Source organism: Ricinus communis, chromosome 5 (assembly GCF_019578655.1).
Source record: "Ricinus communis isolate WT05 ecotype wild-type chromosome 5, ASM1957865v1, whole genome shotgun sequence".
In the NCBI taxonomy this organism is placed as follows: domain Eukaryota; kingdom Viridiplantae; phylum Streptophyta; class Magnoliopsida; order Malpighiales; family Euphorbiaceae; genus Ricinus; species Ricinus communis.
In genome coordinates, this window is record NC_063260.1 from 18448113 (window position 1) to 18520201 (window position 72089).

The window sequence follows — 72089 nt, forward strand, 5'->3', positions numbered from 1 at the left end:
ATTAAAAAATTAATTGATATTTATTATTGATATATGTGATGTGTCAAATTTAGTATCGGTAAGTATATGAACTGTTTTTATAGAAAAATAGAAAATTCATTTTGAGATTAATTTTTCAATGAATTATAAGGTCACTTATTATAAAGATTAATTATTAATATAAAATATTAAAAGTAAATCTAAACACTCTAAACATATATTTTAAGAGAATATGAAGTTAATCTTAGATCTTATCACCAGTATATTTTGTTAAGTTAATTTATGAATGTTTAGCTTTATATTTTTTTCTTTAGTTAATATTTCTAAAAATAGACAATAAAAGTAAGATAAAAATATAAATTTTTATTATATTATATATATAAAGCATACTATTAAAATACTACAAGCTATATATATATATATATATATATATATATATATATATAATAAAAAAGCCTTTTATATTATTTTTAACTAAAATAAATTTTATAAAATTCATTTCCAAAATTCAAGTTTTTAAGTTGTTAAAGTTAACTTAGAATTTTCCTTAATTACATTTATAATATCAATAATAGATAAATAGAATTAGAGGGTGTTTTTATATGGAGCTTCACATTAATAGCTAATATATTTTCTAAGATTAGGATATTTAAATATTTATTTTTTTTCCTTTTTTACATTTTTCTTTGTCAGATAAGATACTAAATTAAATCTGATTCTAAGTTTATTTAGAATAAAAAATTCTAATAAATTTCAATCAAAATACTATAATATATAATTATCTTTTAGAAAACAAATAAATAAATAAAAAGCATCTGGTTTATTGGCTTCTAGATTCTTCTCTGCTGGTGGGGGCTGAATATTTTTGCTTGACGTGGAATATTCCCTACTTGTTTAACATATGGATTTCACGTGCGTTTACAGGTATAACTCACGCATATAATACTGGAATAAGAATTCCTTTTTCAGCAAATTTCCTGCCAATGACAGAGAGATAAATTCTCTTGTTTTGCTTCTTTTTTACTTATTATTAAGGTGGTCAGCCCCTCATACTAGAGCAATATTTTATAATTTTTTTCATCGATTTATCTTAATTTGTTATTTATTATTTTTATAAAATAATAGTGACAGTTTATGCAATATATATATATATACATATTAATAAAAAATCTATAGATCTAGCTAATATTCACTAAATTTTATCATTTAAATTAATTAATAATTACAGTTTTTTATTTATTTAAAGTTAAAAATAATATAAATTGATTAGAAAGAATATTAAAATAAAATATATTGTAATAATTTATTATTCTTTTAAAATAGTAGGTATTAAAATTTTCTATCTCCATATACAAATTAAAATTCTAAGTTTTAAAGAGTTAAAAGAATTTTAAATTAATAAGTTTAACCCATTATTTTACTTGTTAAATAATAAATTTAAATTAATCTATGATTTCGTAAAACCCTTCATTTTAAATTTCTTAATTTAAACAACTCTTAAAATGAAGAAAAAAATCAGATTTAAAAGCTCAACCATTCTCATAACCAAAAAGACCAATTAAGTTAATCTATTATTTATTTCCATCATTGTTTGTATATATATAAATTAATGAGCAAATATATTCTAGTAATTTGTGAATAAGTTGTTACAAAATAAATATTTGTAATAAGTAACTACCAAACCAAACCTTAGGCCAATCTTCTTCAACAAAACAAAGAATATCTACGAGAGAAAATGACATTTATCTAATCCTTTTAATTTAAATAAAAGGATACGATTGTGAATTTTTACATACGCCTTATTTATAGCCACAAACCCATTGTCGTTTCTTTTGATAGTAACCCAACTGCGACTCCTCCTTTCTTTCAAGATTGTTTTTCATTTACTTATTCATGCTGGTCCAATTAACTTTCAATTCAACTGTAATACTATATAACTTCTTATTTTTTTCTCTTCATTTATAACTTTTTAAAAAATTAATTAATTAATTGACGATGTAACAAGATATGCATGCAATTCTATCAAAGAAAGTTGGATTCCTTACAAAAATATATCCCTTTTATAACAATAATAATATTTTTATTTCAAAAAGATTGTCTTACATGTAAATTTTTTTGCCAAAATACTTTTTTTTTTTTTTTTTCCAATGTCAATTTATGATGTGCGCCGTTTCTCACAATGTCCTTTTACATTCAATAGAGATAAAATCATAGAATGGAATATGATTACTGGATTTTTTTTTTATTTACAAGTAATTGCTTTTAATTTTATTTTAAAATCTATATTGTTATACGAGTCTAATTTCTTTTTTTATTCATTTACAAATATATACTTCACACCAACTAATTAATTAATATGAATGACTTTCTCGAGAATATGACACTTTTTAAAAAATTTATCCTCTTTAAGTTAAAATTTGAAACATATATCATTCATTTTATACTATATAGTTAAATTATTTGTAGCTTGTGTTGGACATTTTTGAAGTTAATATGACGGTAAATGTCAACTTGTTTATATTTTTATTTTTATTTTTTAGTCCTATCTAGACATCTCACTTTGCTCGGTTTTTCGAGTGTAGTTTAATTTGAAAAATTTATAAAATTAATAAAATTTATACTTCTAAGAACACAAATTTATAAAAATTATGTATCAAGCTAATCTTTTTTATAAAGATACGATAATACTTTAGACTTTTCAATTTATGCAAAAATTTGAAAAAGAAAGCGATGAATATGATTGGAAGGTGCGAGGATTTTTATTATTATACATATATTGACATTTTGTTTTAGAGGTTTTTTACTTTTTATTTAAAATTTTTTTTGCTTAATTATACATAAATTACTTTTATTTTATACTATGCATATATTTTTTCTTTGTTTTAGAGATTCTTTTTTATTTTTTATAAGGAAAACTTGTTTTCTTAATTATTCATATATTACTTTTGTTTAAAACATGTATCTTTTTTTTTCAAACTATGCAAGTACTTTGCCTCCATTTATATTCATAGAATTGTCTATTTTTCCTTTCAATCTTGATGGGAATTATTATCTTTTTTAAAGAGGATGAAACCTATTAATGTAAAATTAAAATTCAATTTTTAATATTTTTCAACACTTTAGCATGATTTTCAACAAAAAGATTACTAATATTTTAGAATTTATTCAACAAGTAAATAATAATTAAAGTAAAAGGAATTAAAGAAACTTTTTATAGATCTAAAAATTAATAAAAGTTCAACCAAAATAATTTAACTCAAAAATTAAGAAAATTCAAACCAAAATAATTTATGTTACATAAAATCTAAATAAGACTAAACTTTTTACAGAAAAAAAAAACAATAAATCTTAAGAAAAATTTAAAATGATAATATATTTTCTTTTGCATACAAAGAAGAGAGCCGAAATGAAAAGAAATCAGAAAAAAATAAATTAAAACCTAGAAGAAAAAAGTAGCATTTCAAGAAAAAAATTGAAGATAATTCTTCATAAATCTGAAATTCAATCAAATATCAACTAAACAATAACCATACCAATATAAAATCAATCACATATCAACTAAATATCAAACAAAAATCAGAAAACTCATTCAGTTACAAGAAATTAAATAAAAAAATAAAAATCAATGAATAAAATGAAAATCTAAAAGAAATAGACTAGACAATAAATTCTTTTTTATTTCTGAAAAATATTATTTTTACCGACAGAAAGAATTTTAAAAAAATTTATAGATAAAAAAATCAATAACATCAACCCAGCATAAACTATACCATCAGCCAAATGTTTAAAAAAAGTTATTTAAAGTAAATATGCAATTCTTTTAATAATTAAAATAACTATGTAATATTTTAAATTTTTTTATTTATTATATTTATAGGACTTTATTTTTAAAAACATAATAATAATAAATCTGAGGTGAAATAATTTAACAATAATATTATTTTCAGTTGTGTAACTTTCTGAACAGTTAATGTGAAGTTAGCAAAATTAATAAAAATGTAATATATAATTTTGTGTTATTAAATAATTAATTTAAGTATTATTAGAATTAAATTATGATGATAATTTGTGTAATTAACTTATTTAGATTTATTTAATCGAATTAAAGCAGTAATCATATTGAATTAATATTAAAATATAAATAAACAATAATGGTATAAACTTAATTTTATGTTTATTGATTTAGTGGCTTTATAATAATAGGCCAAGTTATTTAGTTAATGTGAATCTTTAAATCACTATGTGTTAGATATTTTATGACGGTGACAAAAAAAATTAAATAATCTATCAATGTTAAAGGTTTAATTAATTAAGTGTTTTTTAATCATTTTAAAATTGGTTAGAATTAAATCCAATTCCGTTAGTAATTCCTGCATTGACCAATTTATTAATTTTATGACTTTCTATTAAGATGGAATTTTATTTCTTTAATTTTTTGGCTTTCTTTTTTGAATAGTTATCCCGTCTCACTAGTTTGGTACAGCGATATATCTATGTCTTAAATTAATTTCATATTTTAAAAGGATAATGACAACTTAAGTGACAATTTTGAATAGCAAAATCAAATCTATACTTGATGCATAGTGAAACTCCCATATTATTAAAAGATAAAAGATATAGTTAATTTATAAGTGCTAAGGTCCAATATACTAATTGTCTAGTTTTCGTCATTTTGATATTAATTGGATTAAAATTGAATTAACATAATCTATTACACACTCATTCACTTGACTTTTCATTTGTAAATTATTGAAATTCTAATATTATAAATATTGTCTAACAAGACTAATTAAAAACTCTCCTCAAACTAAAATATCATATTAATTCATATTTTTCTTTTTTATTTATAAAAAAAGAGAGCAAATAACGTTTAAATAAAAAATTAAATAAAACTGATTTAGAATTTTATCTTATAAGAGAATGTTTTATTAAGGGACAAATTCACCGGCCAAAAATTATTAGTAAAGTGAGAAGCATACCGGAACAGAAGAATGTGAGTGTCGGTTTCATGAGTGTGGGAAGAATTGCTCTACTGAAAATAAACTGTCATCTTGCAAAAGAAAAAAAAAAAAAAAGAAAGAAAAAAAGAAAACTAAAAGTATAAAAATGTAATAGAGTTAAATAAAAAGTATTTTTGTAATAAAAAAGTATAAATTCCTCAAGAAAGTTAGTGATTATGGGCCTTACTCTAAAGAAAAGACAAGAACAAGATTAGGTGCCTTCAAGTGGCCCAATTTTTTATTTTTTTTTCCTAGTATAACAAATGGTTTAGGTTGAGGTTTTCCTAATCTTTGACAATTAAGTGATTTGTATAATTCAAGTAAAAGGGACACATGGTCAATCAAAATTGTTATGTAATTTAAACAATTCTTGATTGCTTAAGATTTCATTATAGGTAATCATATCTTTATAATAAGGGGAAAAAAAAAGACTATATGATATAATATAATACCAAGGAGAATTGTGCCTCATAATAAGGTCAACTATCATCCCTCAATCAAATCTATTTCTTTATAAGAACAAAACTACGAGGTTAATCAGATTTTGATTGAGAAGCTTTTATTCTGAAAGCTGAGGGGAATTATCTATTGTGAATGATTTGGGGTTTGGCTTTCAACGCCAAATCTCAAATCAACTATGAGTTAAATTGAAGCTTATGCTCTCCCGCAAGCCCCTCTCAATCTCTTTTCTTGTTCCTTTTAGGGTACTAAATAAGTGGTGGGTGTCAAATATAATTTACATAACAATCCATTTCATATCAGACATGAATACTTTGAGCACCTCACCAATCTCTAATGTAAAAATGAAATTCTAGCCACTTCTCTTCCCTCATTCTTTTTTTTTTAATAATATTTTATATTTCAATTTACCATTCATCGTCTTTATGATCGACCTGAATTTCTATTTCTTTTAATTTTATATTAATTAATTTTAATATAAATAAATATTGATTTTTTTTAAATATCAATATATTTCTAAAAAGTTATATAGTTTTTTTTATTGAATTATGGATTCTATATTTATAAAAATATTGAATAGAATAAAGAGATTAAATTTAACATTTAAATAGTCGAAATGGATGGAAATAAAAATTTTAATATATTTATTTTTATTTTTTATGTTAAGATGTATTAGTTAATTTTTATTAATAAAATAGTATTTTTTCTATAAAAAAAAAAAAAAAAAAAAAAGGAAATCTCTAATGATAGATCCTCCCATATCTTCAATCTGAGATCAAACTTTAAAGCTAACTTATCTGTAACCATATTGCCTTCACAATAAATGTGGGAAACTTTGTTCCATATCCACATTGACATTTTCTAGCAACCAGAAGATCCTAAACCACAGGATGGTACATCTCCAACAACTTCTTTACACCCATATTGCCACCTCCAACCCCTCCCACATTTCTGCTGCAACTGAGGAACAAAATAACATTTGACTTTTTAACAATTAAACCCCTATTCTATAGCATTTTAGTTAGTTAAGCCCTTGTAGAACTGATTTTCAGAGTAAACTCGTTTTCTATTGGCTCCAAATATTGTGAATTAAAGACAAACAACATTTATTCCTCCCCATTTATGGCTTTTTTCTTAAAAAAAATTCTCTCACATTTCATAAATTCTAACATTATATTAACTTTCAACATTCAAATAAAAAAAATATAAGTTTGATATATGGATCTGGACTGGTGAAAAAAAATTAGAGCTAACCCAGAATTAGGAGACTAGTTCAATATCGGTTTTCTTTCAACTGGAATCGGAACTATCAGTTCCAATTGCAACTCGTAAGAAAATAATTTATTTTAATTAGCTTTTTAATTTTCTTAAATTAGTTGGAATTGAAACTGTGAACCGGAATCGGCTAGTTCTATTGTCAATGTCTATTTTTATATATGCTAGGATAGTTATTATATTTATACTTATATACAAACTAATATTAATAGAAAATATTAGACATATATACTCTATTAATTATTTAATTTATGTTAAATTATAGTAATTTAGATGAGAATTGTACTAATATAATTATTATATAAAAGTAACTCATAAATATAACATCTATAATTTATCAATAAAGTTTTTAATTAAGTTCCACACAAGATCCAAATATTAAACTAGCTTACATAATAAATTAGGAGATTTTACTAGAGTGCCATTGTAGTATCCTTCCATCATAAGTCTATTTTTTAATTATAGACTATTGATTAATATTTATTTTAAATAATTTATTTTTTATATAATCTTCTATTAATTTAGATTGTCAATAAATTCATATATAATTATTAATTATTTATACGAGTTAAAATGTTATAGTTGATTCTTATAGTTTTCAAGTATCACTAATTAAATTCTAAAAAATTAATCAGTATTATTTTAAAAGTTAATTAATTATATATATATATATATATATATATATATATATATATATATATATATATATATCCTTCTATTAATTAAATTGACAATGAATTGATATATTATTTTTTTAATTATTTATATAAGTTAAAATATGTAGGTAAATCTCATAGTTGAAAAGTATCATTAATTAAATTATAAGAATAGATAAAAAAATCTAATAAATAAAAATAATATATTTGGTTGACCAATAATTAAGTATTATATATGATTGATTAATCTAGTATTTAATTATTTTTATAAATTATAAAATTTAAAATAAAATTAATTTTATAGGTTTATATGGTAAGATACATTTATGATACATTAGAATGAATCAATATAATTAAATACTAGATTAGTCAATTATATGGTACTTAATTATTAATCAATTAAATACATTGTTTTTATTTATGAAAATTTTTATTTATGATAATTAGAGATTCATCTATATAATTTTAATTTATATAAATAATTAAAAGTTATATATATCGACAATTTATATTAATAGGATGACGTATAAAATAAATAAATTATTTAAAATATACTAAATAATTATTTATAATTAAAAGATGGACTTAAAATGGTAGAATAGTGCAACAGTACTTTAGTAGAACCCCACTTTAGGGTTTAAGAAAGTATAATTAGCTACCTTTTCCCTTTAAATATTAACAATTTCCTATACTCAATTTCAAAAATCTATTTTTCTTATAGGAATGTAGAAATTAGTTTTTATATAAAAAACACACAAATTGATATAATTAAATTATATGTGGTATTATTTCTTACTCAACTTGTTTAAAATTGAATTCAATAGTCAAAATTGAGTGTGAGACAAAGATTTTCTATTTGATTTCACCTTATTGTAAGAGTTGAATTTCTTTTATTTATTTACTTGCTTCTAAATTCTTTATGCTTAAATATTGAATTTATAAATTTTTTATATAATTTTTAATTAAATTTGTATTTTAACGAAAGAATTGATTGATAATAATTAATTATAAAATTTTCTCTTTTATGCATACACCATATACTATGATATATAATTATTTTCTCTTAAAATTATTCATACTCTTAAGGTAACTAGTTCTATTTAACTATTATAAATTATTCATACATTATAAATTCTTTTCACTATTTTTTCTTTACTGTTATAAGAATTTAAAATTTATTTATATCTAGTCTAAAAGAGTCCTTTTCCTAGATAGCAAGCAATTCAACAACACTCCTAAGAAAATTTTAAATTTTAATATATTTAATATAACTAGTCGCTTACTCATACGTTGCACGGACGTTATTATATTTTGATTATAAAATCAAATCGATGATATAATCTAATAATATTTTCAATATCTAATATTAAAATCCTCTCTTTTTTGCATACACCATACACTATAAATATTAATATTTTTTTCTTAAAATTATTTAAACTCTTAAAGTAACTAGTTCTTTTTAGTATTATAAGAATTTAAAATCTATTTACATTTCTAAGAGTTTAAAAAAATCCTTCTCCTAGATGGCAAGCTATTTAATGACACTCCTAAGAAAATTTTAAATTTCGATTATATTATACAATAAAATCTAATTCTAAAAATAGTAATATCACCTATACTTATAGTTTAATTAAAATTACTCACCACACGCGTAAATTATAATAATAGAAATCATAATATAAAATATTTGGCAAATTAGCATGTAATGTAATATTCATTAAAAATATTTAATTATTTTATAAGTATTTTTTTATTGTATAGTAAGAACTCAAAAATATATATAAAAACATATTGATAGCATGAAATAATGCATCTGCAATAATTATACTAATAAAGTATTATAATAAAAATAATTTTATAAATTAATATATCAATAAAATAAAAAATAAAAGTACCACACTTTTTTTGACTTCTTATCATTAATTTTTATGAAAATTTGTAGTGAGTTATTTAAATTTCATTTTATATATATATATATATATATATATATATATATATATATATATATATATGGTGTGAATAATTCATCAATTTTTTTTGTAGGATTATGGATGTATAATAAGATTAGTAATTACTAATTAATTAAAAAATATTTTAGTCAGTTAAAAAATTTCTCACTTCTTTGTACTTTTATAGATATTAATAATTAATAATACTAATTATAGATTTGTATTATACTAAAAGTCAATTAATAAATATTTTTAAAATAATTTATGTACTATTGCACTAATAAAATTTTAACTTTTAAAAATATTAACTTTTTAAAAGACACGTAAAGTATTTAATATTATTATTTTAAAAATTATTATAAACAATCTAAAAATATTGAAGACTTTATTAAATTTTATATATGAGCTCAATTTTATAATTAGAAGAATGATAATTGCTAGACAACGAGCGCCTAAATTTCTAATTTATCTAAAATTGTTTTTTTTTTATATGTGGCAAGTTGTTTAATTTTCATATAGATGCATTAAAAGAAAAGGAATAAGATATTTTACAAAAGAAACTTATATATATATATATATATATATATATATATATATATATATATATATATATATAAAGATATAACATATTCTGGATATATATTTATATTATATTAAATATTAATATTAGAAAAAGAAAGTGCTAGTCTCCAGTTATTTATGTATGATAGAAGGAACGTAGGTAAGTCATTCTCAAACACAAAAAGCGAGGGTTAATTTTACTGAGACACGAAATTGCATGCTCCAGTCCAAACATATTATTATATTTTGTAGTTTGATAGATTGGAGGATGAGTTTCAATGGAAGAATTTACATTGTGTGCTGTAAAGGAGATTTCTTGAGAAGAAAGTACGGGTAAATAAGGGTACAGAAAGCAAGAATTTTCCAAAGAATAATTCTAGTCAGATCAGACCCCACAATTCAATATCTATCTTCTCTCTCACTCATCTCTCTCTCTCTCTCAACTTGTTTTTGTTTCCCTCTCTATTTTATATCCTTTCAAACTCTTCAAAAACCAGCAATTTCATTTTACTTTCTTTCAATGGCCATCCTTTTATTATTCCCATCTATAAAGATCCCTCCTTTTTCCCAAATTCCCTTCCATTGAAACCAGAAAAAAAGAAGGAAAAGTTACCTTTTCTCTCTATTTCTTGCTTCGCTGCATATTCCATTAACCAATGGACGCTGAATTGAAAAACCAGGGACTTAAGAGACTGAGATGTTCAGTCCAGAATTATAATTGGGGTAAAATTGGGTCTGATTCTCAGGTCGCAAAGCTTTATGCTCTGAATTCTGGGTCTGAAATTGAAGTTGATAAGCCTTATGCCGAGCTTTGGATGGGGACCCATGATTCTGGGCCTTCATTTGTTGTGGAAAGTGGTGGGGAGAATGGGATTGGAATTGGGTCTCAAAGTCTGAGTTTGAAAGACTGGATTGCTAAGAATCCTAATGTGCTTGGTGATAAGGTTCTTGATAAGTGGGGTTGTGATCTCCCGTTCTTGTTCAAGGTACACAATTTTTTTCTTTCTGTTTGTTTGGGAGTATGAGTTGTGTTCTTTATAATTATTGGTTTTTGTTACAGCTTTGTAATCATAATCTTACAGGGGAATTTTAAATTGTGTGGCATAATTTCTTTCTGGGGCAAAATCTTGTCTATGTTTTTTGGAATTAGGTGTTATAAGTCTTACTAGCAATAACAGGATCAATGGTTGCTCTTAAGATTCTAGTCAAGGAACGCCTATTATCTTAGAATAAGGGAAAGTATTAATTCTTTATGCATTCTGTTTCTCTCTTCCCTCCTCCCCCCCACCCCCCCCCCCCCCCCCCCCCCCCCCCCCCATATTAACGTTTGAGCAAGAGTTCATGTTCATGGCAATAGGTGGTTGTTTGTGGGTGCAAATTTGTTGCCATTTCAAAATTTTGACTTTTGACTTTTATTTTTTTAATAATTGTTTGCAATTGGAACGGAATATTTATGTTGGATCATGCGGTCAATTAGTTTTCTGTGACTTTTGTGTTTTAATTTTATGTGCTTGGTGAAATTTCAAAGATTTGGTATTTGGATTTTTTTTTCATGATTTTCACTATTTCTTTTTGATAGGTACTTTCTGTGGCAAAAGCATTATCAATTCAGGCTCACCCTGACAAAGAATTGGCCAAAATGCTGCACAAGTTGCAGCCAGATGTTTACAAGGATGATAACCATAAGCCGGAGATGGCATTGGCCATTACTGAGTTCAAGGCCCTTTGTGGTTTTATCAATCTTAAGGTTGTTCATTGATCTGCATAACTGAGTTCTTGAATTTAAAACTCTTTAATAGGTTTGTGTTATAAATCATTTTAAAATTTAAACTATGTTGAGGTCATTGAAAATGCAGAATAAGCAAATGGGTTTCCTCGAATTGTCTATTTTTATAGTCTGTTAGAAGTTTAAAAGATGATTAAATTGCACAAGTTTTTACTAGAACTTGACTGATTTTTCTCTTCTGACAATTGTCATCAGTATTCATCTTGTGTGATATATAACTGCAATAATGTTTCAGCTCGACAGAGCTCAATTCCATGCGACCATGATTAGCTCTATATGAGATTCATGGGGGAATATAAGTTATATTTGAAGTTCCCCCTTCCACCTTTTGTTTCTCAAGTCTATGAAACAATTTCCTTAGTATCAGCCATCTTTGTCTACTAACCAGGCATGTGTTCTTTTTTAAGTAGTCATGGTCAGGCTGAGATTATACATATTCTAGTATTTCTTAAAGTCTACAAATATCCAAAAATTACTTTAAATTTTGCATGGAAAGTTTGCAAGGGGTAAATCCCCACATATGTCTATGAGGTCTGGAAAAGCATTACAGCTCTATCGTAATCAAATGTCACAGGAATTTCTTTATGAAAGACAAGAACTTTCTTTTTCAATAAAACTGTTCTTTTTAACTACTTTTACTTTGTGCTTGTGCGGACATTGGCTATTGATTCTTTTGTATTTTAAATTCATATTTATTTATGTGGAGCAAATTGCTTTTATTTTTTCAGGAGCTCAAAGCTGTTCTTCAGAACATTCCTGAGATTGTAGAACTGGTTGGCACTGCAGATGCAAAACAAGTCTTACATGTAAATGAGCAGGATGGGGAGGAAAAAGTAAAATCAGTTGTGAGATCAATATTTACCCAACTCATGTCAGCTAGCAAAGAGATGATAACAGAAGTGATATCTAAATTGAAAATTCGATTGCACATGGAAAGCCAGGTCACTTGAGTTTTCTTGCTTAATGCTATTCTGTAGGAAATCTAAGTAGTGAAAAGTAGTGCCACCTTTATGAGTGATGAAGAAGTTACCATCTTAAAATGTATCTCTTCATCTATTGAACTAGGGTGGCTACATTATGAACTTGATAGTCAGATTAAAAGAACTGCAAATTAAGTGTGTTGATTTTATGATAGGTGGATAAATGTAATTTTTCTTGTTGATGGGGCCTATATCTTTTAAATTTTTTGTTGGTCCTTACTGAGATGTTTTGTGCAAGTTCCAGTCATCTTATTGAGCTTTCTTTAATTTCAGTCCAAATCTTTTCTTTATTGCATCAGGTGAGACAGTTGACAGATAAGGAACAGCTGATCTTGCAGTTAGAAAAGCAATATCCAGCTGATATTGGTGTCATCTCAGCCTTCTTTTTCAATTATGTGAAGTTAAATCCTGGTGAAGCATTATATCTTGGTGCAAATGAACCCCATGCATATCTTTATGGCGAGTGCATTGAATGCATGGCAACATCAGATAATGTTGTGCGGGCTGGCCTTACTCCTAAGCATCGGGATGTCCAAACTCTTTGTTCAATGCTTACATACAAACAGGTGAAGTAATCATTCATGTATTTAGTTCAATAGTTTCTCCTGTTATTTTGAAGTTTCCTCCTATGTGATAATCTTGTTGCACTTTGTTCATAAAATGACATACATTGGCAATAGCTGCTATAACATTGGGTGGGATATGGTCTAGCTTTCCTTGGTAATTCAGACTATCAAGATCAATGAATGGCGAAAAATTCGTATTAATTCAGTGATAAAGTGCTTTATGCTTTGGAAAGGGCCAAGACAACAATTTAAACGATGTTACTGTCAAAACTTTCTTATTGTAAACTTTTGCAAAAGATTAGAGCAATATCATTCTGAATTTTTTTGTTTTTCTGGTTGTTATCAGGGCTTCCCTGAAATTCTGAAAGGGTTTCCACTAAGCCCATATATTAGAAGATACCTCCCGCCTTTTGACGAATTTGAGGTTGATAGCTGCATTCTGTCTAAGGGGGAATCAACAGTGTTCCCTGCAGTCCCAGGTCCTTCCATCTTTGTGGTCACAGCTGGGAAGGGAATGATGCACACAGGATTATCTAAAGAGGTTGTCGGTGAAGGGGACGTCCTATTTGCACCTGCCAACATCGAGATTAATGTAACAACTTCATCTGAGCTACGTTTGTATAGGGCTGGAGTGAATAGCAGGTTCTTCCAACGCTTGTGAATGGGAAGACAAAGCAGCTCTCAGTTTTAGTTTGGTAAATTGTTAGTTTGATTTATGCCTTATGCTTATTTATTGCTAGCATTAAATTATTCCTTTACAATGTAGTATAATTAATAATAGAACTTGCATGTAAATGCCATGAGATATAGTAAAGTTATACGAAGAATCATTCCTTTTCAAGTATTTCATCTCTCCCCTCCCCTGCCTTTAGTCCTGAAGGCAAATGATTTCTTGTTCTTCTAGAATTTGGTTCGGTTAAGATATTGAATAAGTTTTCTTATTCTTTTTTAAAGATCCAAGCTTGCCTACTGATTTTTTGTTTTTTTTTTTTTCTGAACTTGAAACCTTAATACCTAATCATCATCATCACCTCAAGTCTACTCCTGATAGGAAAATTAATTTTAACTTTGCATCAGTTTACCTTGTCCAGCCATTTGAGCAGTACTGATAACTTTAACAATAGTACAGATTTAAGGAGATAAGAAGTAATGGAATAAGATTCAATTTTGCCTTTAAACTATGCAGTTTGGTTTAACATGGTCCCTTTTTTAATTTTTACGGTCACTTTAACTTCTAAACCCTTTGAATAAGCTCTATATAAATTGTTTTTGAGAGAGTAAGCCAAGCACACCACGGAATCCAATTGACCGAACAACTTTGAGAGCCGGTTCAATCTAATCACTCAACTTGTTGTGTCTTGATCTTTAAAAAAATGATTGAATTATAATTTGATTTAATTATATAAATAAATTTACATATTATTATTTTTATATATTTTAAATTTTGAATTAGCTAAAGAAGTAATTTAGAGACTGATAAAAAAAGTTAGAATAATGGTATTAGATTATAAAACCTCATCAGTATTATTTTTTTTTCTATTGATAATACTAGTAACTTTTTATTTAAAAAGTTTCAGCGATAGTGATACAAAGTTGTTATGCCAGTAGTTTTGCAAACATCATATAACTTAAAAGAAATAAAGTTTAATTCAGCCTTTTTAACTTGTTGCTCATGTTTAATTTAGTCCTTGAATTTTGCAATGAGACTCAATTTGGCTATTTTTTCAGATTGTAAAGTTCAAAAGCCAGATTAAAACTTATTCCAAAAGTAATCCAATGGAACTTGGTGGTATCAGGTTGAAGTTTAATATCTCATTTATGGGAGGCTTTGTTAATAGAGATCTACCAGTTCCCCTTATAGCTTAAATATTACAAAACATTTACTACAAATAACAGGATATATTCAATCATGTGTTTTAAAAGGAAGGAAAATAAATGGAAATTCAGTGAATACATAATGGGCGAATGGCTCTTATTTGGTAGAACTCACTCCACAGTATCAATGATACTGCATCAAAATAGAATTTCCCTCTTACATTTTACAGGAAGACTCCAACCACCAGAAATAAAATAATAATATAACCAGCGTAAATTATAAATACCCATAATATTATTCTGATTTTATTCATTCATTTGTTCTACTCAGTTTGATAAAGAAAGATCATCACTACTGAACAATCATTTTATTCTGCATTTTGGGTAATATGAGAATAAATGACACAAAAAATAGGGTTCTAAGCAAGATTGCACTTCAATCACAAGTGGAAATTAGAGCTCTATAGATACATGCCCATTCAAGTATGAACCATTGACCACAGGCATATAATTCTATATGTAAAACTTCTACCAAGATTTGAAGAGTAGACATTTCCATAAACAAACTTTTTAGAAAAGCACGCATGTTCTATAACCCCCAAAATCCACAGGACTTAGATGCGCATGTAAATTCATTAAAGTTTTACCACCCTATGCCGCCAAGAAAAAGAAGATATAGAACATATTTAACCAAATTCAAGAATCAAAATTTCAAATAGTATCCTATCTGCTGCAATTATAAAGCTCTAGAAAAACAGGAACAAAAGCTCTCAATAGAGATCTCAAGCCTCTGTTATGGGGTATTCAAAAACTACATCTTTCCCAGTAAGCTTCCTGTAAACTCCAGTAAATGTTTCCAATTTGTACTCGGTGTTGATCCGCTCCTTGGGATCCAAGAAAATCTGAAAACAATGGGATAGCATTTTAGGAATGATGCAAGACACATGGATTCAAACAGTTGAAAAAACACATCCAGTTAGAATTCTGTTCTCTTCAGTTCAAGCATTCAAGACTACCTTCATAGTTTTGGAACCGTCTATTCTGTATCTGGTGCGTTTCCCAACAATCTCAGCTGGATAAACTACATCCTCAAGCATGGCATCATGCACAGCTGTCAGGGTGCGTGTGCGAGGTCGCTGCACAGCAGAACCTTTCTTCGGTGGACGCACGATCCTTCTGGTGGCAACCAGGACAACATCCTGTCAAGCAATGAAACCAACAATTTAAACAAAACCTCCAAATTTCCAAGAATTTGCTTCAATGCAAGCAGAAAATAACTATTTCAGCAAACTTAGCACAAAGCATTTGCAATTCAGGACCGTTAGACGGGATGACCTTTTAAAGAAAGATAAATGTCTATCCACTACTTGAAGTATCATTGAATCAAATAAAAAGTTACCTTCCCACTGAACTTCTTCTCCAACTCCCTAACAAGGCGAAGATGAATCTTGCGGTAAGCCTTCCTCAATCTGTAAGGAACATAAATAACAACAGCCTTGCGATTCCCAGCAACATCCATTTGACTGCAAAGGGGTTTCATCATTTAGAACTAGGTGGATAACAGCAAAAATGAAAAGGGACAAAAAACAATTCTTTCAAACATCAAATTTATGGAAGTCTGCACATACACTGCTGAGTTAATGAAGAGATCTTTTAGATCACTCTTCAAGTCCTGGCTGGTATTTTCAAGATCAAATATTGCCTGAAGTAGAGAAACATTTATTTCAATGTGAGTAAACTGCTTTGGGCCATAGAACATACTAATAATACCAACAATAACAATAAGCATTGACGAACCAACCTGTGCAACTGTCTCCTCAAATTCAGTGGGTTCAGCATCCTTGTCTTTACGGATCTTCTTCCATGTAGTGTACATCTTGGCAAGTCTAAGACAGACAGAACCAATATGTGAATTAATATTGTCAAATTAAATTCAGAAGGGTGGATAACAGATGTAGACAACTGCACAAAACCTATTAACTTGACATTCAAGTATGTGTCTTCCTATCTCCTATTCATTCTACATTATCATGAAATTAAAAATCAGAAAGAAAAGCAGACGACAAATTTAGAGCATTAAAAAATGCATTAGTTCTAATCCATTGAGCAACCAAATAGTTAAGCACATTATTTTTAATGTCACTATGCACTAAAATACCAAATTTCACATGATTAATCTGTACGTATTAAAAGAAAACTATTAACACAACACCTACAAATCTAGCAAATCACTGTACCTGAAATGAAACCAAATGATCGCAGCAGAATGAAATTCGACTAACAAGTTGCTATCTACTTTCATTTATCTCAGTAGCAACAAGACAACACATTATGTTAAATTCTAACTGATATTGCATTATCTCATTCACAGTGCGATGCATACAAGAAAACAACCCTAAATTAGGAGACAGACACGCATAACACATAACTAGTTCAATCTAATAAAGTACCGAACGGAACTCTTAAAACACAAAAAATTTAAAAAACGATTCGGTAATGAAACGAAAATAAAAGTGAAGCAAAGAGGATTTTGGATTACGAACCAGCGGCAGCAGCAACGACGAAGAAGTAAGAGATAGGTGCTGCAGATGCCGCGCGCCTTCAAGTGTAGAGGAGAGATAGACGGTGGGCTTTTGAGAGTTTAATATGGTCGTCGAATTAGGGTTGTTGTTTGCCCTATTCTTTTGACGGTCCAGATTAATTTCTGTTGTTCGATTCTGTCCGTTGATATTGTGAATGTTAAGAAATTGCACAACCTTTTCTTTAAGCGGCTAAAAGGGTTAATTTGCCCCATGAATTTGGAGCCGATGGACAATATACCCAGTTTTTAACTGTTTGGTCTATTTACACACCAACTTGCCACAAATTGTCACTTTATTCCACAATTCTATCTAGGAAAAACACTTTATAAGCACCAAATCTCGGAAATAGATATTGAAGGACTTTTAGAAATCCAATAATGAAAATTTGCTGTTGTTATCGATTTTTATAGAAATTTAATTGGTCAAAGTCTTGGTTAAGATTTTATGTTAATCTGATCAACCTATACTAATGGATCAAAATTTCCCTGAAAATGGTTATAATTGTGTTAAAATAGTTGCAAATGGTCAAAATTGAGTCAATTAAGTTTTTCTGAAAAGCCAGCCAGTGCATGATGTCAATCGGCTGTGTAGTACAATCGCATGGTTGTGGAGTGTCATTTTTTAAGATTAAGAATAATTGATAATTTTTATTATAGAAAATTATCAGTTTTGATTTTTAAAAGATTTTTGTTCATATTATCAAGATTTTAATCGATTAAAATATTTATTTACACTTAAAAATAAATTTTTAAATATCTTCCATTATCTTTTAATTATCAGTATCTAATTCTAGAGTTTTCTTTTTTAGCTATAAATAAAAGAGGAAACTCCTCGACAAGGAATTGACATTTTCTTGAAAAGATAAGGAGAATGTACTGACATTTACCATAATCACCTAAACACGCTAAAAGACATACACTTATATCCTAAATACACTAAAAGACATGCACTTATATCTTGATAAAATCATTTAATGATTGGATTTTATTAAATTTTAAATGGATATTCATTTAACTGAATATATGATAAAATCAATGGATTTAATTAATTATTGATATTTATTTAATACATTTAGGGATTCCTAAAATCCTACCTCTATAAATACATCATTGACCTAAGTTTAGGAAAGCTACATTGATTACATGTTACTATTACTAAAAATATTTAAAAACCTATGTTTGATTAAGTAGATAGTTTTTTTGGTAATTAGAGAGATAAGTCACTAAGAAAGAACTTAGGAATAGGAAAGTTTTTTTCTTGAACGATAGAATTTTTTCTCAAGCCAAAATAACACTAGATTCTCATCCAATCTTTGATTCAATCATCTCATCATTTTTAGAGACTCGCAGCTTAGCAAATTACGGTGACAACCTGAGGGTTCTAAAATCCAGCATCTTCTTCCCTTTTCTTTAATTTTATGATTTTAGAAACATGTTAGGATTGACTTCAATTGTTTTTATATGACTTATGTGATCAAATCTAGGGTTTTCAATAGTTTTATATGTTTTTGTAATGTTTATGCATGCTCAGTTTTGAATATAATAATATAAACATGTTGGATTTTGAATCTGATAATATGTTGTCTATTAGGGTTTGAATATAATGATTGGAATAATTAGGTAATATGTTAAATTTATTCTTTTGATTATATGATCATATTGAATTTCTAGGGTTGTATGATTAAAATCTAGGATCTATCGTGTGAAGTTTTATTTGCCTTCTATCAATTTTTTTTTATATAGTTTTTATGATTTCTAGCTTAATTTGATTTGTTTTGTTATGATTCTTGCTTCATTTTTTGAGTTTTTAATCATGTTTTTATCTTTTATGCATGTTAAATAAGCTTTTGGACGAGAGAGGATCGAGAAAAGATGCAAAACCGGCCGTTGCTAAGCCCTAGAGTCGGTCAGCTCTGTGCAATGTCAAATCGGCTCTGCACCAATTTTTGCCCTATTTTTGGATTTTTATGTGATTTTTGGCAATTTTTGTACACTGTAACTTAATTTATGCGTCTTCTTTTATTTTTAATTGTATGAGGGTTGTAATAGCTAGATCTAATTTTTCAGCACTTTACTTTTTTTTTTGGATGTATGCCAAATATCTACTATTTGATTGCCTAATTGCAACTAGGCATATAGATATTAGGCCTTAAAATTAGACTTTACATGAAAATTGTAGTCCATTAGGTTAAGTAGATAGTATATTATAGGTCTAAATTTAAAATTCATATAGACTTAGTGGGTTTTGCCATGCTTTAATTGAATTAATTGAGTCATATTAAATTTAAGATTTGAGCCTTTTCATAAAAAGTAGTCCATTATACTTAAAAGTTGGAAATCAAAGTATAACTTATAATTGGCTAGACTAAGTAGGCTTTCTACATAATTAATTAGTAAGTTAGGTTAATAACTTGGAGTATGGGATGTGCTTTAATAAAATGGGCTAGATTCAGGAGGACCTCACATGTTGTAGTACTTGAGTGTATATATAACTGCTCCATTTATAGAAAATAGCCTGTTAAATAACAAAATTAAGGATACATATACACAAATAAGGATGTTGGTTTTCAGATCCATTTCTAGATTTGTGACGTAAGCTTTCTTGTGGAATCGAGAAACGTCACTCATTAGTAAAAGTGTCTTGGTTACCCGAGTGTCGGCTCCCATCTCCATGTAGTTTTTGTGACTAGTTAGCGTGTTCTCAATTAAGTTGAAAAGCCTTGTAGCACTGTAGTCGCTAAAAATACTTGGGTGCATGCCCGAAACCGCTGCCCACAATTGGTTTATGCTATTAGTATGTTTTAATTTTTAAATTTTTATTTTTAAGTTTGCTAATTGAATGTTATTTTATTTTAATTGAATAAACATTATAATTAATGATTATAGTATAAAGCAAACTTATTATTTTCAATTAGAATAAATCACTATCAATATAATAAGAATGATATAGTGTGTTATTAGTTAAAGAAAATAAAACATATAGAATTATTTCATTAATAAATTCTATAAGATAAAAATGATTAAGAATTTAGACAAACAAGCATGTCTTTCAATTTTTAATTTTCTATTTAAAGAATGGAAGTTTAAAAACTAAAAAGATTAGAAAGGAAAAATAGAAAATATATTCTACAACTAAACAACCCCCTAAGGCTTTATATGAGAGTTGTAGCAATTAGAGTGAATTCTAAGACAAGGGTAAAATGATGTTAATTGAAGAGTCAACCCCAAGTACAACGAAAGTGACAGCTACTGCAAAAACCCCAGTGTAAGATTGACATCATCAAAATAAAAAGAATCTTATCTAACAAGCATTGATACCTACTTTGTTTTATCTATTCCCCATGAATTTTATGGGCTGCCCAAACTCATCACATTTAAAATCCCAGCCTAATAGTTCAAGTATTTTTCTTACTAATAACTTTAGGTCTTTTGATCCTTTTTCCACTTAAGTTGTGAGCCTCCTTTTCTCTACTCTTTGACATTCCAGCCTTAGGCCCATTTTAGAGACCCAAACATGGAAAAACTTTTAATTCCTCTAGACCCCTCTTACCATCTTAAGTTTATCTATTATTTTGGCTCAATTTATATTCCCACCTAATTTTGAGGCACACTCGAACTAAAATCCATACCATGTCTCACCAATTATGAGCCCATATGTTCTCATAAAAAATAAAAGGCTCTCATTTAAAGCTGAATTGGCCCACCTTAAACCCCCTCCTCTTTTGGATATTTTAGGGCTTGAGGTAAGAGCAAAATAGTTTAGGTGGAAAAGTTTAGGAAAAAGGCTCAAATTTGCCCCTAACGTATAACAACAGGTGCGGATTGGCCCTCTAAGTTTTTTTTTAGCCAGTTGCACACAATATCTCGCCAAATGGAGTTCTTAAGCCCCTTTTTAGAACGGAGCTGAAGAACGTTAAGTTCAAAATATATAACCATTACTAGGACCCACATTTAAGGAAGCAACTTAATAAAAGCGGGACACGTTTGCTAGGCTTCTTTTCCTTATGATATAAAAAAATAATTAATGGTGGGAGTTATTGTCCTGTACTAACTAGAGATTGTAACTTGCTATAAAGAATCCCAACAACCAACCTGGTGTAACTGTAAGGGCTAAATCAATCGATTGAAGCTCGTTTTTTCTAGCCGTAAGACATACTGAAATTATCACTCAACCATATAGGAAGGAAGTGAGTTACGGCTGTGTTTAGGTGTATACTGTGTTTGCAAGTTGGAGTTACCAGGTATGTTAAAGCGAAACATGTAGGTCTCATTGTTTTATTTTATTTTATTCTGTAATTGCTTTTTAATATTATATGTTGATGTCCCCTTCGAAATAGTGGTCCTTATATGGTGTAAAGTGAGTTAAGTATTGTGATTGCTTTAGCATTGCTTTATTACTTGAGCTATATGTGGTTGTATACACTACGTTTGCTTGCTATCATAAGAAAATGATTTTAAAGTTATTTTTTTATTTTATTTTATGCAGAATATCTAGTGTTGTGAATCTGTGATTTAACTATGGTAGTAGATGGCAATTACATCTAAAAATTGATTATCTAGATGGTGATATTGATATACTATATGATTTTGATTCCGACTTCCTCTGTTATGGATATATTAAGGATAGATATAGGAAGTTGCTTGGGTATGCAAATGTGAAATATATTTTTGTACTTGAACCTGGAAAAGAAATGGAATATGGATTGTATTTAGTTGAAGATGGTGAGGGAATTATGAGAGTTTTGAATTACATTAGCAAATACAATTAGGTAGGAGAAATAGATTTCTATGCTGATAACTCCAAAGAATTTCAACCAAATATTCTGAAAATTGAATGGAATGTTGATATGGATGCATCTAATGCAGACATTAACAATGAAATGCCTACACAGAGTAGTTATTTCAATCCAAATAATAGAGCTGATGCTAGTCAACCTGAGTCTATTGTTACTGAAGAACTTGTTAGTAGTTCCAGACCTACATACTATATTAGCAATGAGGAAGAGGATGGTGAAGATGACAGTGCAAATATAAATGAAAATGATGGAAGTGAAGAATCTAGTGATAAGAAAACTGATCATGAACAGTCTGCACCTAGAGAGAGGGTCATATATGATGAAGGTGATGGGCAAAGCCATTTCATGCTTGAAATGACCTTTGCTAATACTAATGAGGCTAGACAAGTAATAGCAAACTATGGAGTAGCTCTACGTGTTAAGCTAAAAATCAATCCAAATGAACCATTTAGACTTAAGGTTAAATGTATAAATAAGGAAAGCTGCCCTTTTGTGCTTTTCATTTCAAAAGATGGCAAAAACCCTGGATTAGCAGTAAAGACACTAATACCTGAGCATAGGTGCTTTAGGGATTTCTCACTCCCTAGTGCTATTGCTAGGTTTTTAGCCAATTATTTCAAGGGTAGGATTTACAAAAATCCTTCAATAAAGATAAAAAAAATGAAAGATGATGTAGAGAGCTTGATAAAAATTAATGTTAGTCTAGCTAAGTGTAAAAGGGCTAAGAGGATGATAATCCAAGAAATGGATGGGAATTTCAAAGTGGAGTTTGGTTATTTGGAAGCATATGCAGCTGTACTTAAAAGAAGCAATCCTGGTACAAAAGCAGAGATTGAGTTATGTAAGGAAGCATTGAAAGAACTGGTCCAACAAGCACAAGAAGAATCGCTTCAAGAAGCATAATAGCAATCGGTCCAAGCACAACAAAGAATCGCTTCAAGAAGCACAGAAGAATCGGTCCAAAGAAGCACAACAACAACTGCTTTAACAAGCACACCAGCAACTGCTCCAGCTAGCACACCAACAACTGTTTCAGCAAGCACAACAGCAAGTGCTCCAGCAAGTACAGTAACAAGTGCTCCAGCAAGCACACCAACAACTGCTCCAGCAAGCACACCAGCAATTGAAACTGCAAGAAGCTTAGGAGGATAGTGTGTAACAAATTCAAGGAGGACAACTGGTTTTGGATGTCATACAGGAAGAATAACTTATAATGTCAGAGAACTTTTCATACTTATTTTTTTCTTATAAATATTAGTTTGTGGCATGTTTCATCTGACATTTTAATATTCACAGCCTGGACAAACTACTGAAAGAGTAATTAGTGAAGATCTACAAGCAAAGGAAATGGAAACTGATCCTCAAACTAGGTTCCCAATACCATGTGAAAGAGACTTCAGAAGAAGCAAAGAGAAAAGGGATGCATCATCCATTACAAGGACAATTAAATTCACTAAAGATAGCTCAAAAGTTACATTTGCTACTAACCTGCCATTTGAACCTCTAGGACTGTAATGGAGAGGAGGAGTTGCAATTACCTCTTCACAGTTGCAAGCTCAAAAAGAGCAACTAATAGGCAGACAGAAAAAGAAAGGCAAGATAGTTAGTGATGCTACTACAACAGACCAATAGTTTACCATAAATTATTAGTTTGACTGGAGCACATTTCCTACATTTTTTGCTACTTTGGTGTTTTGTGCCTTAGAGCTTCCATGTTTTTTTTTTATTTTGCTGCTACTTTGGTGTTTTATGCCTTAGAGCAAGCATTATCTTTTTGGTCAACATTTAACTGCAGTAACAGGTGATGCCAGTAACTTTTGTATATTATTGCTACTTTGGTGTTATTTGCTTGTGAGCAAGTGGTGTTGATACTTTAGCTCAATATTGACTGCAGTATACCAATGTCATTGCTTTTTGCTCATTGGTTATGATTATGATTGTCGTTTAGCAAATTTTTTCTATTTACAACAATTCATTTAAGTGTATAGTCAGTGTTCAAATCAAGTGTCATAATTTTATTTTATCAAACCATTAACAAAATTACACAAATAATAGTTCTGCTCCAAATAATTTACCACAACTAATTTCATTTCACCAAATCCCTATAAACAATCCAAGCTAATAATGCAATTTACAAGGCAACAAAATCATTTTTCATCTTCGTGTTTTCATGTTGAAGCTGTTCAATTTCTGTTTCTTTGCTAGCTTTCAAATTCCTCAGCTCAGTCCACATCTTTTTCAGTTTGCAAATCTCTTTCATTTCTTCCATTTCATCTTTTTCTCTATCTTCACACTTTGGACTTTTACAACACTTTCAAAACTTTCTCCATTCACACAATCTTCGACGTCTAGATTTTTAACCTTCACAGAACCTTCGACATCCAAGACTTTCGGCATTCCCAAAACCTTCGACATTCATAGAACCTTAGTGTCATTGCTTCCTGTGGTTGTTGATGATAGCGATGTCAACGTTAATTGAAATCAATTTGTTAATTTAGGGTTCCTTATTTTCTATGAGAAGGAAAGTGATGAAAGAGAAGGGGAGATGGTGATGGGGAGTAGTTTTTCTTTGGAAAACCGTTGGATTGTAGGTCCTACCATTTGCCACCCCAGTTGCATTTTACGGAAGTTTCTTCCAATCTTCAGCTCCATTCTAAAAAGGGGCTTAAGAACCCCGTTTAGTGAAATATTGTATGCAACTGGCTAAAAAAAATTAGAGGTCCAATCCGCACCAGTTGTTATACGTTAGGGGCAAATTTGAGCCTTGTCCCAAAAGTTTATGTGAGTTGAACCTTGAACAACAACTTAAAATAGTCTGTGATATTCTATATCACAATAGTGGTGGATCTATTATATGGCTCAACAATGTTGATGAAAAGAATCTAAACATGTATGAGGCTTCTAAAGTACAAACAAATAGTAAGGTAACAAACAAATCCTTACGTTCTGAACAAGTTGTTAAGATTGACCTAAGTATGGTAGAGGTTTAAGATGTTTTTATAAATCCTAACAACAATTTCTCTAACCTGTAAAGAGCTCTTGTACATACACTTAAATGGCAAAAACTAGTTTGTGTGTTGCAAAATGGTGTGGACTCTGTTCATTTATTATGCTCCCCTTTGGAATCTAAATGCGCATATAAATTGATAGTTTAGGAGTTTGTTTCAATTGAGAACATAAAGTGCAAGTTGGTTGAATTAGATCAGGTGGAGGAAGACCCTTGAGTGGCCCCAATTTGATTAATAAGGCTACTCAGTTGGAATCATTAGGAAGTTAGAAAACCCCTGACAATTCATAATCTTAAAGGGATCCTATTTTCCTAACCTAGTCTTCTAGATGGAAATTGAAAAATATTTCAAGAATGGGAAAGAAAGGAAAAAAAAATGAACAGATATAATATCGTATGATACGATCCAACAAAAAGAAAATTCACAGATTGTCTGATGGGAAATAAATTTAAGTGTGCTTATACTTTTTTATATTTTGTAAATTTATTTTGATTTTTTGAATTTTATTATCTACTTGAAATTGTGATCAACATTATTAAGAAAAATAAATTCAAAAGAAATACTAATATGGGTTTTTTTATAAAAGAAATATATATATATATATTCTTAAAAGAAAAAATCAAGATTTTTTTAGAATTAAAAAAATTACTTTAAAATATTTTTAATAAGCAAAAACTTTTTATAAATTCATGTAATGTATGGCTAATATGTTGGTTTATCAGTTTATGGATCATCTTATCTTTTAAATAGAATGCCACACCATTTTCGAAAACAGAAATTGATTTTAATGTATGAACCTTCTCATAGATATGTGTAATACCCGGAATTTTTCTTTAATAAAGATAATATTATTAATGATTAATAAATGAATTTTATTTAATTAATTTAATTATATTTTAATTCGATTTAATTGGAATGATTTAAAAGCAATTTTGAAATTTAATATTAGATAAATAAAGGAGTTATTTTTCAATACCCAATTAGTTTGATTTTTAAGGAGTTAATTAAGTAAATTATTTGAGAAATAAATTATATTTTTTGTTATTCTAAATTTTTCCCAAATATATATATATATAAATAAAATTATATATTGGAAGAATTTGTAAAGGATGTTTTTATAAAAGAAATTTTTTGGGGAAAAAGGATATTTTAATTAGTTATTGGTATTAAATTTTAAGTTAAAAAATATTTAGCAAATTGATTATTTAATTTAATTGAATGTTAGGACTAAATTGGAAATTTATTTTGGAATAAGGATTAAAAGTAAAATTTTATTATTTTGGGAGTTTAATGAAAATTTGTAAGTTTGGTATTTTTGTAAATAAATATGTCGGCAGGGGTATATATGTAATTGTGTATTTTCAATAATTCTAATTTGACCCAAATTAATTAGTTAGGGGCTTAATTGAAAGGCTAAAGAAAAGTTTAGAGGTTAATTGGAATTTTTGCAGGACGAAATTACAGTAATTAAAAAAGTTGAGGGACCAAAAGGTAAGAAAGAAAAATTTAAGGGACCAAAAGTCGATATGGAAGGAAAAAAGAAGAAAAAAGAGAAGGAAGAAGGAAGAGGGAGAAGAAGTCGTCGAGGGGAGAAGAGAATGAGGGCGAGAGGGCACTGCCGTCCGTCGGCTCGAGGCGTGGTGGCGACGGCTAGAGGAAGGGTCGACGCCGGTGAGCCCAGCGGCAGCGGCAGCGTCGCGACAGCAGCAAAAAAGAAAAAAGGGAAGCGTTGTGGCTGTCAGTGGAGTTACGGCCGATTCCGACGTCCTTTGACTGCAAGGTCGGTCTTGTTTTGACCGGTGAGCTGAGGGCTTCCTTTTGGTGGCGGCGGCGTTGGCTTTGATGGCCGGAAGAAAGAGTTGCGGCGAGGTGATGGCAGCGGTATTTTTTCAGCTTTTCTAGCGAGCTCTGGCGGTGGATGGACAATCGGAGGACGTATTCCGACTCTCCTCAGCTCAAGCTTCGCAATGGCACCGATTTTGTGGCAATCGGACTTTGTTTAAAAATCGATGGTCGAGATCGTCCGTAAATCGCTCTGGATGATCTAGGGTCGGATCGGAAAATTGGAAGGGGGATCATCATCAGCTCGTCATTTCGAGTCCGATGGTGTGTTCAGATCGTCGATCGGACTTCGGCAGCTAGGGGCAATTCGACCGAGCAATCAAGCGTCTCGATAATCCGTCTGTTCGGCTCGCTCCAACCGAGGCACCGGAGCAGAGCTAGGAGGTCGCCAAAGCTGTGAGTTAAAATCATATATCTGCTTACGTGTGTCATACAAATATTTTATATGATATCTCTGATTTAATGACTAATATTTTGACTAATTGGTTATGTACTGTTTATGCATGCTTCATTTTCCGCATTACAATTTTTTTTGATTTTGTGTTGACTCGGGATGGGACGAAAGTAGAACATAAGAGTTTGATGAATGTTCCGGTATAAATCTGAGAGTGATGAAAAAGGATAAATGAGTAAATTTAAAAGAGAAGGTTTAGGATTTGCCCTGGTCGAGCATCGCTCTCTAGGCTTAGTAGAGTGTGGTTGCCGGAGTAAAGGTCCCTGGTCGAGCATTGCTCTCTGGACACCGGCTTATTTGGATATCTAAGTGACCAGACTAGAGGTAAGGTCCCTAGTCGAGCATTGCTCTTTAGGTGCCAGTCTTATTGGAATAAGAGAGCCGAAAGGCTTAGGTAGATAGTGAAAATTAAGTGACCGGACTGGAGTTAAGGACCCTGATCGAGCTTTGCTCTCTGGACGCTAGTCATATTGGAATAACATTAGTCGGAATATTAGAGTTGAGATTAGCCGAGATATCAGTATGGAGATTGATCGAGATATTTGTGTTGGGATTAGGGTTCTATTGGAGTACTCCATCCCGTAGCGTGTGAAAATTATTTTATTTAATTTAAGCATGGCATGATACGTATGTTTTTACATGACTTAAGTTTATTTCAAATTAAATAAATGTATTATTGAAATGTTTGCAATTGTTTTTAGATATATGAGTTTAACTCATTCTCGAGACTGATAGTCTTGATTTACTGTTTTTTTAGATTCGTGACTGTTAGTCTTCCCACAACTCTTATTCAGTAACCTGACTCCTTCGTCATCGGGTGGTGTATTTAATTTGGTATGTTAATTTGTAAAATTTTAGATTCTCCGCAGTAGTAATAGTAGATGTATCAGTTATAAATTTCTGAGTTTCGGATCTCGTTAAATTTTCCTGGCAGACCAAATTAATTATGTAAAATTCAATAGTTCCGATAAATTGTGGCATTAATAACATTAATTGAGATGAGATTTTTTTTTAAGTCAGTGAGCGTCAGGCTTATTACGGGATTCGGTGGTCTTACACCTACCCATTCACTAGTGCCGGTTACGGGCCAACATATGAGATCGTGACAATATGAAATTATTTTGTCTATCTAAAGTCTAATGATCAATTGGTATCATTTATGAAAGTGAAAAAAAGAAAACCCTAATTCTGAATAAATAAAAAATATTAAAATCATGAAATTGGAAAGCAAATTTAGCAAATGGTCCTCAATATATGATAGCTCAGATCTTGTCATTAAGAATCAAGGCATTATTAGGATGCTTTTATTAAAAGCCAATTTTATTTTCTGAATACATTATCTTTGTAAATAGAAATAAGTCTTATCCTAAAATGGGGAAAAAATTAAAAACAAAATAATTTTCCATCAAAAGAAAAATTAAATAAAAATTAACTATAAAACCACCTAAGAACCAAATGGCACTTTAGTGATCAAATAACCTCATGGCTAAATGAAACTTATTGAATTGCATAGATACCAAATTAAAATGTGAATCTCATATAAGCCAATCATTGTAAAAAAAAAAAAAATAATACTCATCATCTTAATACAATCCTATCAAGTAACAAGAGCAACACTTTCTTCTGCCATTAAATTAATAATCAAATTCATTGAATAATATACAATTTCATCCAAGGAAAAAGACTTGGAACTGGGCTGTTCTTACTTTTTTCTTAAGCATAAACCCTAAACCCCACATTCTTCATCCTTTTCTTTACACATTCTGATTCAATACATCTGTTTTAGTATCTTGCAAGCCTCACATTCCTTAAACCCCTCATCTCAAATTCCTCCAACTTGACTTCCAATCCAACTTTTTTATTCCTCTTCTTCTACTTCTTGCCTTATCCTCCTCCATTTCTTCAACTACAGCTCAAGAGCCAAAGCCAACACACAAACTCTCTCTCTCTCTCTCTCTCTCTCTTAAAATTTGAATACAAAATTCACAACTAACAACCAACCTAGTCGACTCCCTTCATTTCCTCCCTTTTCCCGCATCAAATCCCAAAAAATAATTAAACATTTTCTATCTCCCTCTGGCCTCTCCTAATCAATCAGTGGCAACCTAATTAATTAATTTCAACTTCAAACCCCACTTGCCAAAAGATGTTGAAAAAACTAAAGAGAAGAGTCAAAAGCTTAATTACTAAGTCCTTCAGAAAACGTCTCAAACAACAATCTTATAAAGCCCCTTCTTCTTCTCCTTCTCCATCTCCACCACCACCAGCACCTTCAACAATGTCTCACCATTCTCACCAAAAGCCATCATTTTTTCCATTTCTCTTCCCTAAGGTCCAATCCACTGCCCTCCCTGATCCATCCCTTTTCTTTGCACCTTCCCTTCTCTCCTCTCCTTTACCCACTAACTCTTTCTTTCAGAATTTTACCCTTAAAAATGGTGATCAGCCAGAGTACATCCACCCTTATGTCATTAAATCCTCTGATTCTTCACTTTCTATATCCTACCCATCTCGTTTCCATAACTCTTCTTTCTTGTACCAAGTTTTTGTTCCTGATCTCACCATCTCTCCATCGAATAAAACCAACCCAGATGCTCAAAAAAATCATATTATTTCATCTTTTAGTGATCTTAGTGTCACTTTAGATATACCCTCTTCAAATTTTCGGTTCTTTCTTGTTAGAGGTAGCCCCTTTTTAACATGTTCAATAACCGGGAATACTCCAATTTCTATATCAACTATTCATGCCATTCTTGAATTTACTCCAAATAATTCACTCACTAAGTATACTGCTAAGCTTAATAACGGTCAAACTTGGCTTATTTATTCCTCTTCTCGTATTAATTTGACACATAGTCTTTCTTTGATTAGTTCTGATGGATTTTCAGGCATGATAAGGATTGCTATATTGCCTGATTCTGACCCTAAATATGAAGCAATTCTTGACAGGTTCAGTTCCTGCTATGCAGTCTCAGGTGATGCAGTTTTTACTAAACCATTTTGTTTAGAGTATAAATGGCAAAAGAAAGGGTGGGGTGATTTGCTTATGCTTGCACATCCTTTACATGTTAAGCTTTTGTCTTGTGAAAATGTTGTTGTTTTAAATGATTTTAAATATAGAAGTATCGATGGTAATCTTGTTGGTGTTATTGGAGATTCGTGGGAATTGATGTCAGATCCTGTTTCAATCACTTGGCATTCAATTCATGGCATTAAAGAAGAATCATGTGCTGAAATTGCGTCTGCGCTTTTTAAGGATGTTGAGGGTTTAAATTCATCAGCTATAACCACAACCTCATCTTATTTTTATGGTAAATTGATTGCAAGAGCAGCAAGATTGGCTTTGATAGCCGAGGAGTTGGGTTTTCTTGATGTGATTCCTAAGATAAAGAAGTACTTGAAGGAAACAATTGAACCATGGTTGGAAGGGACGTATAGTGGGAATGGTTTCTTGTATGATGATAAGTGGGGTGGAATTGTCACCAAACAAGGTTCAACTGATTCTGGTGCAGATTTTGGATTTGGAGTTTATAATGATCACCATTTTCATATTGGTTACTTTCTTTATGGAATTGCAGTTCTCGCTAAAATTGACCCATTCTGGGGGAGGAAGTATAGGCCGCACGCATATACTCTTATGGCAGATTTTATGAACTTAGGCAGACGGTCAAATTCATATTATCCACGTTTGAGGAACTTTGATTTGTACAAACTACATTCTTGGGCTGGGGGACTGACAGAATTCGCCGATGGGCGGAACCAGGAGAGCACAAGTGAGGCAGTGAATGCATATTATGCAGCAGCTTTGATGGGATTAGCCTATGGAGACACCCATCTTGTTGCCACTGGATCAATGCTTACTGCCATGGAGATTCATGCTGCACAAACATGGTGGCATGTTAGGGAGGGTGATAATTTGTATGAAGAAGATTTCACAAGAGAGAATAGGGTGGTGGGAGTTTTGTGGAATAACAAGAGAGACAGTGGTCTTTGGTTTGCACCTCCTGACTGGAAAGAGTGTAGGCTTGGAATTCAGTTGCTGCCCTTGTTGCCTATCTCTGAGATTTTGTTTTCTGATGTGGGATTCGTCAGGGAGCTTGTCAATTGGACATTACCAGCTTTAGCAAGAGGAGGAGTGGGTGAAGGGTGGAAAGGTTTTGTCTATGCCCTGGAAGGGATATATGACAAAGAAAGTGCTCTGGAAAAGATCAAAAACTTGAATGGCCATGATGATGGTAACTCATTAACGAATCTCTTATGGTGGATTCACAGCAGAAGTTACGAAGAGGAACACGGGTGTGAAGGAGGGGGGAAATTCTGCTGGTTTGGTAGCTATTGTCACTGAATTTGTTTCTTAATATTATTGAGACAAGATTGAAAAAGAAGGTGAAGTCCACAATGATAGTATATGAGGTGGAAATTATTCTTTTATAGCAGCAATATAACCATCTAGGCCTGCTTCTTTTCTGTGATTCTTTTGCTTATGTTCTTTTTGTGTGAGTTTGCAAACCAAATATTAAAGATGAAATAGATATGAGCATTTTATGTCTTTGATGCGCCTGCATATTGGCATAAGGTTTTCAATAAATGACTGTATGTTTTACTATTGCATATAATTTTACTGAAGCTGGTTGAAATGAGAAAGCTTGATGTTCATTGTTCTTGTTGGCTCATTAAAATTATATCCAAGTTTCGATATAGCTCTGACAGGACGTTGATTCCGCGTACACCTGCCCTCGTTTTTGGTTCATTGAGAAATGAATCAGTTTCCTTTGATTTCCTTGTACTTTGGTTCTGTATGATATGCATAATTTTAAAATTTAGTATATTTTTGACTTGTTTAGAATGTGTTCAAGTCCTGGAAACTCCCTAAACAATCAAAATATTGAATGCATTATGATATCATTAGTTGGACTAGCAAATAGTTTCATCTGCAATATTTACAATAGTTGTAACTTTTCTGATCTGTCACTGCAAATTTTAGTTTGGATTGATGTGCATACAGCCTTACATGGAAAGTTGTATAAATGGTAATAAATATCCAACTATGTTTTCTTGTTCTTTTTAAATGTGGAATTACCTGTCAAAAATGACCCAATAAGCACAAAGAGATGAGATGGGCAGATATCTGCAAGGCATGACCCAAGATGAATCCAAGCTAACCTCACATGAGGTGCAGCCCATGTTGCCTGCTCATCAGGTTTGCTGGTCATAACACACAGCTCTACATGCTAAGCAACCCGGTTCCTTAAATAAATAAGCTGTGTCATAGGCAGGTATTCCTGGTTTTCTTGTTTTATATTTTTTTAGTCATATTTAGGCTTTCCTGTCAATAATAACTCCTGAAAGTGATGATTGACATTCTAATGAAGATGATTTAATTGTGAGGCTACTGATAGTTTAAGTGGTGGCATTTTGGCTTATGTCATTTACCAAAGTTCAAATTGACAGAGGATGATGGATTCTAGGATTGCAATTACACGAATACGTTTTCATTTTGACATGTGATTGGCAGGTTATGATAATAGGCTTGATTAAGCACTCTGGCAGTGCTACAAAATGTTCATGTATTTAATCTTATATTAGAAATCGATTATTTTTAGTTGATAAAAAGATTTTTACTATTAATATTTCAGATCCATTAAATCTTAAGCATATATTCAGAAAGACAAATTTTACGTCTCCTATGGCAGATTATCATAAACTCTTGAAATTAAAAATTCCATGAATAAAGATTTAAAATATACTAATAATATATTAAAAGGAATAAAGAAGTTTGAAAAATCTGTATTTATTGAATTAAAATAAAATAATATAAAAGAAAAGAAAAAATTAAGTTCCAATTTAAAAGATGATAGATGGTCAAATAATAAGGAAAAAAAAAAGAAGTTAGGATTTTTTGAGGAGCAATAATTTTGTAGTTCCCACATTTAAGGATAGACGTTGGTTACATGCCTGAGTGTTATTTGAATTCAAAAATTTGATCCGATTTGTTCGACTCTTAATTTAGATTTTAATATAAAGTTAAAGATTTAAATTTAAAATAATTTGAAACTGTAACCGTGCGAACCCAAAATAATCCAAAAATGAAGTGATCCAAAATTTAAGTGATTCGAGACTGAAACAATCCAAGCTCGAAATACTCAAAAACTGAAAATAATTCAAATTTAAAATAATTCGAACTCGAGACAGCAAAATTTGAGATCCGATAATACTCGAATTTATAACCAACATAATTTGATTTAAAATCTAAAATGAACTTAAATAAAAATCTTTATTAAAATAAAAATAACATTTTATTGATATTTAATTATCATATATAATTAATTTTAATACTAGTTTTTTAAATATATTTTATTTTCAATTAAAATTTTAAGAAATATATTTTGTAATACATTTCTAAAGTTTTTAGTCTTAGTTATTACTTTATAAATTGCTAATTATTAAACAAAATAACTAATTTATATATATATATATATATATGTATGTATAATATCAAAAAGATAAATAAAAGTAATCAAATAAAATAATTGTTGGAAAAAGATATTTAAGACTGAAAATAAAATTATATTTTAAATAAGAATTTAAATTAATAATTATAAGTGGTTTTCTTATAAAAGTCAAGAAACTTAATTGATAATAAAAAATTAATTAAATAAATTTCGATATGACACTATTTTAAATGTAAATTTTCTTTAATTTACAACATTTTCATAAGTAAACTAAATAATTAAATTAATTATTCTTAAAATTAATGAATCTATATATTTTAATTTTTTTAATTTTTTTAAGAAATTAAGATAAACAAAAATGATAATTCAATAAAGAAACAACCATGCAAAAATAAAGTAGAAGATAGTCCACACACAAAAATTTAAACTTTGGATTTTCAACTAGAAAATTTTAAAAATAAATAAATACATAGAATTTTGCTAGATAAAATTTATGAGATCAAAAAATAAAATTAGATAAATTAATTATAAAATTTAACCTAACCCGATAAGTTAATCTAAATCCTGATTCAAAATTTAACGCACTCGTAATAATTTTGTTTAAAAAAAGAAACAAGGCTAAAAAAATCAAAATCTTGGAAACCCAATTTAACTTAAACTCAAAACTAGCATAACACGATATCATCCGAATGTAAAATTAGTATAACACGATATCATCTGAATCCAAAATCATCTAAACTCGAAAAAATTCGAACCCAAAATAATTCAAAATCCAAAATAATATTATTCGAATCCAGATCGACTCGATAAACTGTTCTATTCAACATTCACTATTTTAGAAAACTTAAGATGTAATGCCCTTTTGCATGGACACTCCTACTCTGCTCATGCTATGGGATATGTAGCAGCCGCCAAATCCATTAAATGGTTCAAAGATCCGAGCACAAACCCTAATATCATTTCGGAGCGAAGAATGTTTAGGGAGGTATGTGGAAATTATATTTTTAATTTTTATTTCTTTCTTGCAGGTAGTCATCCATCATCTACATGATATAGTTGACTGTTGACCACCAGATGCCACAGTTCTAATATCCATATTAATTGATTTCTTTTCTAAGAACCAAAAGTTTCGGCTAAAAGTGAAAACTTGTCTGCTGATTTTCACAATAACTAAGAAAGTGAAAACTATGTACTTTGTCTCCAATATAAATGGGAGGAAAAAGAGGGAAGATCAAATCATTGGCAAAGTAATATTCTGTTTACTACTATTAGCATGTTCATTTTTTTAGTGAAAATTGAAATCTTATATTCCGATGGTACCTTGGGCCATTAATTTGTTGTAAGATCTGCTTCTCATGGTTCAGCAGTTGATATCAAAATATTTGACATATCTATTCAAAAGTAAATTGGTTTGAAACTTCCTCAATTGGCTAGACATGGAAGCGATAGCTTCTCTATATATTCTTTTTCTTTTTAATATGAAAAATATAAATTTCCTGAATTAGGTTCTTATTTGATTTCCTAGTTCCCATGGTTCCAAGCTAAATTGCACATTATGAGCAATGGTGAAGGAATATGCTGCCCTAACATCTCTTTTCACCTCCTTCTTCCAAAAATAAAAAGCAGAACAAGTATACTGTTCTATAAATTGTTATAATTGGTTGTGCAAAGTTTGATTGTTGAGTAGTGTTATATTGTACTATTTTGAGTATTTAATTACATTTTTGTGTGTTAAGTTGAATTCATTTGTTCTTGAAATGTGGGAAGATAAGTGTCTATTGAAATATTGTTATCACTGTTAAGGATACTGGATCTCTTTTGGTGTCTGCTGCATTTTTTAGGAGTCAATTTGGATTTTGTTGTTAGGTATTGAGAAGTTGTCTACACCTTATGCATTATGCGGAGAAGGTTTCTTTCTACTTGCTGAAGTAATATAGTTGGATCTAATGTTTAATGCTAATCTATCTAAGGGTAAACAGTATTTGCGGCAATAAGTAGGGGTTTAAAGTGGCATCACTTAATTGTTTAAAGTTTTTTATTTATTTTAAATTATGGTATTTCTATTATATTTTTTAATTTCTTATACTTTCTATTTGTATCTAGTGTTTAATGTAAAGTAAAATATTTATCTTTCAAAGTAAAAGAGCTATTTTGATTTTTTTTTTTTTCAAATCAGATATTAGATTTAAGGGAATAAATGCATTTGCTTTTAATGTGAAGTAAAACAACCACAATGAGTTATTTTAGTTTTTTTTTAAAATAAGAAATTATTTCTTTGTATTTGGATATTTCTGTTATATTTTTTGCTTTTTATGCTTCCTATTTCTATCCAGTGTTTAGTGCAAAGTAAAAAAATCTATTATTCAAAGTAAGAGCCATTTCAGTTTTTTTTTTTTTTAGTCAGAATTAGGTTTAAACAACACATGGATTAGCTTTTAATGTAAAATAAAACAATCATTTTTAAAAAAGTCTTTTTAGTTCATTTTATTTTAAATCAGAAATTATTTCTTTGCATTTTGATATTTTTGTTATATTTTTTCGTTTTTAATATTTTTTATTTGTGTCTAGTATTTAATATAAAGTAAAAATCAATCTTTTAAAATAAAAGTATATTTTCATTTTTTTTTTAAATCATACATTAGGCTTCGATCAAAATATGCACTAGCTTTTAATTGAAAGTAAGACACCATTTGAAAACAGTTCTTTTGAGTTTCTTTTTTTTTTTAAATCAGAAATTATTTTTTTGTATCTTGGTATTTTTGTCTCATGTCAACAAATTTTAAAGTAATGTCTCGTGTCATTTCATTTCTTTGCTAGTTGTATAATGGTCCATTTATTCTTCCTTTGATCATTCTATAAATCTATTCTCCTCTCACTTATGCTTCATTATGTATTTCTAAACATAGAAAAAAAGAGATAATAATATATGCACAATATATATAAAAATTTCTAGCATTTCAAAATAGTATTATTTAGATATTTTGGTATTTATTCATATATATATAAAGAGAGAGTATATGTATACTATTTTGAGTATAATATCAAATCCATCGGTATCACAACCATTAAAATCATCATTAAGAGCAAAATAAAACTCATTCAGAAGATTCATCAAACAACTTAGGTGCATGTTTTAAATATTAGGTGTAATCATTTTTTTTTCTTTTTTTACTATAAATCAACAAATCAGAAACTCACAATTTTTTTTTAATTAATACATGTAACAAAGATTTATTCCAATAAACTTAGTTTCTCAAATATTCATAAATAAGAGATTCACATCATTCGCTATTTTCTTGAAAAATAATAAAGAGAATCTATAGCCAATTATAAGAAAGCAAAAATTTTGACAAAAAATTTGTAAGAAAAGATTTTTTAATTCTTCTAAAAAGATATGGAGGCTACAAAAACAGCTCATAATTTATGGAGGCTACAAAAACAGCTCATAATTTATGTTAATCTATATATGCATTTTTTACTTTAAAAAAAATTGTTTCAAAAAAATATTTTAACATCTTCCATAACATCTTCCATGTGTGGAACTTTTACTATAAATTAGATTAACGACATACATTTTTTTATTATTTTATAATTATTTGTTTTACTCATATAAATTAAATTATAAAGTCTTCTCATTTATGTATATATTATTTTGTTTATTATTAGTTAGTATCTTTCATTATGATTTTATATTTGATAATTCATGATTGAGATTTTTTCTAGCTTGATCCTGCAAGAAAATGATCGATGAGATAGGAGCATCAAAGAAAGATTAACTGACCCACTCCATCTATCAAGTCAGATAGAGAAAGAGAAAGAAAAATAATAAGATTAGAGTTAAAATGAGTAATTTCGTATTCTACCTTATCCATCATGGTCTTTATATATAAGACAATTAGAGTTTTAAGGTCTCTTTTACCCTATTGGTCCATTCATTTTTTTTACTCTTATTGTTTGCTTCCTTCTTGTGTTGTAGCTTTTCTATTGGCCGGTAGTATTATTATCTTTAGATGATGCCACCTGTCATGTGCCTGCTTCTTTGCTCTATTAGATCTCTTAAGTCAGGTCTATCTTAATGGCTCTTTCCAAGTAATGCGGTGGTGACAACATATGTAACATAGGGCTTTTGTATTAAAGAATATCATCCTATTAATTTTAGAATATTAATTTCAGGCATATGAATAATAAAAGTCAATTTTCAATATGATTAGGTCTTTCAAGACGGCTAGATAATTGTGAGAAAACTAAAAAAATAAAAAATTATCTCATATTTTCTTATTAATGAATATCTTTTATACATTTCTTATTTTATAATCTAGCATTAACAAAAACATGTGTGGCTTTATCATTTCTGATGTCCTATATATACTTTAAAATGAGCAGGAAGAGTAATACATAATTTAATTAATAAATACGCTTAAGTTATGGTCTAAATAAAAAGTATTTGTATGTGATTTAATTAATACTTATCAGTTCTTAAATAACAAAATAAAGCTTGTGGACATTTATATGAATAAGGAAACACTCTTTTACACACAAAAAATAAAAATAAATAAAGCTTCTTTTGACTTTCATGATTTGTATGGATTTTCTCTACATTAGATTTAGACACCAAATATTGAATAAAATATTTCTTTGATAAATTTTTAAAATTCTTATCTAATTGATATTAATATTTTAATTTTTTATACTAGTATTTCTATTTTTTTTTATTTTAAAATATTTACATATCTATAAGTTGTACGATCTATTTAATTATCAGAAATGAAATATTCTTAATTAATTCCCTACAACGTTAATGTCAATCTACTAATAACTTTTATCCTAGGAAGATCCACTTTCAGAAGTCATACCAATAAAAATAGACCAAAAAATAATAAATATTCTATATTGATTCAAAAATAAAAAAAATAAAATATAAACACAAACTGATGGACAATTTTTTCCAAACCTCTTAGCCCGAAAATTGTTTTGATACAACTTTTCTAAGTAGGGATTCTGATTCTCTTTCTTTTCTTATTCTTTTTTTGGCAATTTCTAAAAATCGATTTTAAAAAAGTTTTAAGAAATAAAAATAAAGTTATAAGAAAATTAAAAGAGCAATCAGAAAATGGATTGGAAAGATATATGTTGCAACCACTTCACTGTGCTACCTGATCAGCACAAAAAATATATGTTGCAATTGTAGTATAAGATGATGGTGAGCCTCTAAATGCAGAGTCAAAAGGATGATCAAGAGCTGCAAGAGATTTTCTTTCTTTTTTTTCTCTTGGAAAACAAAAAATGATAATTTAGCACACCAAACCCAAATGCAACCAGGGGCAAAGTGATCAGAAAGAAGCATGCTCATCCAAAAACAAAAGAAACAAAGGCAACTCAAACCATTAATGGTACAAACAATTTATATGAAATGCTGATTGATACAAAAAAAATGGGAAGTAATTATTATAAATACACCCCAATGATTAGAAAAAGTTCCCTAATCAGTCAACAAGAATGAGAGGAGCCATCAACTGAAAGACAAATTCACCCCTTAAAAATCTTTCAAACAGATTATTATAAATACACCCCAACGATGATAGAAGTAATTAGAGAGAAGCTTCTTGCTAAGTTCTAAAAAAGAGTAGCTAAAGGAAGGAACAACATACTGTACAGTTGTACAAGAAGAGATTTCTTTGATACTTAAATGCCCATAAACACCAAGAGGTCTTTTGAGACTTTCAAAACAAACAATTTAATGCAGTCCCGAGACTTCCAAGAATATATTGCTGGCCCAGGGAAGGCATTTGGCATCTTCACCTACCTTCTTTGATGCTGCAAGTAGTCTTTTGACAACAACTTCCAACTACTATTCATCATCCAATTCAACAAGTTGTGCTCGCCTTTCAGCTGCTTTCTTCCTAATAAAGAACCCCCATCTCATTGCCGCCTTGATCTTCAGCCAGCCAACAACAGCTTTATTAGGACGCACGCCGTTCTTGTCATAGTTTGGCATTGGTGATGCTGCCGTATAAGGTGGGAATGAGAATCCATCTTCAGGTATATTTACAGCGGCATTGCCCCCCCATGCTAAAGAGTCAAAGCAAGTGTTGCATATCTTCATTCTCAAGCATCTCATGACTTCGGATGCGAATCTCTTCCTCAGTAAAGTGTTCATCAACTCCCTTGTCCCGGTTGTTGGTCCAGTCATCAAAAGGATTGAGACCAGATGGCTGCATGGAAGAGCTAAGAGCTTGAAACCCTGAGCTAGATATGAGTGAGGAGGACCAAGAGCTAGACCAACACTATTATCATTTCTCATCCCTTGAGCATGGTGAGAGTTGCTGATCAAAGGTTCACGTACTGTGAATGAGGTGCTGTCAAACTGGGTACTTGAATTTGGATTCACAAGCTGGGATTGGGCCGAGAATCCTGCTCCCATACTATCATTATTCCCTGACACAAGACAAGAAAACCCAAATAAGATGAGAATTTTAAAATTAATATACCCCTATTAACTACTTATTGAATATCTATAAGGACTTACCTCCAACTTGGAGGCCTTAATGCACAGAAGCCTGCTCAGTAGTGAAGCTAGTAACCTCAACAATTGCATTTGGTGGTCTGAAGCACTAGGGTGACCTATTTGGCCTATCTAAGGTTCATCTCGGTAAGTGTTTGACCTCTTACTTTGCTTAAAGTTCAGAAGAGACTTGCCATCATACTCTATAACCTCATTCCAACTGTCATATGCTTTTCTTCACCAATGTATCTACATATACCTACAAAACCAATTTTAATGAGTAAAATCATGTCCAAGAAAAGAAAATTAAGCAAGACCAACCAAGTTTGTTAGTTAAAAATTAAGTAAGCTCCTTTGGACAAAGATTTAGTTTCAAAGACTTAGTGCCTCGAGCATCCAAACCGGCATCCAGAGGGAATCAACTTCTCCAGTTCTTCTCTAGGCAATTGGGTCGTATATTTCAGATTCAGATCTATCTCAGTTTGAATTACAACAAAAAGGACATCTTCAACTCCCTCATCCTTTCCATCCAAGCCTTCAAAGGATAAAGAGAAAGAGAAGACGACTGTTTGTCTGCCAGTTCAAAACTTCCTCAGCAGCTCTTGCTCCAGAACATCCTTTCCCGCCAAAACCAAGTTCTGGTCCCTGGCTCAAGAATTGCGGCATTTCCCCAGTGAGAATATATCCAAAAAACAGATCCAACCTGCAGGCAGTTTGGCCCCTCTCTCAGCTGGCCTGCTAGTTGGACAAGGCCTAGAAGGCCTTAAAGACGTAGCTTCAGATTGTTGTCTAGCTGGAGATGACTGTACGGGAATGGTTCTCTCACTTGTCTGAATACCAGCAGCTTCAATTTGTTCAACTTGGTTCTATCACTCAAGCTCTGGCACCCCAGTGAGAGAGCTGACAAAAGTATATTTGAGATCATCACTATTGGGCCCGGCAAAAATGCCCTAACAAGCCGAATCAAACTGTTGCTCTTCTTCATCAATTAAAAGATACAGTCCAACCTGCAGATCGTAGACTCATTTGATTTTATATGTACTCAAAGCAATGCCCAGCACACGCAATAGTTTATGTTTCTGCAACATGCTGTAACATGAGTAATTAAAATAAATCTGAAAAGAAAAACCCATGGATATCACTGCTATTGCTGATATCACTGAGAGGACACAGCTGTGGAAGGTCTTTAAAACTCACTTTTATAACAAACAGCCGGTAGATATCCATAAATTCAGGAAACTAATATATAAGATTCTCAAACCATATAATATTTTTTCCAACATGTAGTTATACATGTAAAATGCTTCTATATGTTCCTTGATATTTAAAAGATCCATAAATACTCCAATACTAGAACTACAAGTGATATGGACATGGCCAAGCTTAAAGATGGACTTGATGGAGAGGACAACAAGAAAACCAAAGATAAAGCTAAGGATCCATTGAGCATGCTACAAGGCCCAATTACAAGGTCAAGGTCCAAGAAGCTACAAGAAGCCTTAATTGGCTATATGCAAGATCGGACTAGTCAAGGAAGCCCAATTGGTCATGCTAGGATAGGCCCAAGTAAAGACACATCTGAATGGGCTTTATTTAATATTTTGCAAGTCCAAATACATGAAGACTAATGTGGGCTAATATTTGGGTTGAAATCTCTTCTTTAAGTTCAGAACAATGTTATTGCCTATTTTTCTTATGTGGCAGCTAGGGTTAATAGTTTTACTAGGGTTTCTTATGTTAGGTGGCTATAAAAACACCCCTTAAGTTGTGTTTTAAAAAAATTCAAGAACCTCCAAGGATTAGAACCACGAACCCTAATGATTATGAACCCGTGAATTACTATCTTAGAAACCCAAGAACAAATTGAGTTTCAAAACCCAAGAACCGCTTAAATCAGATTGCAAGGTATGGTTGATCAAGATCAGAACCTAAAGAAAACTAAGTTCTTTAAACCCTAACCCTTAACACGCCACAAGGATAGATCAATTCCTTGATAAGTAGTTTATGCATTCAACAAGAATTCAAGAATTCAAGCAAATATGCAAAGGAAACAACTACTATATTTTTATCAAAATTCGAATCTTTTTAAAACACAACTTAAGGGGCGTTTTTATAGCCACCTAACATAATAAACCCTAGTAAAACTATTAACCCTAGCTGCCACATAAGAAAAATAGGCAATAACATTGTTCTGAACTTAAAGAAGAGATTTCAGCCCAAATATTAGCCCACATTAGTCTTCATGTATTTGGACTTGCAAAATATTAAATAAAGCCCATTCAGATGTGTCTTTACTTGGGCCTATCCTAGCATGACCAATTGGGCTTCCTTGACTAGTCCGATCTTGCATATAGCCAATTAAGGCTTCTTGTAGCTTCTTGGACCTTGACCTTGTAATTGGGCCTTGTAGCATGCTCAATGGATCCTTAGCTTTATCTTTGGTTTTCTTGTTGTCCTCTCCATCAAGTCCATCTTTAAGCTTGGCCATGTCCATATCAGTATATTTGTTGTTGTGGATAGGTTTAGTAAAATGGCTCACTTTATCCCTTGCCATAAAAGTGATGATGCTGTCCATATTGCTGATTTGTTTCTAAGAGAAGTTGTGCGTTTGCATGGAGTACCTAAGACCATTGTTAGTGATAGAGATGTTAAATTTCTAAGTCACTTTTGGCGTGTGTTATGGGGTAAGTTAGGAACTAAATTGCTTTATTCTACTACTTGCCATCCACAGACAGATGGACAAACTGAAGTTGTGAATAGGACTTTGATTCAATTGCTTCGTGCTTTGATTTCTAGGAATTTAAAATCTTGGGAGGATTTATTGCCATATGTTGAATTTGCATATAATAGAGCTGTTCATAGCACTACACACACTTCACCATTTGAAATTGTATATGGTTTTAATCCTTTAACTCCTATTGATTTGATTCCTTTGCCTCTTAACAAGCTTGTTAGTGTTGAAGGTTCTTCTAAGGCGGATTTGGTTAAAAAGCTACACAAACAAGTTAAAGAGAGAATTGAGAAGCAAAATGCAAAAGTGGCCGAGAGGGTTAATAAAGGACGAATTCCAATGGTATTCCAACCCTGGAGATTGGGTTTGGGTGCATTTCGCAAAGAAAGGTTCCCAAATCAAAGAAAGTCTAAACTAAGTCCGAGGGGTGATGGTCCATTTCAAGTCCTTGAGAGGATCAATGACAATGCCTACAAGATTGATTTGAAAGGTGAGTATAATGTGAGTGGTACATTTAATGTAGCTGATTTGAGTCCTTTTGATGTAGGTGATGAACTTGATTCGAGGACGAATCATCCTAAAGAAGGAGGGAATGATATGGACATGGCCAAGCTTAAAGATGGACTTGATGGAGAGGACAACAAGAAAACCAAAGATAAAGCTAAGGATCCATTGAGCATGCTACAAGGCCCAATTACAAGGTCAAGGTCCAAGAAGCTACAAGAAGCCTTAATTGGCTATATGCAAGATCGGACTAGTCAAGGAAGCCCAATTGGTCATGCTAGGATAGGCCTAAGTAAAGACACATCTGAATGGGCTTTATTTAATGTTTTGCAAGTCCAAATACATGAAGACTAATGTGGGTTAATATTTGGGCTGAAATCTCTTCTTTAAGTTCAGAACAATGTTATTGCCTATTTTTCTTATGTGGCAGCTAGGGTTAATAGTTTTACTAGGGTTTATTATGTTAGGTGGCTATAAAAACGCCCCTTAAGTTGTGTTTTAAAAAGATTCGAATTTTGATAAAAATATAGTAGTTGTTTCCTTTGCATATTTGCTTGAATTCTTGAATTCTTGTTGAATGCATAAACCACTTATCAAGGAATTGATCTATCCTTGTGGCGTGTTAAGGGTTAGGGTTTAAAGAACTTAGTTTTCTTTAGGTTCTGATCTTGATCAACCATACCTTGCAATCTGATTTAAGCGGTTCTTGGGTTTTGAAACTTAATTTGTTCTTGGGTTTCTAAGATAGTAATTCACGGGTTCATAATCATTAGGGTTCGTGGTTCTAATCCTTGGAGGTTCTTAACAACAAGTGTACATTTTATCTAATTATCATACTTCGATAGGGAATAAAACATATAATTAGTACATCAAGATTCACACAGAAAATGTCACACATCAGTCTATACTCACAATAAAGAAAACAATAAACAACTACCATGAAGAAACTGAAACATTCATTCTTGCAATATACAAGTAGTGTTACAGATAATAGTTTAAGATCACTTAAGTTTATAATTTGACATTTAGAGTTGAGCCTGAAAAAGGGGAAGAAAAGAAAGGAAAATAAAAATCATAGAAATAGTGTCAAATTAAACGAGCAGCAAACATTTGTATGCGCAGAAAAATGATGGTGCATATTGCAAAAAACTCAAACAGATCAATCAGATCGTTATATGATTTAACAGATGAAACACAAATTCAGCACAATTTTACTCACTCCCAAGTTTGTATGTGATTCAAATTGTTCACAGTAAAACCATGCAAAACAAAAACCATAGAGTGCTGAGACATTAAAACACCTAAGAAGGATAAAATAATAAAAGACTATTCAAAATATACATATGTAGAAGAATTCAAGACCAACCTTTTGATCATCAGAAAGAGAACTAGCTGAATAATATTGTTCCGCAGAGATAAGGCCATTTAGTTCATATATATTATTAAAAACAACATCAACGTCCCTGGAATCTTCAGGATAATAAACATAAAGCTTTCCACTGAGGCCACAAGTCTTTGCATGCTCTACAAGAGCACCCCACATTTTGTTTGACATGCCAGACCCCAATATCTACATCAAAATAAAGGCAAATCAGAATATATGAATACGGCAGGAACATACTGAATCAAAAACCCAAACCTCCACTTACATTTCGTAATCTTTGAGCATCCCTGACCAGAAGTCTTAAGAATTCTTCAACTGTGAATATTCACTCATTATTTAGCTTCTTATGAAAGGATCTATCCTTGCCAATTTTCTCCAATCTCCATACATCATCATTTAATGCAGGTGGGTAGTGTTTCTTGTATACTGTCAATGGAATAGAATATTAATTTCACATATTCCATAGAAAATATAAACAAAAAAGAAATAAAAGGCAAGGAATGAACTTACATTCTCCTTTGCGATCTTTGACAGTAAAAGCTTTTGTCTTCACCCCGCGAATGCGTATGGCCTCACAACATCCAGAGGCAACCTTCAAGCCCAGTCTAAACTGCCAAGAAATCACTGCTAAGAAAAACACATGTTCGATAGCAATCAATAAAAGAAATGCCAAAGAATAGGCGATTATTAGTCAGAATAATCAAAAGGGAAACATATGCTATGTTATTAATGACTGATCACAAATAAAAAGACTCCATTTCGTCATTTTCACTAGCTTCACGAACATTTAAAGAATGACTAGTTAAAACCGCATGGATATAATGAGCTTATTATCCATATTGTCATAGAATCAAGCAATCAACAGCTAAAAAATCCAAGAATTACATGAAAGAGACCCATCTGTGTGCCACAAAAATACCTCCAGGCACTACTGATATTTATGTTCGGTAATTCTACTCCTAATAAACAACATAATCACAGGGCCTTAGCTTGTATAATTACTCAATGACATAATGCATACTAAAATACAAGTAGGTGCGGCCAGACGGGCTATCTATGGCTGTCAGAGTACCAGAGAATTAGATATTCTAATAAAACCATGATTCTATAATCAAACATCAGAGACGTTCTTCCTGGAAATACCTCGGTTATTGCTTTCCCACTCACCCTCCTAGAAAGGTAAAGATTTAAATTCTTTTAAATAAGCCATAATTATACTGGATGTCATCATCATAAGCACTGGTATCAATTGTTTTAATAGCATTTCTTCTAATATCTAGTACTTAGTTTAACAAAAAATAAATTACTCAGTATTCACTCAAGCGCTTATCTAAATAGTGTGTAACAGCCTATGAAAATCTTCTTTAAGACATTCTAATACTTTTGGTTATTTTGAAAGTCTCCTATTGTGAATGGCTAGCTTAAAATTCCTCACATTCAGTAAATGGGAAACCTATATTCATGCTTTTGCAGGTAATTTAAATATCATACCCTGTAAATAATTATAATTTTGTAGATTGCACCACTTTAGTGAACTTCCATTTTTTTCAGTTCATTGGGCATAGGCCACAAGAACGGGAGTAGCCTATCATCCTTCCTAGTCCCTACCACATCTTAATTCAACTACAGCTCTCCTTATCCATAAAGAAACCGAGGCCTAAGGTACAATCCATAAGGATATCCTTAACCTAGAAAAATAACACATAGGAATTGCTGTCTTAGAATCATAAGGATATCCTCAATCAGAAATGTCTTTTTTTTTATGAGAAAAATAAAGCTTCTTTTGACTTTCATGATTTGTATGGATTTTCTCTACATTAGATTTAGACACCAAATATTGAATAAATTATTTCGTTGATAAATTTTTAAAATTCTTATCTAATTGATATTAATATTTTAATTTTTTATACTAGTATTTCTATTTTTATTTTTATTTTAAAATATTTACATATCTATAAGTTGTACGATTGTATAATTATCAGAAATGAAATATTCTTAATTAATTCCGTGCAACGGCAATGTCAATCTACTAATAACTTTTATCCTAGGAAGATCCATTTTCAGAAGTCATACTAATAAAAATAGACCAAAAAATAATAGATACTTTATATTCATTCAAAAATAAAAATATTAAAATATAAGCACAAACCGATGGATAATTTCCCCCAAACCTCTTACCCCGAAAACTGTTTTAATACAACTTTTCTAAGTAGGGATTCTGATTCTCTTTCTTTTTCTTTTTCTTTTTTACAATTTCTAAAACTTGATTTTAAAAAACTTTTAAGAAATAAAAACAAAGTCATAAGAAAATTAAAAGAAAAATCAGAAGATGGATTGGAAAGATATATATTGCACCAACTTCACTGGTGCTACCTGATAAGCACAAAAAATATATGTTGCAATTGTAGTCTAAGATGATGGTGAGCCTCTAAATGCAGAGTCAAAAGGATGATCAAGAGCTGCAAGAAATTTTCCCTTTTTTCTCCTGGAAAACAAAAAATAATAATTCAGCACACCAAACCCAAATGTAGCATGGGGCAAAGTGATCAATAAGAAGCATGCTCATCCAAAAACCAAAGAAACAAAAGCAACTCAAACCATTAATGGTACAAACAACTTATAGCAAATGCTGATTGATACAAAACCCACTTAGTTCTTCTAACTCTGAAACTCAACACCAACCTTACTGGTATGAACTATCCAAAATTCAGTGTGAGGTTCCATGAACTATTCAAGCTAACAATTCAAGATTGAAAGACTTTCCTCGCATATTCACAATTATTAACAACTAGTGAACATTGAGACTTCACACATACATTATATCAAACTGGGAAAAGAAATAATGAGGGAAAATTGCAGTAAAGGTAATTGCAAGTAAATGCACATGTATCAACAATTTCTGGTGCAATGGTTGAACCAGATAAGCAACAATATAGCTATTGTTAACCAATTCCCAATCTTTTTCTTAATCCAAATGTTAGATCAGCACATAAACCGTCTTACTCTTAACTCGTCTCTATACATGAGCATCACATGGTGGCATAAATGAAAATTCACATACAAAGGCTATTCATCGATCAAAATAATGTACACTAATTTTAAAATTACAGAGAAAAATTTTAAGACGTAAATAGTAAAGAGAGTAAAGATAAGTACCAACAATATCTGTATGTTCTTGGACAAACACAGGTTTTTTCACAGGCCATCACATGCAAGTAACATGTCAATCTGCTAGGAATAAAGATATAAAAGAAAGGACAGAAAGTGTGAAAACAAATTACATTTCGTGATATAGTCATCATTCCATTAACTAAGAAATACATAACTGAAAAGGTAAACAATTACAATATAAAACAAATCTCTTAACAACACTAGTCAACTAAAAATATGAGGTTCAGTTATATGTTTATACATAATATAACACATGTAACTGCAAAAAAAAAAGTGCATGAAGATTGAAAGGGATGCTTTCTTACTGTGTGACCATGAGCATTTCAATGCTCCATAATATGGCATGTACCATATGCAATACCCTGAATGACAGCAAGGTATAGAAGAGCCAATTGTCTATCACTTGTGTCAAGGATCATGCCACAAATAATTCCCTTTTTGCTTTTGGATCTGCACCAGGAGACCTGTAGCATGAAGAATTTAACAGCTCAAAGATGTATAACAAAACTTAGGCACTATAACCTGAAAAGCCTTATCATCACTAATCACATACCTGTTTCCATGGAAGTCGGGAAGAACATCTACATCTTATGAAAAGCCTTATCATGTACAGATTACTTGTAATCACCATACAGTTTACTGTGACATTTTGAGCACCAAATGTCATCCATACAAAGAACTTTGATCCATCGAGTCTTGTTCGAACCGGTCAATATACTTTAGTAATTCTCAGTAAAATCTATTTTCATATACTTTTCATTTTCGCTTTATTTAAAACTTGCAGCATTATGTTCGAGACCGACCGACCGATATGCTACTCGATGTATTTGACATGAAAATTATATGATGCATGAGTGAACACGTGCGACTCAATGCATGTGAAGTGTACTGAAAGGCCGTCGGACACAACACTCAAGTTAAAACTTTGAGAAAATGATAAAACCATTTCGAAAATAGTTTCTATCTTCTTAAAAATGCTTATAATACTTTTTAAAATTATAAGTTCATTTCGAAGTTTCGTGGATCATAATTCTTTGAACATATGACTTTTGAGCCCTCTAGATCCACTAAGAATATGATCCTCCAATGAACTGAGAGGGTCCCCACTTTCGCTATCCAATCAATCAATTTCGATAGTGGCAACATTTTTTTCTAACGACTGATTAACATCATAATAAAGATACAAACACAGACAATCACATCAACATCAATAAACAGTAAGCAACACTAATCAAAATAAAAAGCACATATAGAATAATATTACTTGTCAAGTATGCGCTTATGTCCAATGATTACCCCATCGTATAAGAGGTTCTAACTCAATCCCGTTATGTAGTTATAATCTACTTTTTCACATAATGCATGTGCGCATATCATCTTAATCGCTAAGTCTCATCAATCTCATTCGCATTTAACCGCATGTTTAATCACTAAGTCTCATCAATCTCATTCACATCTGACTTGCGAGCCCTCTAGATCCACTAAGAATATGATCCTCAAGTAAAACTTGAGCGTCGTGTCTAATGGTCTTTCAGCATACTTCACATGCATCGAGTCGCACATGTTCACTCATGCATCATATAAGTTTCATGTCAAATACATCGAGTAGCACATCGGTCAGTCGGTCTCGGACATAATGCTGCAAGTTTTAAATAAAGCGAAAATGAAAAGTATACTGAAATATATTTTACTGAGAATTATTAAAGTATATTAAACGGTTCGAATAAGACTCGATGGATCAAAGTTCTTTGTATGGATGACGTTTGGCACTCGAGACGTTACAATAAACTGTATGGGGATTGCGAGTGCATAATAATATGATTGCTTATCGATGAATCATATGTGATTGGTCAGGGAGGCCTTTAATAATAATTAATGTGTGTGGATGCTCAAAGAGGTTTTAAATAGCGTGGTGTTAGGGATATTGATGGGTCTAGGGTGTATTCATAGGAGAAATTTATAATAACTTAAATTTTATCATTTAATAATTTCGTAGTCTTTTGATTATTTTGTTGATAGTTATTTTAAACGATTGTTTTACGAGAAAAATATTAAATAACTCTGAGTTTAATTGCAGTAGGCTATACTTTAATATTTTAGAGTTTCAGATAAGTTAAGTCTTTAAAAATAACAAAATTTGGAAGACAAATATATTATATGAATTAAATTCTTTTTCAATAATAAATGGTTGTTAGTAAATTTATGTTTCCCAATTAGGATGGATGGACTAAGTAAACAGTAATAGATTGATGGTGGGATGTTACTTGAGGTGGCAACATATGTAGAGGACATACTTTGTTTTACTATATCGAAGATATATTTTATTATACAATTATTAAGATAATAGTTTTCATTTAATAAGAGGATAAAAGCGAAATATGGCATGGATACGCATGTACTCTTGCGTGAGTAAGTTAGAATATAACAATTTAATTTTACCTTTTGTTTGTAAATTTAATATCTCAAGTAATCATTTATATCATAATTTCTCTTTCTCCCTACATATTTCTTACAATTTTTACTAATCACCATTATCTTCCTCTAATTATTATCTCTTTGCATGTTTATAGGAAATACTTTTTTGTTCAAGTCCAACTCACTTGGTCTGCTAGCCACTTTTTAAACTAGCTTAAAGCACTAACTTTTTGTTCATTGGCTATTACGACTGGATTGTAAGTTGGAACAGACATGGTCTGTGCTTGAAGATTGGAGCTCGAAACACATAAGGTTTGCCTCGGCACAAGTGATGAGGCTCTTTGTTTAGAGTTTTAGTTGAAGAACTGATCATGAGTTGGAAGCTGTCAACTTGAAGAGTTAAGTTGCTCTCCTAGCCACTGTTTAAACTAGCTTAAGATACTAATTTTTTATTCATTGGTTATTATAACTGGATTGGAAGTTAAAGCTTGTTAAAAATGGTATGTGCTTGAAGATTAGAGCTCGAAGAACATAAGGTTTGCGTCGGCACAAATTAAATTGAAGAACTGATGATTAATTAGAAGCTGATACTTGAAAAATTAAGTTGTTTATTCTTGAGCTAAATATAACTTTTTAATTTTCTTATTTTGTTAACTATCTCAATTTCTATTTCTAAGGTTAGTACCTCTACCTCATCTCTAAATAATTCCATGATAAGGTTAGTAGCTAATCTTTAATTTTATTAAGTTACATGGTGGAGTTACTTCAAAAGTCATGTTGGGTAGAGATGAAGTAGATGTACTAACCTTAGAAATACAAATTGAGATAGTTAACAAAATAAGAAAATTAAAAAGTTATATTTAGCTCAAGAATAAACAACTTAATTTTTCAAGTATCAGCTTTTAATTAATCATCAGTTCTTCAACTTAATTTGTGCCGACGCAAATCTTATGTTCTTCGAGCTCCAACCTTCAAGCACATACCATTTTTAACAAGCTTCAACTTCCAGTCCAGTTATAATAACCAACAAACAAAAAGCTAGTATCTTAAGCTAGTTTAAATAGTGGCTAGGAGAGCAACTTAACTCTTCAAGTTGACAGCTTCCAACTCATGATCAGTTCTTTAACTAAAACTCTAAACAAAGAGCCTCATCACTTGTGTCGATGATAGCCAACGAACAAAAAATTAGTGCTTTAAGCTAGTTTAAAAAGTGGCTAAAAGACCAAGTGAGTTGGACTTGAACAAAAAAGTATTTCCTATAAACATGCAAAGAGATAATAATTAGAGGAAGATAATGGCGATTAGTAAAAATTGTAAGAAATATGTAGAGAGAAAGAAAAATTAGGATATAAATAATTACTTGATATATTAAATTTACAAACAAAAGGTAAAACTAAACTATTATATTCTAACTTACTCACGTAAGAGTACATGCGTATCCATGCCATATTTCGATTTTATCCTCCTATTAAATGAAAACTATTATCCTAATAATTGTATAATAAAATATATTTTCGATATAGTAAAAGTAAGTGTGTCCTCTACATATGTTGCCACCTCAAGTAACATCCCACCGTCAATCTATTACTGTTTACTTAGTCCATCTATCCTAATTGGGAAACATAAATCCACTAACAACGATTTATTATTGAAAAAGAATTTAATTCATATAATATCTTCGTTTTCCAAATTTTATTATTATAAAAAATATCAATTTAATTTTTGAGTACAAAAAAATTATATTTAAAGACTTAACTTATCTAAAATTCTAAAATATTAAAGTATAACCTACCACAATTAAACTCGAGGTATTTAATATTTTTCTCATAAAATAATCGTTTAAAATAACTATCAACAAAATAATCAAAAAACTACGAAATTATTAAATGATAAAATTTAAGTTATTATAAATTTCTCCTATGAATACACCCTAGACCCATCAATATCCCTAACACCACGTTATTTAAAACCCTTTGAGCATCCACACACATTAATTATTATTAAAGGCCTCCTTGACCAATCACATACGATTCACCGATAAGCAACCATATTATTATGCACTCGCAATCCCCATACAGTTTACTGTAATGTCTCGAGTGCCAAACGTCATCCATACAAAGAATTTTGATCCATCGAGTCTTATTCAACTCGTTCAATATACTTTAATAATTCTTAGTAAAATATATTTCAGTATACTTTTTATTTTCGCTTTGTTTAAAACTTACAGTATCATGTTCGAGACTGACCGACCGATGTGCTACTCGACGTATTTGACATGAAACTTATATGATGCATGAGTGAACAGGTGCGATTTGATGCATGTGAAGTGTACTGAAAGACCATCGAACAAAATGCTCAAGTTTAAAACTTTGCGAAAATGATAAAACCATTTCGACAAAAGTTTCAATTTCTTTTAAAATGCTTATAATACTTTTGAAAATTTATAGGTTCATTTCCAAGTCTCGTGGATCATAATTCTCTGAACATCTTACTTTTGAGTCCTCTAGATCCACTAAGAATATGATCCTCCAGTAAACTGAAAGGGTCCCCACTTTCACTGTCCAATCAGTCTATTTAGTAGCGGCATTTCTTTCTAACGACTGATTAAAATTATAATAAAGATGCAAACACAGTAAATCACATCAACATCAATAAACATCAATCAACCCTAATTAAAATAACAATAACAAAGCACTTGTAGCCTAATATTACTTGTCAAGCATGCGCCTATGTCCTATGATTACCCCATCGTCTAGGAGGTTCTAACTCAATCTAGTTATGCAGTTAAAATCTACTTTTTCACATAATACATGCGCGAATATCATCTTAATCACTAAGCCTGGTCATTCTCATTCGCATTTAAATGCATGCTTATTGCAAAGGAGAGAGGAGAAAAAGCATATACATACATGTATGTATAATATACTACTCACAGTAAGACGCTCCAAAACTAACCTCCATCCGTCGCACTTAATGACTCCGGGTTATCTACTCATAAATATACAAATTAGAGTTTATAAAATTTCAATTTCTAATTAACAATCATCAGACTATATTTTCTTAACTATCTCAATTTGTATTTCTAAGGTTAGTACCTCTACCCCGTCTCTAAATAATTCTATTATAAGGTTAATAGCTAATCTTTAATTTTATTAAGTTGCATGGTGGAGTTACTTCAAAAGTAATGTTTGGTAGAGATGAGGTAGAAATACTAACCTTAGAAATACAAATTGAGATAGTTAACAAAATAAGAAAATTAAAAAAGTTATATTTAGCTCAAGAATAAACAACTTAACTTTTCAAGTATCAGCTTCTAATTAATCATCAGTTCTTCAACTTAACTTGTGCCGATGCAAACCTTATGTTCTTCAAGCTCCAATCTTCAAGCACATACCATTTTTAACAAATTAGAGGCAGGCTATTAATTCACTTGAAGGAACCCTCACCACCCACCTAACACTAAAATAAGAAATTGAAATAGTAAATAAAATAAGAAAATTAAGAAGTCATATTTAGCTAAAGAATAAAGAACTTAACCTTTAAAGTGAGCTTCTAACTGATCATAAGTTTTTCAACTTAACTTGTGCCGATGCAAACCTTATGTTCTTCGAGCTCCAAGCTTCAAGCACATAACATTTTAACAAATTAGAGTTTATAAATTTTCTATTTCTAATTAACAATCACTATACTATATTAAAAACAATTCAATTCAAACATAGAACAAAAGAAGTCATTCAAATAAAAATATTAAAAAAACCCGACATGACTTTTGGAGTGACTCCACCATGCAACTTAATAAAATTAAAGATTAGCTACTAACCCTATCGTGGAATTATTTAGAGATGAAGTAGAACTACTAACCCTAGAAATAGAAATTAACATAGTGAACATAATAAGGAAATTAAAAAGTTATATTTAGCTAAAGAATAAATAACTTAACTTTTCAAGTATCAGTTTCTAACTAATCATCACTTCTTCAACTTAACTTGTGCCGACGAAAACCTTATGTTCTTCGAGCTCCAACCTTCAAGCACATGCTATTTTTAACAAATTAGAGCTAATAAATTTTCTATTTCTAATTAACAATCATCAGACTATATTGTAAACAAGTCAATTCAAAAATCAAACAAAAGAAGTAATATAACCCAACAAGACTTTTGAAGAAACTCCACCATGCAACTTAATAAAATTAAAAATTAGCTACTAACCCTATCATGGAATTACTTAAACACGAGGTAGATGTATAATATACTACTCACAGTAAAACGCTTCGAAACTAACCATTTTTAACAAATTAGAGTTTATAAATTTTATACTTCTAATTAATAATCATCAAACTATATTTTGTTCAGTGTCTCAATTTCTATTTCCTAGGTTCGTACCTGTACCTCGTCTCTAAATAATCTCATGATAGAGTTAGTAGCTAATCTTTAATTTTATTAAGTTGCATGGTGGAGTTACTTCAAAAGTAATGTTTGGTAGAGATGAGATAGAAGTACTGACATAGAAATAGAAATTGAGACAGTGAACAAATCAAGAAAATTAAAAAAGTTATATTTAGCTCAAGAATAAACGACTTAGCTTTTCAAGTATCAGCTTCTAACTCATCATCAGTTCTTCAACTTAACTTGTGCCGAGGCCAACCTTATGTTCTTCGAGCTCCAATCTTCAAGCACAAACCATTTTTAACAAATTAGATTTTATAAATTTTCTATTTATAATTAACAATCATCACACTATATTACAAACAATTCAATTCAAACATAAAACAATTCAAACAAAAATATTAAAAAAACCCAACATGACTTTTGGAGTGACTCCACCATGCAACTTAATAAAATTAAAGATTAGCTACTAACCCTATAATGAAATTATTTAGAAATGAGATAGAGGTACAAACCTTAGAAATAGAAATTGAGATAGTGAACATAATAAAAAAATTAAAAAGTTATATTTAGCTAAAGAATAAATAACTTAAGTTTTCAAGTATCAGTTTCTAACTCATCATCAGCTCTTCAACTTAACTTGTCCCGACGCAAACATCATGTTCTTCGAGCTCCAACCTTCAATCCCATAAAATTTTAACAAATTAGAGTTTATAAATTTTCTATTTCTAATTAACAATCACTACACTATATTAAAAATAATTCAGTTCAAACATCAAACAAAAGAAGTCATTCAAACAAAAATATTAAAAAAACCCGACATGACTTTTGGAGTGACTCCACCAAGCAACTTAATAAAATTAAAGATTAGCTACTAACTCTATAATGAAATTATTTAGAAATGAGGTAGAGGTACTAATCTTAGAAATAGAAATTGATATAGTGAACATAATAAGGAAATTAAAAAGTTATATTTAGCTAAAGAATAAATAACTTAGCTTTTCAAGTATCAGCTTCTAACTCATCATCAGTTCTTCAACTTAACTTGTGCCGATGCAAACCTTATGTTCTTCGAGCTCCAATCTTCAAGCACAAACCATTTTTAACAAATTAGATTTTATAAATTTTCTATTTATAATTAACAATCATCACACTATATTACAAACAATTCAATTCAAACATAAAACAATTCAAACAAAAATATTAAAAAAACCCAACATGACTTTTGGAGTGACTCCACCATGCAACTTAATAAAATTAAAGATTAGCTACTAACTCTATAATGAAATTATTTAGAAATGAGGTAGAGGTACTAACCTTAGAAATAGAAATTGAGATAGTGAACATCATAATAAAATTAGAAAGCTATATTTAGCTAAAGAATAAATAACTTAACTTTTCAAGTATCAGCTTCTAACTAATCATCAGTTCTTCAACTTAACTTGTGCCGACGCAAAACTTATGTTCTTCGAGCTCCAACCTTCAAACGCATGCCATTATTAACAAATTAGAGTTTATAAATTTTCTATTTCTAATTAACAATCACTATACTATATTAAAAACAATTAAATTCAAAAATCAAACAAAAGAAGTAAAATAACCCAACATGACTTTTCAAGGAACTCCACCATGCAACTTAATAAAATTAAAAATTAGCTACTAACCCTATCGTGGAATTATTTAAAGACGAGGTAGAGGTACTAACCTTAGAAATAGAAATTGAAATAGTAAATAAAATAAGAAAATTAAGAAGTCATATTTAGCTAAAGAATAAAGAACTTAACCTTTAAAGTGAGCTTCTAACTGATTATAAGTTTTTCAACTTAACTTGTGCCGATGCAAACCTTATGTTCTTCGAGCTCCAAGCTTCAAGCACATAACATTTTAACAAATTCGAGTTTATAAATTTTCTATTTCTAATTCACAATCACTATACTATATTAAAAACAATTCAATTCAAACATCAAACAAAAGAAGTCATTCAAACAAAAATATTAAAAAAACCAAACATGACTTTTGGAATGACTCCACCATGCAACTTAATAATATTAAAGATTAGCTACTAACCCTATAATGAAATTATTTAGAAATGAGGTAGAGGTACTAACCTTAGAAATAGAAATTGAGATAGTGAACATAGTAAAAAAATTAAAAAGTTATATTTAGCTAAAGAATAAATAACTTAACTTTTCAAGTATCAGTTTCTAACTCATCATCAGCTCTTCAACTTAACTTGTGCCGACGCAAACATCATGTTCTTCGAGCTCCAACCTTCAATCCCATAAAATTTTAACAAATTAGAGTTTATAAATTTTCTATTTCTAATTAACAAGCACTACACTATATTAAAAGCAATTCAGTTCAAACATCAAACAAAAGAAGTCATTCAAAAAAAAATATTAAAAAAACCCGACATGACTTTTGGAGTGACTCCACCATGCAACTTAATAAAATTAAAGATTATCTACTAACCCTATCGTGAAATTATTTAGAGATGACGTAGAGCTACTAACCTTAGAAATAGAAATTGACATAGTGAACATAATAAGGAAATTAAAAAGTTATATTTAGCTAAAGAATAAATAACTTAACTTTTCAAGTATCAGTTTTTAACTCATTATCAGTTCTTCAACTTAACTTGTGCCGACGCAAACCTCATGTTCTTCGAGCTCCAAGCTTAAAGCCCATAAAATTTTAACAAATTAGAGTTTATAAATTTTCTATTTCTAATTAACAATCATCACACTATATTACAAACAATTCAATTCAAACATAAAACAATTCAAACAAAAATATTAAAAAAACCCAACATGACTTTTGGAGTGACTCCACCATGCAACTTAATAAAATTAAAGATTAGCTACTAACTCTATAATGAAATTATTTAGAAATGAGGTAGAGGTACTAATCTTAGAAATAGAAATTGAGATAGTGAACATAATAAGAAAATTAAAAAGTTATATTTAGCTAAAGAATAAATAACTTAACTTTTCAAGTATCAGCTTCTAACTAATCATCAGTTCTTCAACTTAACTTGTGCCGACGCAAACCTTATGTTCTTCGAGCTCCAACCTTCAAGCTCATGCCATTTTTAACAAATTAGAGTTTATAAATTTTCTATTTCTAATTAACAATCATCAGACTATATTGCAAACAATTCAATTTAAAAATCAAACAAAAGAAGTAAAATAACCCAACATGACTTTTGAAGGAACTCCACCATGCAACTTAATAAAATTAAAAATTAGCTACTAACCCTATCGTGGAATTATTTAAAGACGAGGTAGATGTACTAACCTTAGAAATAAAAATTGAAATAGTCAACAAAATAAGAACATTAAAAATTCATATTTAGCTAAAAAGTAAAGAACTTAACTTTTAAAGTGAGCTTCTAACTGATTATAAGTTTTTCAACTTAACTTGTGTCGATGCAAACCTTATGTTCTTTGAGCTCCAACCTTCAATCCCATAAAATTTTAACAAATTAGAGTTTATAAATTTTCTATTTCTAATTAACAATCACAACACTATATTAAAAATAATTCAGTTCAAACATCAAACAAAAGAAGTCATTCAAACAAAAATATTAAAAAAACCCGACATGACTTTTGGAGTGACTCCACCAAGCAACTTAATAAAATTAAAGATTAGCTACTAACCCTATCGTGAAATTATTTAAAGATGACGTAGAGCTACTAACCTTAGAAATAGAAATTGACATAGTGAACATAATAAGGAAATTAAAAAGTTATATTTAGCTAAAGAATAAATAACTTAACTTTTCAAGTATCAGTTTCTAACTCATCATCAGTTCTTCAACTTAACTTGTGCCGACGCAAACCTCATGTTCTTCGAGCTCTAAGCTTAAAGCCCATAAAATTTTAACAAATTAGAGTTTATAAATTTTCTATTTCTAATTAACAATTATCACACTATATTACAAACAATTCAATTCAAACATAAAACAATTCAAACAAAAATATTAAAAAAACCCAACATGACTTTTGGAGTGACTCCACCATGCAACTTAATAAAATTAAAGATTAGCTACTAACTCTATAATGAAATTATTTAGAAATGAGGTAGAGGTACTAATCTTAGAAATAGAAATTGATATAGTGAACATAATAAGAAAATTAAAAAGTTATATTTAGCTAAAGAATAAATAACTTAACTTTTCAAGTATCAGCTTCTAACTAATCATCAGTTCTTCAACTTAATTTGTGCCGACGCAAAACTTATGTTCTTCGAGCTCCAACCTTCAAGCGCATGCCATTTTTAACAAATTAGAGTTTATAAATTTTCTATTTCTAATTAACAATCATCAGACTATATTGCAAACAATTCAATTTAAAAATCAAACAAAAGAAGTAAAATAACCCAACATGACTTTTGAAGGAACTCCACCATGCAACTTAATAAAATTAAAAATTAGCTACTAAACCTATCGTGGAATTATTTAAAGACGAGGTAGATGTACTAACCTTAGAAATAAAAATTGAAATAGTCAACAAAATAAGAACATTAACAATTCATATTTAGCTAAAAAGTAAAGAACTTAACTTTTAAAGTGAGCTTCTAACTGATTATAAGTTTTTCAACTTAACTTGTGTCGATGCAAACCTTATGTTCTTTGAGCTCCAACCTTCAATCCCATAAAATTTTAACAAATTAGAGTTTATAAATTTTCTATTTCTAATTAACAATCGCAACACTATATTAAAAATAATTCAGTTCAAACATCAAACAAAAGAAGTCATTCAAACAAAAATATTAAAAAAACCCGACATGACTTTTGGAGTGACTCCACCAAGCAACTTAATAAAATTAAAGATTAGCTACTAACCCTATCGTGAAATTATTTAAAGATGACGTAGAGCTACTAACCTTAGAAATAGAAATTGACATAGTGAACATAATAAGGAAATTAAAAAGTTATATTTAGCTAAAGAATAAATAACTTAACTTTTCAAGTATCAGTTTCTAACTCATCATCAGTTCTTCAACTTAACTTGTGCCGACGCAAACCTCATGTTCTTCGAGCTCCAAGCTTAAAGCCCATAAAATTTTAACAAATTAGAGTTTATAAATTTTCTATTTCTAAATAACAATTATCACACTATATTACAAACAATTCAATTCAAACATAAAACAATTCAAACAAAAATATTAAAAAAACCCAACATGACTTTTGGAGTGACTCCACCATGCAACTTAATAAAATTAAAGATTAGCTACTAACTCTATAATGAAATTATTTAGAAATGAGGTAGAGGTACTAATCTTAGAAATAGAAATTGGTATAGTGAACATAATAAGAAAATTAAAAGTTATATTTAGCTAAAGAATAAATAACTTAACTTTTCAAGTATCAGCTTCTAACTAATCATCAGTTCTTCAACTTAACTTGTGCCGACGCAAAACTTATGTTCTTCGAGCTCCAACCTTCAAACGCATGCCATTATTAACAAATTAGAGTTTATAAATTTTCTATTTCTAATTAACAATCACTACACTATATTAAAAATAATTAAATTCAAAAATCAAACAAAAGAAGTAAAATAACCCAACATGACTTTTCAAGGAACTCCACCATGCAACTTAAGAAATTAAAAATTAGCTACTAAACCTATCGTGGAATTATTTAAAGACAAGGTAGAGGTACTAACCTTAGAAATAGAAATTAAAATAGTAAATAAAATAAGAAAATTAAGAAGTCATATTTAGCTAAAGAATAAAGAACTTAACCTTTAAAGTGAGCTTCTAACTGATCATAAGTTTTTCAACTTAACTTGTGCCGATGCAAAACCTTATGTTCTTCGAGCTCCAAGCTTCAAGCACATAACATTTTAACAAATTCGAGTTTATAAATTTTCTATTTCGAATTAACAATCACTACACTATATTAAAAACAATTCATTTCAAACATCAAACAAAAGAAGTCATTCAAACAAAAATATTAAAAAAACCTGACATGACTTTTGGAGTGACTCCACCATGCAACTTAATAAAATTAAAGATTAGCTACTAACCCTATCGTGAAATTATTTAGAGATGAAGTAGAGCTACTAACCTTAGAAATAGAAATTGACATAGTGAACATAATAAGGAAATTAAAAAGTTATATTTTGCTAAAGAATAAATAACTTAACTTTTCAAGTATCAGTTTCTAATTAATCATCACTTCTTGAACTTAACTTGTGCCGACGCAAACCTTATGTTCTTCGACCTCCAACCTTCAAGCACATGCTATTTTTAACAAATTAGAGCTAATAAATTTTCTATTTCTAATTAACAATAATCAGACTATATTGTAAACAAGTCAATTCAAAAATCGAACAAAAGAAGTAATATAACCCAACATGACTTTTGAAGGAACTCCACCATGCAACTTAATAAAATTAAAAATTAGCTACTAACCCTATCATGGAATTACTTAAACACGAGGTAGATGTATTAACCTTAGAAATAGAAGCTGAGATAGTAAACAAAATAAGAAAATTAAAAAGCTATACTTAGCTCAAGAATAAAGAACTTAACCTTTCAAGTATCAACTTCTAACTAATCATCAATTTTTCAACTTAACTTGTGCCGACGCAAACCTTATCTTCTTCGAGCTCCAACCTTCAAGCACAAACCATTTTTAATAAATTAGAGTTTATAAATTTTCTATTTAAAATTAACAACCATCAAACTATATTGCAAACAATTCAATCCAAACATCAAATAAAAAAAGTCATTCAAACAAAAAAATTAAAACAACCAAACAAGAATATTGAAGTAACTTCGCATGCATTTAAACGCGTGCATATTGCAAAGGAGAGAGGAGAAAAAGCATATACACACATATATGTATAATATAATACTCACAGTAAGACGCTCCAAAACTAACCTCCATCCGTCGCACTTAATGACTCCGGGTTATCTAGTCACAAATATACAAATTAGAGTTTATAAATTTTCTATTTCTAATTAACAATCATCAAACTATATTTTGTTCACTGTTTCAATTTCTATTTCCTAGGTCCGTACTTCTACCTCAACTCTAAATAATTTCATGATAGGGTTAGTAACTAATCTTTAATTTTATTAAGTTGCATGGTGGAGTTACTTCAAAAGTAATGTTTGGTAGAGATGAGGTAGAAGTACTAATATAGAAATAGAAATTGAGATAGTTAACATAATAAGAAAATAAAAAAAGTTAAATTTAGCTCAAGAATAGACAACTTAACTTGTCAAGTATCAGCTTCTAACTGATGATGAGTTCTTCAACATAACATGTGCCGAGGCGAACCTTATGTTCTTCGAGCTCCAATCTTCAAGCACCTACCATTTTTAACAAATTAGAGTTTATAAATTTTATATTTCTAATTAACAATCATCAAACTATATTTTGTTCACTGTCTCAATTTCTATTTCCTAGGTTCGTACCTCTACCTCGTCTCTAAATAATTTCATGATAGGGTTAGTAGCTAATCTTTAATTTTATTAAGTTGCATGGTGGAGTTACTTCAAAAGTAATGTTTGGTAGAGATGAGGTAGAAGTACTGACATAGAAATAGAAATTGAGGCAGTGAACAAATTAAAAAAATTCAAAAAGTTATATTTAGCTCAAGAATAAACGACTTAGCTTTTCAAGTATCAGCTTCTAACTCATCATTAGTTCTTCAATTTAACTTGTGCCGAGGCAAACCTTATGTTCTTCGAGCTCCAATCTTCAAGCACAAACCATTTTTAACAAATTAGATTTTATAAATTTTCTATTTATAATTAACAATCATCACACTATATTACAAACAATGTAATTCAAACATCAAACAAAAGAAGTAATTCAAACAAAAAAACAAAAATAACCCAACAAGAACTCTGAAGTTACTCTGCCATGCAACTTAACAAAATTAAGTATTAGCTACTAACCCAATCAGCCTATTTGGATAGTGGCGGCATTTCTTTCTGACGGCTGATTAAGATTATAATAACGATGCAAACACAGACAATCACATCAACATCAATAAACACCTAACAATACTAATCAAAATAATAATATCAAAGCACTTGTAGCCTAATATTACTTGTCAAGCATATGTGCCTATGTTCGATGATTACCCCATCGTCTAGGAGGTTCTAACTCAATCTAGTTATGCAGTTAAAATCTACATTTTCACATTATGCATCGCATATCATCTTAATCACTAAGTTTGGTCATTCTCATTCGCATTAAACGCATGCTTATTGCAAATGGGAAAGGAGAAAAAGCATATACACACATATATGTATAATATAATACTCACAGTAAGACGCTCCAAAACTAACCTCCATCCGTCGCACTTAATGACTCCGGGTTATCTAGTCACAAATATACAAATTAGAGTTTATAAATTTTCTATTTCTAATTAACAATCATCAAACTATATTTTGTTTACTGTTTCAATTTCTATTTCCTAGGTCCGTACTTCTACCTCAACTCTAAATAATTTCATGATAGGGTTAGTAACTAATCTTTAATTTTATTAAGTTGCATGGTGGAGTTACTTCAAAAGTAATGTTTGGTAGAGATGAGGTAGAAGTACTAACATAGAAATAGAAATTGAGATAGTTAACAAAATAAGAAAATAAAAAAAGTTAAATTTAGCTCAAGAATAGACAACTTAGCTTTTCAAGTATCAGCTTCTAACTGATGATGAGTTCTTCAACATAACATGTGCCGAGGCAAACCTTATGTTCTTCGAGCTCCAATCTTCAAGCACATACCATTTTTAACAAATTAGAGTTTATAAATTTTATATTTCTAATTAACAATCATCAAACTATATTTTGTTCACTGTCTCAATTTCTATTTCCTAGGTTCGTACCTCTACCTCGTCTCTAAATAATTTCATGATAGGGTTAGTAGCTAATCTTTAATTTTATTAAGTTGCATGGTGGAGTTACTTCAAAAGTAATGTTTGGTAGAGATCGGGTGAAATCGACATAGAAATAGAAATTGAGATAGTGAACAAATTAAGTAAATTAAAAAAGTTATATTTAGCTCAAGAATAAACGACTTAGCTTTTCAGGTATCAGCTTCTAACTCATCATCAGTTCTTCAACTTAACTTGTGCCGAGGCAAAACTTATGTACTTCGAGCTCCGATCTTCATGCACATACCATTTTTCACAAATTAGATTTTATAAATTTTCTATTTATAATTAACAATCATCAGATTATATTACAAACAATGTAATTCAAACATCAAACAAAAGAAGTAATTCAAACAAAAAAACAAAAATAACCCAACAAGAACTTTGAAGTAACTCCGCCATGCAACTTAACAAAATTAAGTATTAGCTACTAACCCAATCAGTCTATTTCGATAGTGGCGGCATTTCTTTCTGACGGCTGATTAAGATCATAATAAAGATGCAAACACAGACAATCACATCAACATCAATAAACACCTAGCAATACTGATCAAAATAATAATATCAAAGCACTTGTAGCCTAATATTACTTGTCAAGCATATGCGCCTATGTCCGATGATTATCCCATCGTCTAGGAGGTTCTAACTCAATCTAGTTATGCAGTTAAAATCTACATTTTTACATTATGCATCGCATATCATTTTAATCACTAAGTTTGGTCATTCTCATTCGCATTAAACGCATGCTTATTGCAAAGGGGAGAGGAGAAAAAGCATATACACACATATATGTATAATATAATACTCACAGTAAGACGCTCCAAAACTAACCTCCATCCGTCGCACTTAATGACTCCGGGTTATCTAGTCACAAATATACAAATTAGAGTTTATAAATTTTCTATTTCTAATTAACAATCATCAAACTATATTTTGTTCACTGTTTCAATTTCTATTTCCTAGGTCCGTACTTCTACCTCAACTCTAAATAATTTCATGATAGGGTTAGTAACTAATCTTTAATTTTATTAAGTTGCATGGTGGAGTTACTTCAAAAGTAATGTTTGGTAGAGATGAGGTAGAAGTACTAATATAGAAATAGAAATTGAGATAGTTAACATAATAAGAAAATAAAAAAAGTTAAATTTAGCTCAAGAATAGACAACTTAACTTGTCAAGTATCAGCTTCTAACTGATGATGAGTTCTTCAACATAACATGTGCCGAGGCGAACCTTATGTTCTTCGAGCTCCAATCTTCAAGCACATACCATTTTTAACAAATTAGAGTTTATAAATTTTATATTTCTAATTAACAATCATCAAATTATATTTTGTTCACTGTCTCAATTTCTATTTCCTAGGTTCGTACCTCTACCTCGTCTCTAAATAATTTCATGATAGGGTTAGTAGCTAATCTTTAATTTTATTAAGTTGCATGGTGGAGTTACTTCAAAAGTAATGTTTGGTAGAGATGAGGTAGAAGTAATCGACATAGAAATAGAAATTGAGTGAACAAATTAAAAAAATTCAAAAAGTTATATTTAGCTCAAGAATAAACGACTTAGCTTTTCAAGTATCAACTTCTAACTCATCATTAGTTCTTCAATTTAACTTGTGCCGAGGCAAACCTTATGTTCTTCGAGCTCCAATCTTCAAGCACAAACCATTTTTAACAAATTAGATTTTATAAATTTTCTATTTATAATTAACAATCATCACACTATATTACAAACAATGTAATTCAAACATCAAACAAAAGAAGTAATTCAAACAAAAAAACAAAAATAACCCAACAAGAACTCTGAAGTTACTCTGCCATGCAACTTAACAAAATTAAGTATTAGCTACTAACCCAATCAGCCTATTTGGATAGTGGCGGCATTTCTTTCTGACGGCTGATTAAGATTATAATAACGATGCAAACACAGACAATCACATCAACATCAATAAACACCTAACAATACTAATCAAAATAATAATATCAAAGCACTTGTAGCCTAATATTACTTGTCAAGCATATGTGCCTATGTTCGATGATTACCCCATCGTCTAGGAGGTTCTAACTCAATCTAGTTATGCAGTTAAAATCTACATTTTCACATTATGCATCGCATATCATCTTAATCACTAAGTTTGGTCATTCTCATTCGCATTAAACGCATGCTTATTGCAAATGGGAAAGGAGAAAAAGCATATACACACATATATGTATAATATAATACTCACAGTAAGACGCTCCAAAACTAACCTCCATCCGTCGCACTTAATGACTCCGGGTTATCTAGTCACAAATATACAAATTAGAGTTTATAAATTTTCTATTTCTAATTAACAATCATCAAACTATATTTTGTTTACTGTTTCAATTTCTATTTCCTAGGTCCGTACTTCTACCTCAACTCTAAATAATTTCATGATAGGGTTAGTAACTAATCTTTAATTTTATTAAGTTGCATGGTGGAGTTACTTCAAAAGTAATGTTTGGTAGAGATGAGGTAGAAGTACTAATATAGAAATAGAAATTGAGATAGTTAACATAATAAGAAAATAAAAAAAGTTCAATTTAGCTCAAGAATAGACAACTTAACTTCTCAAGTATCAGCTTCTAACTGATGATGAGTTCTTCAACATAACATGTGCCGAGGCGAACCTTATGTTCTTCGAGCTCCAATCTTCAAGCACATACCATTTTTAACATATTAGAGTTTATAAATTTTATATTTCTAATTAACAATCATCAAACTATATTTTGTTCACTGTCTCAATTTCTATTTCCTAGGTTCGTACCTCTACCTCGTCTCTAAATAATTTCATGATAGGGTTAGTAGCTAATCTTTAATTTTATTAAGTTGCATGGTGGAGTTACTTCAAAAGTAATGTTTGGTAGAGATGAGGTAGAAGTACTGACATAGAAATAGAAATTGAGATAGTGAACAAATTAAGAAAATTAAAAAAGTTATATTTAGCTCAAGAATAAACGACTTAGTTTTTCAAGTATCAGCTTCTAACTCATCATCAGTTCTTCAACTTAACTTGTGTCGAGGCAAACCTTATATTCTTCGAGCTCCAATCTTCAAGTACATACCAGTTTTGACAAATTAGATTTTATAAATTTTCTATTTATAATTAACAATCATCAAAGTATATTACAAACAATGTAATTCAAACATCAAACAAAAGAAGTAATTCAAACAAAAAAACAAAAACAACCCAACAAGAACTTTGAAGTAACTCCGCCATGCAACTTAACAAAATTAAGTATTAGCTACTAACCTAATCAGTCTATTTCGATAGTGGCGGCATTTCTTTCTGACGGCTGATTAAGATCATAATAAAGATGCAAACACAGACAATCACATCAACATCAATAAACACCTAGCAATACTGATCAAAATAATAATATCAAAGCACTTGTAGCCTAATATTACTTGTCAAGCATATGCGCCTATGTCCGATGATTATCCCATCGTCTAGGAGGTTCTAACTCAATCTAGTTATGCAGTTAAAATCAACATTTTTACATTATGCATCGCATATCATTTTAATCACTAAGTTTGGTCATTCTCATTCGCATTAAACGCATGCTTATTGCAAAGGGGAGAGGAGAAAAAGCATATACACACATATATGTATAATATAATACTCACAGTAAGACACCAAAAAAAAACCTCCATCCGTCGCACTTAATGACTTCGGGTTATCTGGTCACAAATATACAAATTAGAGTTTATAAATTTTCTATTTCTAATTAACAATCATCAAACTATATTTTGTTCACTGTATCAATTTCTATTTCCTAGGTCCGTACTTCTACCTCAACTCTAAATAATTTCATGATAGGGTTAGTAGTTAATCTTTAATTTTATTAAGTTGCATGGTGGAGTTACTTCAAAAGTAATGTTTGGTAGAGATGAGGTAGAAGTACTAACATAGAAATAGAAATTGAGATAGTTAACAAAACAAGAAAATAAAAAAAGTTAAATTTAGCTCAAGAATAGACAACTTAGCTTTTCAAGTATCAGCTTCTAACTGATGATGAGTTCTTCAACATAACATGTGCCGAGGCAAACCTTATGTTCTTCGAGCTCCAATCTTCAAGCACATACCATTTTTAACAAATTAGAGTTTATAAATTTTATATTTCTAATTAACAATCATCAAACTAGATTTTGTTCACTGTCTTAATTTCTATTTCCTAGGTTCGTACCTCTACCTCGTCTCTAAATAATTTCATGATAGGGTTAGTAGCTAATCTTTTATTTTATTAAGTTGCATGGTGGAGTTACTTCAAAAGTTATGTTTGGTAGAGATGAGGTAGAAGTACTGACATAGAAATAGAAATTGAGATAGTGAACAAATTAAGAAAATTAAAAAAGTTATATTTAGCTCAAGAATAAACGACTTAGTTTTTCAAGTATCAGCTTCTAACTCATCATCAGTTCTTCAACTTAACTTGTGTCGAGGCAAACCTTATATTCTTCGAGCTCCAATCTTCAAGTACATACCAGTTTTGACAAATTAGATTTTATAAATTTTCTATTTATAATTAACAATCATCAAAGTATATTACAAACAATGTAATTCAAACATCAAACAAAAGAAGTAATTCAAACAAAAAAACAAAAACAACCCAACAAGAACTTTGAAGTAACTCCGCCATGCAACTTAACAAAATTAAGTATTAGCTACTAACCTAATCAGTCTATTTCGATAGTGGCGGCATTTCTTTCTGACGGCTGATTAAGATCATAATAAAGATGCAAACACAGACAATCACATCAACATCAATAAACACCTAGCAATACTGATCAAAATAATAATATCAAAGCACTTGTAGCCTAATATTACTTGTCAAGCATATGCGCCTATGTCCGATGATTATCCCATCGTCTAGGAGGTTCTAACTCAATCTAGTTATGCAGTTAAAATCAACATTTTTACATTATGCATCGCATATCATTTTAATCACTAAGTTTGGTCATTCTCATTCGCATTAAACGCATGCTTATTGCAAAGGGGAGAGGAGAAAAAGCATATACACACATATATGTATAATATAATACTCACAGTAAGACACCAAAAAAAACCTCCATCCGTCGCACTTAATGACTTCGGGTTATTTGGTCACAAATATACAAATTAGAGTTTATAAATTTTCTATTTCTAATTAACAATCATCAAACTATATTTTGTTCACTGTATCAATTTCTATTTCCTAGGTTCGTACTTCTACCTCAACTCTAAATAATTTCATGATAGGGTTAGTAGCTAATCTTTAGTTTTATTAAGTTGCATGGTGGAGTTACTTCAAAAGTAATGTTTGGTAGAGATGATGTAGAAGTACTAACATAGAAATAGAAATTGAGATAGTTAACAAAATAAGAAAATAAAAAAAGTTAAATTTAGCTCAAGAATAGAAAACTTAGCTTTTCAAGTATCAGCTTCTAAGTGATGATGAGTTCTTCAACTTAACATGTGTCGAGGCAATCCTTATGTTCTTCGAGCTCCAATCTTCAAGCACATACCATTTTTAACAAATTAGAGTTTATAAATTTTATATTTCTAATTAACAATCATCAAACTATATTTTGTTCACTGTCTCAATTTCTATTTCCTAGGTTCGTACCTCTACCTCGTCTCTAAATAATTTCATGATAGGGTTAGTAGCTAATCTTTAATTTTATTAAGTTGCATGGTGGAGTTACTTCAAAAGTAATGTTTGGTAGAGATGAGGTAGAAGTCGGCATAGAAATAGAAATTGAGATAGTTAACAAAATAAGAAAATAAAAAAAGTTAAATTTAGCTCAAGAATAGACAACTTAGCTTTTCAAGTATCAGCTTCTAACTGATGATCAGTTCTTCAACTTAACATGTACCGAGGCAAACCTTATGTTTTTCGAGCTCCAATCTTCAAGCACACACCATTTTTAACAAATTAGAGTTTATAAATTTTATACTTCTAATTAATAATCATCAAACTATATTTTGTTCACTGTCTCAATTTCTATTTCCTAGGTTCGTACCTCTACCTCGTCTCTAAATAATCTTATGATAGAGTTAGTAGCTAATCTTTAATTTTATTAAGTTGCATGGTGGAGTTACTTCAAAAGTAATGTTTGGTAGAGATGAGGTAGAAGTACTGACATAGAAATAGAAATTGAGACAGTGAACAAATCAAGAAAATTAAAAAAGTTGTATTTAGCTCAAGAATAAACGACTTAGCTTTTCAAGTATCAGCTTCTAACTCATCATCAGTTCTTCAACTTAACTTGTGCCGAGGCAAACCTTATGTTCTTCGAGCTCCAATCTTCAAGCACAAACCATTTTTAAAAATTAGATTTTATAAATTTTCTATTTATAATTAACAATCATCACACTATATTACAAACAATTCAATTCAAACATAAAACAATTCAAACAAAAATATTAAAAAAACCCAACATGACTTTTGGAGTGACTCCACCATGCAACTTAAAAAATTAAAGATTAGCTACTAACCCTATAATGAAATTATTTAGAAATGAGGTAGAGGTACTAACCTTAGAAATAGAAATTGAGATAGTGAACATAATAAGAAAATTAAAAGCTATATTTGGTTAAAGAATAAATAACTTAACTTTTCAAGTATCAGCTTCTAACTAATCATCACTACTTCAACTTAACTTGTGCCAGACGCAAACCTAATGTTCTTCGAGCTCCAACCTTCAAGCGCATGCCAAATTTAACAAATTAGAGTTTATAAATTTTCTATTTCTAATTAACAATCATCAGACTATATTGGAAACAATTCAATTTAAAAATCAAATAAAAGAAGTAAAATAACCCAACATGACTTTTGAAGGAACTCCACCATACAACTTAATAAAATTAAAAATTAGCTACTAACCCTATCGTGGAATTATTTTAAGACGAGGTAGAGGTACTAACCTTAGAAATAGAAATTGAAATAGTAAACAAAATAAGAAAATTAAAAAGTCATATTTAGCTAAAGAATAAATAACTTAACCTTTAAAGTGAGCTTCTAACTGATCATAAGTTTTTCAACTTAACTTGTGCCGACGCAAACCTTATGTTCTTTGATCTCCAAGCTTCAAGCACATAACATTTTAACAAATTAGAGTTTATAAATTTTCTCTTTCTAATTAACAGTCATCACACTATATTACAAACAATTCAATTCAAACATCAAACAAAAGAAGTCATTCAAACAAAAATATTAAAAAAACCCAACATGACTTTTGGAGTGCATCCACCATGCAACTTAATAAAATTAAAGATTAGCTACTAACCCTATCATGAAATTATTTAGAGATTAGGTAGAGGTACTAACCTTAGGAATATAAATTGAGATAGTGAACATAATAAGAAAATTAAAAATTCATATTTAGCTAAAGAATAAATAACTTAACTTTTCAAGTAATAGCTTCTAACTAATCATCAGTTCTTCAACTTAACTTGTGCCGACGCAAACCTTATATTCTTCGTGCTCCAACCTTCAACCACATAAAATTTTAACAAATTAGAGTTTATAAATTTTCTATTTCTAATTAGCAATCATCACACTATATTACAAATAAGTCAATTCAAAATAAAATAATTCAAACAAAAATATTAAAAAAACCCAACATAACTTTTAGAGTGACTCCACCATGCAACTTAATAAAATTAAAGATTAGCTACTAACCCTATAATGAAATTATTCAGAAATGAGGTAGAGGTATTAATCTTAGAAATAGAAATTGAGATAGTGAACATAATAAGAAAATTAAAAAGCTATATTTAGCTAAAGAATAAATAACTTAACCTTTCAAGTATCAGCTTCTAACTAATCATCAGTTCTTCAACTTAACTTGTGCCAGACGCAAACCTTATGTTCTTCGAGCTCCAACCTTCAAGCGCATGCCAAATTTAACAAATTAGAGTTTATAAATTTTCTA

The 72089-nt window shown here is 30.1% G+C and overlaps 3 protein-coding genes, 2 long non-coding RNA genes and 1 pseudogene across 5 annotated transcripts in view; 3 read left to right on the forward strand and 3 right to left on the reverse strand.

Annotated features, from left to right (window-relative positions):
• The first annotated feature begins 10124 nt into the window (after positions 1 to 10124).
• On the forward strand, positions 10125 to 14052 carry LOC8286633 (mannose-6-phosphate isomerase 1). The gene is made up of 5 exons (XM_048375091.1): positions 10125 to 10865; positions 11459 to 11626; positions 12394 to 12606; positions 12945 to 13211; positions 13558 to 14052. The coding sequence occupies exons 1-5, from the start codon at positions 10536 to 10538 to the stop codon at positions 13870 to 13872; spliced, it is 1293 nt and encodes a 430-aa protein (XP_048231048.1). The 5' UTR covers positions 10125 to 10535; the 3' UTR covers positions 13873 to 14052.
• Positions 14053 to 15563: 1511 nt separating this feature from the next.
• On the reverse strand, positions 15564 to 17753 carry LOC8286624 (40S ribosomal protein S7). Its single transcript, XM_002531430.4, has 6 exons — positions 17570 to 17753; positions 16828 to 16912; positions 16655 to 16728; positions 16426 to 16549; positions 16043 to 16225; positions 15564 to 15928 (listed from the first exon to the last, which is right to left on the reverse strand). The coding sequence occupies exons 2-6, from the start codon at positions 16900 to 16902 to the stop codon at positions 15809 to 15811; spliced, it is 576 nt and encodes a 191-aa protein (XP_002531476.1). The 5' UTR covers positions 16903 to 16912; positions 17570 to 17753; the 3' UTR covers positions 15564 to 15808.
• An 11840-nt stretch (positions 17754 to 29593) lies between these two features.
• LOC8286625 (ascus wall endo-1,3(4)-beta-glucanase) lies at positions 29594 to 32368 on the forward strand. Its single transcript, XM_015726787.3, has one exon. The coding sequence runs from the start codon at positions 29854 to 29856 to the stop codon at positions 32050 to 32052; it is 2199 nt and encodes a 732-aa protein (XP_015582273.2). The 5' UTR covers positions 29594 to 29853; the 3' UTR covers positions 32053 to 32368.
• A 7175-nt stretch (positions 32369 to 39543) lies between these two features.
• Positions 39544 to 48004, reverse strand: LOC112537286 (annotated as a pseudogene).
• A 431-nt stretch (positions 48005 to 48435) lies between these two features.
• On the reverse strand, positions 48436 to 51454 carry LOC125370181. The gene is made up of 3 exons (XR_007216097.1): positions 49005 to 51454; positions 48757 to 48915; positions 48436 to 48508 (listed from the first exon to the last, which is right to left on the reverse strand). It is a non-coding gene; the product is annotated as an uncharacterized LOC125370181 (long non-coding RNA).
• A 14078-nt stretch (positions 51455 to 65532) lies between these two features.
• LOC125370182 overlaps positions 65533 to 72089 on the forward strand; it is a 7368-nt gene continuing 811 nt past the window's right edge. Inside the window, exon 1 of the long non-coding RNA XR_007216098.1 lies at positions 65533 to 65628. This is a non-coding gene — a long non-coding RNA (uncharacterized LOC125370182). The remainder of the gene's footprint in view (positions 65629 to 72089) is intronic.

What these genes read in the sequence shown, in the direction of transcription:
- LOC8286633 (XM_048375091.1), top strand. Translation starts at nt 10,536, where the DNA reads ATGGACGCTGAATTGAAAAACCAGGGACTTAAGAGACTGAGATGTTCA. An exon ending in GATTGCACATGGAAAGCCAG is followed by an intron (nt 12,607 to 12,944) that starts GTCACTTGAGTT and finishes TTATTGCATCAG; the next exon opens with GTGAGACAGTTGACAGATAA. An exon ending in CAATGCTTACATACAAACAG is followed by an intron (nt 13,212 to 13,557) that starts GTGAAGTAATCA and finishes GGTTGTTATCAG; the next exon opens with GGCTTCCCTGAAATTCTGAA.
- LOC8286624 (XM_002531430.4), bottom strand. Translation starts at nt 16,902, where the DNA reads ATGTACACTACATGGAAGAAGATCCGTAAAGACAAGGATGCTGAACCC. An exon ending in AGAAGAAGTTCAGTGGGAAG is followed by an intron (nt 16,226 to 16,425) that starts GTAACTTTTTAT and finishes ATTGCTTGACAG; the next exon opens with GATGTTGTCCTGGTTGCCAC. An exon ending in ACGGTTCCAAAACTATGAAG is followed by an intron (nt 15,929 to 16,042) that starts GTAGTCTTGAAT and finishes CATTGTTTTCAG; the next exon opens with ATTTTCTTGGATCCCAAGGA.
- LOC8286625 (XM_015726787.3), top strand. Translation starts at nt 29,854, where the DNA reads ATGTTGAAAAAACTAAAGAGAAGAGTCAAAAGCTTAATTACTAAGTCC.